Raw genomic sequence first — 63,916 nt, 5'->3', positions numbered from 1 at the left:
CCCTGGACTTGCCTTGTCAGGTGAGATTGCATAATTTCTGAAAAGACCTTCTCGTGAACTTGATAACTCGGGGTTACACAGCATACCCTCTGACAATGTGTCATGTAAGAGAAAGAAAGCAGGTTTTACATCTTAAAGAGACATGATCCCTCTGAACTCAGGGAAATGATGGATAGTTTGGCGGTGTGTTAGAAGAGGCTGAGACAAATATACCTGTGTGGAGTTAGCCATTTCAGTCAGTTTTTTTTTTCTGTTGAGTCATGTTCTATTCATGAACCTTTCTGGAGCTGCGAAATTACATTGTCAGCAGGACTTCTTTAACCAAATCTGCTGCTTTAAGGTCATGGGAAAAGTTTAGCTGAACATTGATATTCTGCTGAACTTGTGCTATTCTTATTGTCATCTGTCTCTGTTTTTGTCGAGTGTTTCTGGTCTTTGGAACATAATGGTTGTGGCATCGCAGATAAATAGGTCCTCCCGCAGTGGAGATGTAGCTCAGTGCAAACGTGTCCCAACGAGCTGTGGATTAATAGGGTGGTGTAAGGCCAATGTATCTGTCTGGGCTGAACGCACCTCCTTTTGGAAAGTGATTTTTACACAGTCGGCAGGGCGCCGGGGTGTCCATCCTGTCAAGGGGAATGTGGATGGCTCTGTTTGGCCAAATAAATCTTAGCAACAAGGTCCTACTCAATGAACTTTGTTAATGCATGCATACTGCAGGCCCTTAGCAAAGGTGGACACGGTACTGCAGGAGGCCCTCACATTCTCCTCACCTCACCTGCTCCTCTCTTTGTGAGTGCTACTGTGTGGATTAACACTTTAAGTTGTGTAAGAGGCCATCGTAAGAGCAGACATGTTGACTTGTCATCATTGGAGAAGCACAGGTGACACTAATAACATTAACAATGGCTCCAGTCTTTTTAAGTGTCCCGGTAAGTCATGACTGCGTGCAGTACCAGGACCCTGAAACTGAAGACACAAAATGGAATTCAGCCATCATTCAATTTATTATTAACACCTTTGATTTTCCTGCTCTGACAGGTCAACGTTCCTTCAGTAAAAAAGGAAACTGTTGGTCACATTTTAAGAGTTTCAGGCCAGCTTAATGCCTCTTTGGTACCTCTGCTTTCCTGTTTCACTCCTCCCTTTCAGGCTTTACTCCTTACGTGTGATTTACCCAAACTGCGAAAAAGTTCATTTTCAAAATTCAAGTTTCAAGAGTTGACTTGACTGCAAATTAATTTTCATGTATGAATATTCATGATTTCAGTGTGTCAAAATATGCAAGTAGGCCAAACTTGACTCCTCCCTTGTTAGCAGCCAGATGGGTGATGGCTTTCGCTTTTCTTATCCTCTGTGTTATATTTTGAGTACTGGGAATGATATGCAGAGGCTAATTAATCTTGTTGAGTTACACTAATTGGAACAATAGTGACAGACACTCGAAAATGGGACAGTTTGGTGCACAATGTGACGAAACATTCCCCAAAAGACATGTTTTGTGAGGTTGGTGGCTGGCAGATACCCCGTCGGTAACTTCCATTTCTAGATTTTGGTGGCAGTAATGCCCTGGCACCCTATGGATGCTATAATCCACGCTAAATTGGTCTACGCTCAGGAAGCCATTTTGTCCATCTCAGATTGGTGTAAAATGGCTGCCATTTGCTAGGATGTTTCACTTAATCCAACTATTCTTTAATTTCATATTGCTGAAGTTCTCATATTGGTGCAGGATGCCTTTTGGTTATAAGGCAGGATTCAGCTACATACATAATTTATTTTTGAATAATAGCCCCCAGGATCAGAGAATATTACAATATTTGGCAATCATTAATAAGTAATGCACTCGCACCTTTACTGCTCATTGTTTGACGAGTACTTTAGATTTATGGCGTGTCTTTTCATGTAATATCAAATAATTGTTGAGCGAGTGTGATAAGTCACATTGATGTTTTTACATTTATGCTAACATACTTGGATTAACATTAAAATGGAATATAAGAAGACCATAAGTGCACCAACAGGATCACAGTTGATTCATTTAGTTCAGGTTTTCTATTTTGTTGTTCTTTACATTTCAGATATTCATTTACATTTCATTAACAGTCGTCTTCTCATTTATGGTCATGTCTTGATCACCACTCGCAGTGAACACCCGGCTTCTGTTGAATGTTTGAGGATGTGTTCACTGAAGTGTCCAGGAAAGTGGGAGTACCCTGAACAGAGGAATTGAAATTTTAATGATGAGCAGCACCATCACACTGACGGCCATGGAACAAATCAGACAGCTTAAATATCACTGGTAATTAACACGAAGAGGTGCGCTGTCATAGGCATGATGGATGCTTGGGGGGTGAGGGGTGGGGGGGTTGCGTGTGTGTGTGTGTTGCTTTCCAGAAACCAGCTATTCCTTTATTAATCAAAGACTGAGATGAAAAGGCTCTCCCACACCTCAGGGAGAGGGAGATAGCAGGAGCTATTGTTGGGAGGGTTTCAATCATTCGCTGTAAGCCTGTGATATATTTGATCAGGGGGCATCCAAACATTTGTAGGAGACGGAACGTTCCTGCTGCTGAGCGCTTGTTTTTGTGAACCTCTGAACCACCCATATGTTTACAGAGTCACAGTATGTGTATTCAGTTCAGATTTACTGGTTGTCGGGGAAATTTCTGTTTGGAGGACCTATTTTTTTTTCATCCCTCTTGAGAGGTGAGCATGTAGAGAGCTGGCTATCACTCTTAAACAGAGCTCTCCTCCCTGATAGAGTGAGCCAGACTGAGAAGAGGGCAGCACTCCCACACTTTACCTCCGGACTGACTCCATGATCAGTCTGTCTTGCTGGGATGATTTCGAACCTAGATGATTTCAGCACTTTGTGTATGAAGATGGAGTGTTATCTCCCGCTCTCTGGTCTCCTCCCCATCTACCTCACTTAAGGAGGTCCATTGTTAAGTGCCGGGGGCCTGTGGGTGCTGTAAATCAGGCTGCAGAGGGAGGGATGTCTCCCATGGGGGAAAGCGCACACTCCCAACAGCCTTCAGGCTGATCTCATCCTGTCTATCCTAATGCTTTAATTAAGGAACTGGTCAATAGCAAAGAGGAAGGTGCTAAAGGGTATGATCTGTACTTGCTAACATACGACTGATGTGGCAATGCCTATGCAGGCGGAGTGACAGGGCAATGTACTCGAAGAAATTCTCTCCTCTTCTCAGGGTGTGGGTGGGTGTCAGCTATCACCATGCAGTTTTATGTCTGTTTGATTACCCAGTTTGACAATAATACCTCTTAACAGCAACATGTATAAGAAATTATATTTATTTTACTGTATCTATTTGTTATCTATACAGGGCTGACTGCTGTGTATATTTTTAGCAAGTTTTGTAATCAGAGTGGACTCATAAAATGTGACTGAACTGCTTTTACCTGAATTTTTACTTTTCATTTCAAGGGGTGGAATTAAGCATCCAAACTGGGTCATATATTTTGATTGATTTGATTGTTCTTTGGACGAGGTGCAGGCTGTCGATCATCTGTTGTATGCTCCAACGATTACTAAATGAAGGTTCCTGAAAACTGCAGAGCACTTGGCTGTGAAAGCACCTTCTGTTTCTTACTGAAGCACTGCTGTGAAAGACTTAGGATACATCTCCCTCTTGTGGTGCAGACAAGATCTTGTCTTCATCTACCTAAGTGACTAAACTGTATTGCAGTGTCCAGTTGACAGACCTGTGTCATTGGATAACAGTGCAGAAAATTTATCACTGACCATTTTTACATTAACTATTCTGATTTTCTTATCAACCGAAAAAAAGTGTTTCTCAAATATGAGGATTTGTTGTTTTCCTTAGCTTCATATCTTTGGAAAGTGAATTGGTTTGGTTTTTTTGAACATTAATCTGAAAAAAAGACTGTTCTCAGACTTCTGGTTGTTTATGAGGAGATTTATTGTGGGAAGTAGATGACTCAATTGTTGATTGATTAAATTGGTTAAATTTATAGCCTCATTTGGAAAAACAGAGTAAATGCCGTGCTTTCATATGGTGTATACTGATTAACTGGCCTGTATTCCTAATCAAAATTGTCTAAACAGTGGTATTTGTTTTTTTGTTCATTGTAGCTTGATGGTCTTCAGACCAAAACTTTGCCTCAGAATGGATTCAAATGCAGGTGGAAACATGAGTTCAGTTGCCCTGTTGGAACTGATCTCACTGTTTTTCTTCACACCTACCTCTTAAGACTCGCTCATGTGTGTATATGTGTGTGTGTGAGTGTGGTGACAATATCCTGCAATTAAACTGGTAATTAAAACAACAGCACACAAACACAAAAACTGAGGACTTTCTGATATTATCTCACTCAACTGTGTGTAAAAACGAATTTCCCCATGAGGGATTGAGCGCTTCTTGATTCCTTGTTTTTGCATGTTTTTCCCCCAGAGCGTTTTCTGATGAATTTGAATTACCACCTATCTGGGAAAAATATTTAAAGTGTTTCTTCATTTTTATTACTGTGCTAGAGAGAAAATTGGGCCCTGATATGGTCATGGATGCCATCTGCTGACACAGTTGGTGTATTACATGTCTCTGAAATCTTTTGCACCTTTCTGGTTTGGATGATTCAGTCAGTAAACAATGTGCATAATTGCTAGTAATTTAATAATAATTAACTTAACTTACTCACTGCTATAAAGTCCTCAAAAGATGCTGTAATTCTGGCTGAAATTGAGCCCGGCTTTGTACAAAACAATGAAGGAGTGAAACGTGGGTACTTCAAAATAAAATAAAATGACTTTAGCACAGATTTTGCAGAAAATGTGAACATTCATTTGTTTCAAAAGTGTAACAGTTTTATTCAGACTTGGGGCCCTAAAACTCTATCACAAACTAAATACTACAGTATGATTGACTGAGTGAGTCACTGATTTTACTTCACCCCTGAAATTAAACAAAAAATAAAATAAAATATAAAATGTGGGGCTTACATTTTGAACATTTTTTTTTTTTTACCAAAACAAAATGTATACAAGATCCTCCAACAAATACATGCAAAAGAAACGTAAAAAACATCTTGACTAATCATTGTTGCTATACTAAAAGGGGCAAGAGCGGCAGCTTGTACTTTAGTCCTACTAGCAAGCTGAAAGATGACTTGCCATTGGCTTCCAGCTGTCATAAGAAATCTAAGGATTATAACTTTGTAAATACTTTGATTTTATTTTGGAGCGTAGGTCCCATACATACTATTTTCTATCCCTAGTACAATTTACATATATATTAACTTCATAAAAAGCAGACAAGTCAGTGATGGGCCCCGAATTCCTTTTACATAGTCTAAAAGTTTGACAGCAACAGAAGTACCAGTCTACAATACAATCCTCTACAACTGAGCTAAGGTCCTCAGTCCAGTGTTTACAGTCTGAATTATTCATACAGAAACTTGAACATAATAATATGTAGGCTATCGTCATACAAAACACCACGTGGACCTTATAGTACCTCGTCCACCGTTTATGATTAGTCACCTTCACTGAAGATGCTCAAGGTTGAACTAGAGACCGCATGGCACTGTATTCAGATCACATTCAGTCAGGTCAAGATGAAGGTGAGCTCTAAAAGTCTATGAGGGAGTCAAATGAAACCTTCAACTCTTTAAAGTGATCTGGGACGTTATCAGGGGCACTGAATTAAACCTCCAGAACCTTAAGGTGAAACTCAGGATTTCAGATAATACACTGACTCAGCCTCACGTCATTAACATTACTTGGAAAGGTCAGACGAGTCTATGAATGCAGAGAGTGGAAAAATTACTGACGGTGGTTTCTAGGAACAGACAGACAGTAAACATAAGGAATTTAAAACACTTTAGGAAACACCTCATTTTATCAACAGACGGGCAATTCCTGTGTCCTGTTAATATTGTTTAAAAAAAAAACAAAAAACTTTCACCAACTTCAACAGCTTAAAAATCTGGGCTCTTCCGACAAAGCCTTCAGCCTTCTACTGTATTTCAACAGGGTAACCTATGAAAATTCAGGACAAAACCCCTTTGAAACAAGGCTGACCAGTGAAGGTGTGAGACAAGTCACTACACAACTTAACTAATGCAAGATTAGTTGAAAACATAACATTTCAGGAGCATCGAGACAACCTTTAGTGTTTTCTCAAGATCGCTAAAAAGATCGTTGCACCTGGAGTTTTAAATCTAGATGAATAGCTTGTAAGAAGTCATTTTAGATTCATTTAAGACTTCTGTGTTGGGAAAAAAGGCTTCTATGGGAATTAAAAATGGATGACTAGTTCGTATTTTAATATGCCCCTTTCATGCTGAGATCAGTGTTATCAAAAAGTACATTTAATTTAATTTTATGTTATGCACACAACACCTACAGTAATGGATAGGTGGCTATTTACTACCTCAAGGCAGCAGGGACCACAAGTCTGCTGTGGTGTTTCACTTAGGAGCAGTAGCTGGTACATGATGCAGGTCAACAGGACACCTAAGAGGTGCTGCATGATACACTGACGGTCAGTTCAGTCAGAAATACTTGCAATCCCTTGGCAGCAAAACCAAAAAACACCTGCAACCTCTCCAACAGAAGGACACGTGTGCGTTTTTCATTCAGTTATTGCCATAATACAATGACCAGCTGTCCAAGACCGCGAATTAGTCCTTCCTCTTTTGCCTGTTTCGTAAATGTAACAGTAGATAAAAAAGTACAAAAAATCCACTATCAAGCTCTAAGAAGGAGCTGGCGCGAGGGCACTAAAGTTTGGTTGTGTTTAAGCTAGGCTGTTTTCAGGTTACAGTACTGTTGAGCTCCAACATGTGACATCACTGAGCTGCACACTGCTGCTGTCTGTAGGGTCTCTGTGGGAAGCTGAGGGGGTCAGACAGTGAGTCGGTTGTTGGAAGGCTGTAGAGGGCTCCAGGAAGCTGGATGGGCAGATGCGTCCTGTGAGTACTGGTTTTCCTCTTTGTTCACCCCAACCGTACATAGCCGTCGGTGTCTCAGCAGCCTGTCTGTCCGCGAGAAGTTCTGGAGCCAGACAAAGAAGGTGTTTGGTCAAAGTCAGCAGAACAATGTTACTGACATTGCAAAGACACAAGGACTTATTTGGTGTTATGAGATCCTGACTAATATGCACAAACCCAAAAGTACATGTGAAGCGCATATGTGATTCTGAAACCATAGCTAACTAACCTGATGGCAGCGATCACACTGGTACGGCTTCTCTCCGCTGTGCACCCTCTTGTGTCTGTCCAGGTGGTAGCGCTGAATGAACCGCATATCGCACGCGTCGCAAGCAAATGGCTTTTCCCCTGAGAAGAACCAATGGTGGAACATTTATCAACACTTACAGCCTATTTCAATGCATGCAAGAAGACGAAGAGGACGGACAGGTAGAAAAACATATAATACGTTACATGGAATTTAAGATTCCATTTCTAAACAAAAACAAAGCACTTTGTTAAAATAACTGTATGCTCCCAATTTAGCACTTAAAATCATTGCAAATCTGTGACTTTTTGTAGTTTAATCCAAACAGATGGAGCCTCAGAATGGTGGATTCCACTGTGAGGCTGAACAGTGGCTTCGTTACGCAACCCTGTTTCCCATATCCAACCACTACATGCAAAGGGCACATTGAAGCGAAGAGCTGAGCCCTGAGTTCTCACCTGTATGTGTAAGTATATGTCGCTTGAGGTGGTAGCTACTCCGGAAAGCTCCATAGCAGTGATCACAGATGAAGTTCTTCTGGACTTTCAAGGAACTGTCATCATCCATATCGATTGCTGGAAGTAAATGCTAACAACAATAACAAAGTTAGTTGAAAGTGAACTGAACAAGGAACATACACTTAAATAAGTGCAGCTTTAAAACAATCCTTACCTCCACTTTAACTTTGTTAGATGACCCTGATTTTTTGTGCTTCTTCTTGGGTTGCATATTCTGGTTTGCCTGCGTGTCCTTTCCATCCATCAATCTTGATGAGTGATAATCCCCGTCTTTTCGGATTAGCTTTTAGAGTAAGGAATGACAGTGGGTAAACTGCACTGCACCAAACAGTTTTAAGTTTACTTTCACTGTCTTAACATTTGCCTTAATAACAACTTATATTTTGTTCATGGAAGCAACGTTTACATCTTTAACCTTCTGACCATGTCCAGTTTTAACTTTCCCTTACCAGGGGTGGACAGCTTCCAGCTGATGGATGGCCCACGTGGCTGTGGTGCGCTTGTCCATGGTGAACCTGGTGTCCGTGATGGTTTTGGCTGTGCTGCGTATGGGTTTGGTGGCTCTCAGGACTGGCCCTGTGCCCCTGACCCAAAGCTGACGTCATCCTTTTTTGGCTTGGGATATTGTTGGCTTGCATGAGGGCCATGCTGGACAACACCGCTTCGCAGCCCAGCAACCCAGCCTGGCAACACAAAAACATGTCAGAGTGAAAAGAGGGGGCCAGAGGACTCCTCATAGAGACAGGGAGTCAGGGGAAGGAGAGGGAGCTGAGTAATGGGAGTAACAGAGAAATGCACTGGCATCATGATTGTGAATCTGGAGATGGAGAGACGTTCACTGACCCATTTCATATGGTCTCGAACAGAGTTGTTGGAATGGTGTGTCATCGCCGTGGTTTGAATGCGTGTGTGTTTAGGGGGGACAGAGGGGGCTTCACTCAGGATGAGGGTTAAGAGAAGGAGACCACACCCACCCAAATCATCAGGGGCCAAAGCCTGAAAGTAGAGGCATGACAAGATCAGGCTAACATTTTTACATGCTGGAATCAGGAGCTGGAAAACCAGACCAATCTATATAGATTTTACAAATCACCAAATCTGGATATATATAACCAGGAATTTAGGTCCAGCATTATATCAGGCAAGAAAACCCCAATGGTTTGGTGCATGCCATGTTTCCATGGGTGACAGAAAACACACATCACATCCAATGGGAAAAAATTCTTCAGAAAGAATATGTGAGGTTATGATAAAATAATCAAACAAATGCTTCATACATGAGGAGAGACGGAAATATCTAAAAGACAAGTATCCAAAAATGTGCTGCGAGCTTCTGACTGAGAGTAGGTGTACAGTCTTGTCTATATTATATATTTATAGGCCATCTTAAAATGAAATATAAGTAGCGTGACATTTTCTGAATTGACTAGTTTAACTGTGGAATTTAGCCTGATTAACGGACAATTCAAAGCACATGCATGCAGATAATGGCCATGTTTAAGTATTCATCTAAGGTAGTTTTTAGCCCAAGTCATGTTTCATAGCACATACTAAGTATTGAATCATTAGGTCAGCCAGTCAATCACTATACACTGAACTGGATTTCAAGCAATTAAATCAGGATTTGTACTCAGTAGCCTTTGGAGCAATTCTGCATGACCACAAACTTGTTTCCTTGGAATTAACAGCTTAAGTGCAAAAATAACAAACACACTGTATTTACATTCAGTAAATACATTCATTAGTGACTATTTTTCCTTTCTTGTCATCCCCATTTGTACTATTCAGAAGAAACAAATGTAGGGTTATTACCTCCAGTTAATGAACTTTGAAGTTGATTTCTGGATATTTTATAAATAGTTAAACAACAAGCGCACAGGGATGACTTAGAGATTAAAATATCTTAGAAAATACATGACTTCTTGAGAGGTTACTACCCACTCAACTGCAGATTGATCTACTTTTATTGCTCAGTGTGACTGGTTCAAGAAATAGTGTTAAATGTAAGCTATAATGAGCAGGAAGAGTTACACACTTTACACTGAATCTGATAAAGAGAAATAACTCCCAGTTTAATGTACAGGTTCCATCATAAACTTTGCAAAATATATCATTTGGAAATCTGCCAATAAAACATTGCCGTAATCAATACTTTGGACAAAACTCAACCCCAGTATACAACTGCTACTCATTACGATCACAAGGTGGATAAGAAAATAGGTTCATCTCTGGCACTGGAAAGCAGGTGATTTGATATAAACACCCAAATGCTCCAGCAGCAAGGCAATCTGACATAAAACCACAGTGCACATATCCCCTTACCGACTGTAACACAGAATATACCCCACCACAGGACACATTATGATTATTTATGTGCTATGTGTTAATCTCAACGGGGCTGCAAATGAAATCACACAGCAGATAAATGCAGGCTAGACATAAAACTTACTATCTAATAATACATAATAACCATTCAAATTTAAGTTGTTTATCACTTGGGTTGTGTGAGTCACTGTCTTTTGTAAGCATGTAGTTTTGTGATCTTGCAAGAATCTAACATGATTTCTCGTTTATAATATGATGCAGTTCAGCACTAGTGAGCTAGCTAGCGACTTATCCCAAGAACGTTTAAGTCCCTGTTGGAATAGTGAGCTTTTAGCAGTAAAACGGGACTGTTTGACTGAGCACATTTGAAAGTCAGTTTGCCTATCTGCATACGGCATTTAGAGTACCGATTTAAACGCGTGAAGTATGCAGAGGGTCTCTGTTAAATGAAACAGAAAAGGCTAAACTGCTAGCTAGCCAGTAGTTGGGTTTTGGGACAACTCTTGTATGACTGAACCCCCACCCCCCGCCTCAGACAACACAACAACAGCAGGCAGGGCGTGCAGGCTCAGCGCCGACCACAAAACAAAACCTCTTTCACATGCTACAGCTGTTAGAAAAAGACGAGTAAAATATTATAAAACGCTTAAAGAGTCGGGCGTGGAAGCTGTTGGAAGACCGACTGCTTACCTTTCGATTTTAAGAGTTTTGTGGATTAATATTTCTTGTCGCACTTCCAATTTTTTCTCAGTTTACAAACACTGACAGGAAACGCCACCGGAAGTGCTCCCTGGGAAGAGCCGTGATTGGCCAGACGTCCTATCACGTGACCGAAGCGCGATGACTCACGTTTGCAGCCATAATTGTGAGGTAGTGGTGCTGGATGCATGGACCTGTGAGTTCTATAGAGCTATAACCAGTTGATTAATTAATCTGCAAAGAGTTAATTATCACCTATTTTAATAGATTAAAATAGATTTTAAACTGTAGTTATTTGAGGATCTTTTGACTCTGATGGGAAGAAGGGGCAGTTGGCAGCAGGTAGAGGTCTCTCAGTGGAACGTTTAGAGACCTTATATTCACAGACTTTACCATGCACACAAAGTAAAATATAAAGTGTACATCTCTACAGATGGCAGGATAGGGACAATAGTTTATTTGTACAAAACCAACATTACAACTTACAAACGTTACGACTTAAGTGCAACGTACAAGAATGAAATGCAGTGTCGCATGTGAAAGAAGATGGTTTCAAAAAAGTGTCTGGTGAACTGGTTTCAGAACTGTTTAATTCATTGGACATGTTTTAAAACACAGTTAAAATGAAGGCCATTGGTTGTTCATTCATTCATCACAGTCCTTGGTACTCAGACTAAAACAAATGTCTATCTCAAGCCAATCATATATCTCAGTTGATACAATGAGGTTGTTTGTTATAATTTGTGACATTACAATGTCATCAATATTTGAACACAACCTCAAATTAGAGATAGACAAGTGGTGCACATCTTACAAGTTGTGATTTTGATCACAAATCATTTCCCAGTCTTTCAATTTCATCAAGAAAGAAGTCCATATCTGTTTGACAAACCAACGGAGAGAAAACAACCACGCGGAAAAAGTTGACCTTGTTTCCCAAAGGTTGGTAGCCCACCATCATAGTGCCCTGTTTCATCATGCGTTCCTTGATGACTGGAGCTACCTATTAACAAGAAAAGGAAAAAGAACACAGAGTCATAGAGACTCTTAGATCCAGACATGTCGTACAGAAGTGATGAATACTTGAGGGTGGTGGCCACCATGTTTTTCAGAAAAGCATGCAAATTACAAATCATTAAGAGTTTGAATCTTAGTGCCTAATGTGTGTGTGTGTGCAACAGCAGGAAGGAATTAAAAATCTTAATCATATAATCTTACTTTTGCCAGTCTGTCCTGGTAATCTGCATCTCCTTCCTTTCCCCTCATACTAGGTGGTATGAACCAGAAGCACACATTCACAAACTCCGGCTGTCCGTGGATACAAATACAGACAAGTATCCAAAAATCAAGCAGGGAAAAAGAACTGAACTTTCGTAGTATGTCTAGACATTTATAAGATCAGACAAGATAAGATAAGAAAACCTTTATTTGTCCCACAAAGGGAAATTGCAGCGTTACATCAGCAGGGTACAAAAACAGCACTAGAATAAGAGTTACAGGTAAAAAAAAAATATATATATTTTTTTTTACTAACCTCACGTAAAAGATGAAACCCTTCTCTTTTCTTCATCTGCTCCACCAGATACCTGCAGGAGAGCTGAGTTTTCACTTTCTGTTTTTCCTTGAATCACAACACACCAAAAACTGTTCTTTAAAAACCTAACCATGTCACTGTTATTTCAATTTTGTAGATAATATCCTAGCTGTTCAGACAGGACTCAGAGGGAAGCAAAGATGTTCTTTCTTCCTTAATTCTTATATTCAGAAAAGTCTGTATGTAAATAGCTAACTCACTGATAAATGAGTAGGTTCTCTGATGTGCAATAACTTTTAAGTTACAACTGTCATCCTTATTTACCTCACAAGGATAAAAGCTCTGTCTATACGTTCTGCCAAGCCGTTAGAGCCAACAGCTTTCCACATCAACCACAACTTCAGACAGTCAACCTTGCGGCCGCACTGCACTGTCTTATCCCCAATGTCCAGATTCACATCATAGAATTTGTCTTGCTGGAACAGGTATGTGGCACTGGCGCTGTGGCACTGCTTCAACAAGTTCTGGAAGTTAATGATTGTCAAAGATTTTAAAAAGTCCAAAACTACTTTCTGAAAAACATAACATTCTGTAGAAACAACAAACAAACTGAGAAGCCAAACCGTGGTATCCTGCAGCAGCAGGGCAGAACACTGCAGGCCAGTCACCAGCATCTTGTGTGGATTCCAGGCTACTGAATTTGCTCTTGTTACACAAAGAGAGAGAGACACACACACATAAAACATATGTCTCATATGTCATATGTCAGCCAGGTTAGATGTTGCCTTCTCAATATTTCTGCCATGCAGATTAATACCTGGAAACCCCTTTCATCAGATATTTGTGTTGCTTGGAAAAGAGCACACTCCCTCCCCAGGCAGCCTGAACAAACGGGACAAAACAAAGGAAATTTTATCAAACACATCAGACCCTTCACAGAACTGAGGCTGGTTGACAGACATGGATTTGTCATCCACAGGACTCACGTCCACGTGCATCCAGAGCTTGTGTTTCTCACAGACGTCAGCTATGCGGTCCAGCGGGTCAAACGCACCCTGCACTGTGGTCCCTGCTGTGCAGCTTACGAGGAAGGGCACTGCATCCTGGTAGAAATGAACTGAAAGTGAACACAGTTTTCTTGCACTCTGCTTTATGGTAAGCAGGATGAACAAAATGCATCGATTTTAATGTAAATGACCCTTAAAGTAGTGAGTTTACCTGACATTTTGCCAATTGTATTTTTTCATCAAGGTCCTCTGGAATCATACGGCCTCTGAAATACATGAGTAAGTATAGCTAAAGGGCACAAAAAGAGATAGCGAGTTTCTGTTTGTCTGTATAAAATCCTGAGACTCATAAGCAGCAACTAACAATTTTTTTTTCTACTCTTATCTATTTAATTCTTATTCAAAAGTTCAAAATGCAAAGATATAATGTACAATTAAAAGTGAAAAGCTGTAAACCCTCACATTTGATAAGATTGAACCTGTTTTATTTGCATTTTTTGCTTGCTAAATAGCTAATAATTAATTGATTATGACAAATGATTGGATCATTTCTACATCAGCTGTTTGGGCTTTTATAATGAACAATAAATTACCCATCATCCACTTTCACCAAGACTACATTGTCTGTCCCAATGCCCAGAAATGCAGCTCCTTTCTTCACAGAGTAATGGCTCTGGGAAAACATGAGGAATACGTCATACGAGACAATACATAAACTACATGGTGACCCTAAATGAACACCCCGACACGGTTTCAGTCTCGGCAGTGTTATCAGTCCCTCAGACATGCGGTCCTGACCTCTGGAGATGTAAAGATGGTAAGTCGTGGGAGACCCCGCAGCCCCTGACTTTTGACCTCTGGGAAGAGTCGGTAGCGTGCAAGGTTAATGGCGTACATGTTGGATGTAGACCCCCCAGGACAGAAAATACCATCACCCTCTGTCCAGCCGACCAGCTGCCGCATCGCTCTCAAAACTTCAGTCTCCATCAGCACAAACACTGGGGCCACCTCATAGGTGAAGCTGCGGTTGACACACAAGAAGTCTGATCGTTACTGGGCCACTTTTATTTAATCACACATTTATGAAACATTCAGATTTTATGCACAAAATATATGATCATAAATAATATAACCGTGCACTACTCGTTTCATTTGCACTATTCCTTCATTTGCACAATACTGCAATACCACTGTAAATATTGCTGCCATCCCTGTTCACTGTTTATATCTTTTTATTCTGGTTGTTTTTTTATATTTATAGCATTAGGTATTTTGTAGGTTATTGGGCTTATACTGGGACCAGGGAAAGTAATTTCGTTCCACCTCATGTTGCCTCATGCTCCTTGAATCCCTGTTATAGGTTAAGCAGCAGTATACAAGTATTTACGCCAGCTTGTCCAGCAAAAACATGAAAAATCTCTTTACATGTTTATGCAGCACTAATGAGAATAATCCAGTAATATGAAGCAGCTTCCCTGCTCTCCAGTACCTGGGCCATGTCACTGAGACCCCAGTTCCTTTGCTCACCCCCCACCTCCATGCCTTCCTTATGAAACCTTGCTGAACCACACCCATAATGTGTGCAAATAAAGTTGTGTAATTACAGCAGTGCAGCCCATACTGTATGCATGTCATCTTTACTCTTGCCACGTCAACCTATACGGATTCAACTGGTGATGCACAAAATATATATATATTTTTTTTTTCCCTGCTTGCTTCGGGTAACATTAATACTATTTTATGCCGCATCATCCGTACACCAACAGAATGATGAAGGCACAGCAACTACAGACCACTTTGGGTTATGTTTTTCATATTGATCCTGCTTTGCTGCTGTAACACTGATGCTATCACAGCAGATGGAAGACCAATTTCTAAAAACTGATTGGCCTGTTGATATTTATCTCAGATAATATTCAATCCAAATTCACTGAACCTTGTGCTGCTCTGCCATGTTTAACTGCCACCTTCAGCAAGTTTAACCTTTGCTCATTATGCTTTCCTCTGTGTCACATGTCTGCACCCGAGTCCTCTCCTTAGACAGAATACGTCTTCTGCCTAAGTTAAACAAATTATCTTTTCATCGCATTACATTTTACATACTAATTCGTATATTTTCCCGATGCATTTATGTGCATGTGTGATATTGGTTCTTACAGGTTGGCGTTGAGAGCTTCAGTGAGAAATCGTCCAGCCAAGGAATGATAGTCCACCCCGGCGAACTGCTGATTGAAAAAGCGTGGGTGGCCTGGAAGAAACAAGACAGGACTGTTCATGAAAGAACAACCAGTTTACGTTCAAGCGGACCCTTGCAGACTTACTTGTCTTGATGCTGTACTTGGCGACATCTCTGACTCTCTCCAGCAGTCTGTGATGCGGCTCCGCAGTCGGCCTCAGCTCCAGGTCCAGCAGCGCAGCCAACTCCTCCGGCTCTTTCCATTCACACACCTGCAGGGGGGGAAAACGCTGTGAGCTTCGTTCACAACCATCACTGCAGTCTGACACTGTGGTGATTTCAGGCGAAAGACCTTTTGCTTGACGTCTGTGCCCTTGCAGAGCACCTCCTCCACAATTACTTTGAAGGCTTCGTTCAAGAAGTGTTGGCCCTCGGAGTGATCGATAAGAGGCTCATTCAAGTCGCGGAGACCAGCTTCGTTCAGCTGCCCGTGTGCTGTTGTTACAACAGTAAAATGCATCATCGAACACCTCAGGAGTTACGAACAATAATATACACACAGCACAATGTACTTACATGACAAAGGGAACATGTTTGCCATATTCTTTGGAGAAGTCCGTGAAGTCCGAAAATGGCTGCAGAACAAACACCTGTGACTCTAGACTAGTTAATCAGAACTGGAGAGGCCTTTTGGATATCAGGTGAAACGTCTTCGCTTTTCTGCAAAAAACTGAAATCCAATTGCCCCAACTGAGGCTCTTCTACCCTACAGAACAAAGGTACCGCACTGTAGGAGTGGAAATGAGTCAACCTTTGCCCCAGGCTAAGGTGGGTAATGTTTGAAACGACCAGGGGGACGCATCAGAAACTACAGCTGTTTGAAACATTATTTGTCTTTTCAGGGATGAGCATTTACATTCCGTGAGATACATTCTGTGGTATGATGAGTTTATTCAGGGTGAACATTGGAACTGCTTGTCTGCCTCCTTTACCTCCACAGGCAGTCACAGTATCTCAACAGACTGACTAACAGACCGTAACAGAAGGCTTGCGGCACACCAACACGTAGGCTACATTTAATCTAAAATACTACGATATGCAGCTCAATATGTCAGTGGGACTCTTGTGACTGCTAATCTGCACCTTCAATCTTTTTTTTCAGTTTTTTTTTAATAGCATGGCAATAAAAACTGCACTATCATAGAAAGTTGATAAGATTTGAAGAAGAGGCCTCCTGTTCATTGGTGATGACTGTTACTGTGGGGAAATTTCTTAATGTAGTAAAAAGCTTCAAGTGTTTTTGAATTTTCTTTTCCCCCTGATATTGAATGATAACGTCTTTGAGAGAGACACTCATTTCCAGTAAAAATCCTTCAAGGATTTCAGTCTTAGTGGGCAGCAGACGGCGGAGGCCTCAGACAGTCTCCAACAGAAAGTCGATGCTTTCTGGTGGTAGCGCCCAGTCACCCTTACTGAGTAGGGAGTGCAGGTGAGCAGCAGTGGCTTTTCCCCTCTGGCAGGTACACCAGGAGCGCAGCATAGCAAACACCCGTTCCACATGGAGCGAATGGTCCTCTTCAATCTGCTCCAGTTTCACTGAGGGGATGTCCAGTGCCAGTCTGCCAATCTCCCTCCAAGATCTACCAATGACACGAGCCACGGTCATCAGCTGCTTCTCCGTCACTAAGCGAGAGCCTGTGCAATGAGACACAATGAGACACAATGAGACAGAGGCAGACAGAGAAGTTGATGGTCTCTGTGTTTAATGTTTTAAAGGGAACAGCTTTGAGTGTAATGAGACCCACCATTCTTGCAGATCTGTTTGGATGATACGGTCGCTTGTAAATCAGGAACTCCTTTTCTCTTTCTTTCTTTATTGCCTTGTATATAGAGAAAACTTTTATACTTAACATGGCAGTTTAACGGTTTTTCAGTATGAAATTGCAGACAGCGCTAGGCAGACTTTGTTCTACCTGAAGATGCTGTGTTGACTTGCTGATCTTCAATGAAGCGAAGCATTGGGAAGGTTTCCCGCAGGGCCTGGTCCTTCAGTAGTTCCAGCAGACCCTGTGCTGCTTCAGGCCCTCTCTGGATGATATGATCCAGCAGTTCTGTCACCTTCTCACTGGGAATACGGCAGGCTTTCACCTGCTGGTAGCCATGAAGAGACAGCAGACAGCGAGAGTCTGCATGCTGCAAGATAAAGTCGGCATCGCCGCTTAGAATTTCGATTAGCTTGGCCTTCTGGCTTCTGAGTAGCTGGATTTCTGCTGCTGGTTCCTCAGCCATGACTGGATGTCGTTTCAATCAGCTCCTGAGGAAAAATTAAAGTGACAATGATCAAATGTGCAATACCTGCAGAACACTTTTTTAAAAAATATTTTCCATTTAGGTTCTTATGAGGTCATGGTGAACTTCTTTTAGCAATGAAATGTACTGCACTGTCTTACAGGATGCTACCTGTAGGTGTCCTTCCTGTTAGATGTTAATGATCAATAAGGAATACACCACAACCAGAGTAAATAGACATTCTTCAGTTTTGCACTTGCAGTTATCGCAGTTTTTATGGTGGGTGTGTCATAGGCTTTTTAAAACTTCTATTCACTGTCAAAGTACACATTAATGTCTTCATGAGATATACTGTGTGTATCTACAGCAGGTGGGAGGTCTTGATTGTGATACTACATGAAGGCTCCGCTCAGTAGCTTTGATGTTAAAGAAGGGTATTATTGTTTACTTAGGTTTAAATGTAGACAGTGTTAAACTGCTGCAAGTCAGCAAATGTCCAACGTGCAAGTAGTTAAGAAACAACATTCCAAGGATAAGCTAAACATAAAAAGGTTCTGTATGTTTGTTATTTTTAATTACGATTTTTCACATAATGGAGCATGACAACAGTATTACTGTGTGAATGTCTGGACTTCCTGGTGTTGTGCCGCACTCAAAATGCACAGTATGTGTTCGGGTCGAGCTCCAGATGCTTCTCTCACAGACTGCAGCTGGCTTCACGGAGCACACTAAACGTATCCTCATGGGACCCTTACCAATTACTTAACGCGCTTAAACAAAAACAGGTTTTTTCCAGACAGACGGAAAACATTTCTTCTGTTTACATTATTCGGATCGCAGACATCCCTACTTCTGTTCTGCCGCTTCTTTTTCTTCTTCACTACAGTCTGGCATATTTGTTACCGCCCAAGTTTTGTTTCTGTGTGCTGCCATCAAGTGGGGGGATGACTTAACTGCAGCAATCTGTCATGGCCGCGAGGATTTAGTGACATCTGGTGGAATTTATTACACATTGCACCCATCAGTGGGAACAGAGAGGGTTTATTTAAGGAAAAAAAAACCCATTAAGATAGGATAATATAATATGGAAGATAAGCACAGAAAAAAAAGCTGAGAGGTAAGAAACTACGGAGATGAAATAACTACTTGAATTAAACAAAGATCAGATGCAAATACTTGTCCAAAAGAAATCCAGTAGAACAACTCTGATAGCAATGATGCGTGAACTATATGCAGTATACAGTACAAAGGAAATAGGTATTAATAATAACATCTTATTTTATATCTATCTTATTTCCTGGTAGTTGTAATGCTGTTTCAGTGACATGAACTCACATCTCTTAACTCTTACTGTTTTGTTTATTATTTATTATTACCTCTGATCATGTGTTTGGTTGTGTGTGTGTGTGTGTGTGTGTGTATGGTATGTATCTGTATGAATGTTCCTGACTGTATGTTCAGGTATTTTACCGACTGCTCTGTTTTATTTTGCCACTGAGTGTACTCACCTAATTTAAACCGTGAACTAAATGGCTTCTCTGCCCGGGCCCACCTTCTCCAATCAAGATGCTCAAACAGCAATGTTTTGTTTTTCATACTGTGGAAGTGGAAAGCTGCAAACACGGAAATAAATGTTTGATTGTTTTGTATGAGCAGAACAAGATTTGCAACATGAATTAGATACAAATATGAATACAAATGGAAAATTTGTGTGTGTTATTGAGTGTGCCAAACACATATAGTGTATCGTGTCAGCGAAAAGGCCTCTGACGGACAACAATTATCAGCGACCACCGGTCACACTTCTGCTTAGCCTGTTTACTTGGCGTCAGCTCTGGGAAATGACAAATCAATATCTTATTCCTGGACAGATATTTGCTTTGTGTGAGAGGAAAAGCCTCCAGAGCCCATTTCATCCACACACACAGTATACACTCTGAGTCACTGTGTATATTAGCTGTCTGAATAAATCCAGTTTTCTCTCTGCCCACAGTGGGTGGAAAGAGAAGTGTGAACCATCATTTATTCTTATTTATTCTTACCACCCAGGAGAGCCTGCTGTGTAACAGAGGAGCGCACACTTCATCCACCTTTATGTACATCTAATGACTTTATTATGCCATAAATTTGCATTATGTTCAGACTTGATCTTGGGTAGATTCATTGTGAAGAATTACACCGAGCCGAAATGCTGTTATCTACTGATGTGAAGAGCTGAAAAAAATATACACATGTTGACACTCCGGGCAGCTTTCAACTGCAAATGCTCTATAATGTGTCTGTGAAATGTGCACTTAGTCATCTTGCATTATGTCACTGCAACACAAGTGGAGCATATTCTGTACGGAATATGAAAATGAACTTACTTTGCCGCTGATCAAGCATGATCCCACTCATACCCTTGTGCTTTTCAGGCTCCATCACGCCCTCTGTCAAGTGGTAAACTCCATTTGTATGTGCATGCTAGTGCCGGATGGTGTAATAGCTCGGACGCTCCACAGTGCTGATGGAGAATAATGCAGTTTTCTTATGAGTGGCTCGGGCTCCATTCTACAGACCTGGAACCTGCACCTGGAAAATTGGAATTTTCTCGATGTGTGTGTGTGTGTGTGTGTTTATTAATGCATATATATACAGTTCAAAAGTGAACCAGTGCAGCAGCTTATACACTCCAAGCTTTAACAGATGAATTAGATATACATGTAAAGCAACAGACAAGGGTAAACGTTCTCTCAGACAGTCTGACAGTCACTCTGAACCACAAGGGACAAAAGGAGAGGTCTACATTTGAATGGATCAAACACTGCTTTGGATGCGCACAATACAAGAGAAGGGACTTTTATGTGTATACAAAGGCACAAACATGCACATAAACAGAAGTCCTTTACAAGCTGTGGTAAAATCTGTGATAAAAGAGACATGTCTCCTTTGAATAAGCATCCACTTACAGATAGAAAACTCCTTTGTTACAATTTCCTTGAAACTAGACTTGAACCAACATTTGTAATGATTTTGCATGAAAAAACTCCACTCTCAGAGCTACTATTACTTTACGTGATGAAATAGGTTTCACCGTAAAGATTTTGTATGAGTGCACTCTGGTATAGGAGCTACTTTATTTTTTTTCCCCTTGTTGAATGTGCAGTGTGTGTTTGCTGTAGCTGACAGTAGTTTCAGTTGGGCCCGGGCTGCTTACAGGAGCCTTTGAGATGTGACACCCCCTCCCCTTTCAGGGTGGATGGAGCTGCAGCGAGGGGACAGTCATGCATTTGAGTGACTTTGACATGTCTGTTTGTTTAACATGCATTATATATGAAAGACCAGAGTGAGAGAGGAAACAGCATGTGAGCAGGGCAGCAGAACAGAGAGACGGAGAAAGTGAGAGACACCAATGAAGAGACAGACGCTGGGAAGACAATGAGACAGAGGGAAAGCAGCTATTTACAGTAGAGTGGACACATGCTGTAAGATGGAAAGCTTCAGTTTCCTGCAGGAAGAGCAATGAGCAAAGTGCATAAAAATAAGATTTCCTCTGAGAGGAAATGACAATGTAATATTGTATAACAAAAGGCTGACCGTCTGTTATCATTCAGCTTGTCATATGTGCTGATCAGCCACAGCATTAAAACCACTGACAGGTCAAGTGAATAACATTAATCGTCCGTTTGCAACGCAGTGTTCTGTGGGGAAACATTGGGTCCTGGCTATCATGTGGATGTTTTGTTGGCCCAGCATCCGGTGACCACAAAATACCCCCAGAGGTGGTCAGAGCTGTTTTGTCAGCACAACGGGGACCTACAAGCAGGTGGTTTTAATGTTGTGGTTGATTGGTGTACATGCTTTCATATGAAATATATATGAAGCTGTTGTTCATTATAGGAAAGTTTGTGAAGGACTTATTGAGCCCATAATAGAATTGACGCATCCATTAACGCTGATAGAAGTGTAAATAATTTAAATGTGCGTGCCTGTGCTCCTCAGCACCCCTACTTTAGAGAGTACACTGAAGAATAGCAAACACAAAGGCATTTTCCTTCCTTTAAGCCTAATGAATGGAAAAGACAGTTAGTCTGACTGACAGAGCAGACACTTTCTCGGACTGCATTAAAGCCATGGAGGAACTGCAGGAGAAAAATAAACGAGTGCTGGAAGATGAGAATCTGTGTGTGTGTGTGTGCGTACGTGTGTTTGTGTGTTTCTATGGGTGTTTTGATGAGTGTCATCACAGCTGAAGTCACTGGACACAGGGAGAGGCAGGTGTCAGCATGTCATACATACTATAATTCAATGGCAGTCACCAGTCGGTGCTCTGTCAAGTCAGTTTTACTCATTTGACCCATAAACACAAATTTGCCTCCAGGGGACTTTACAATCTGTACAGTACACGACACCCAGGACTCATCGAGTCACGTCCGTGGACTGGGGGAATTCTGCATCATGACATTCAAAGGAAAAGTGAGTGAGAGAAAGAGCAACTTGATGTGTGTGTGTGTACTGCAGTGTGAGTCGACCTCTAGAGGGAGCTCTTATCAAACTAAAGTATCATTTGTATGCCGTCAGCTGGATCCTTCACTCAGCTCTTCATTTAAGCATACTTTTTTAAAAAAATAATTTCATCCATTAAGCTCAGACCTATCTCAACCCAACAACATCCCTGTTGTTGGGATGAGGGACACAAAATCCCTCTGGCAAAAAGAGGGGGAGCCAGTTTTCTGAGCTCCTGAAAGAAACCCAGCGGCAAAATGGAGCAATGCTCTGCTGGCTTTGAGGATTGGTGTGGACTCTCCTAAACCCAGTGACCTCTGTGTACGTGGTGGAGTGAATCCGTAATGATTTCTGCTTACATCACTCCTAACCTATTTATCCAAGCCAGGGCCACTGTTATCCACTGTGACACTGACTGAACATCAACTAACATCTGCTAATGCATTATAGGGTCCTTGCGGATTGCAGCAGCATGAATAACAATGACAACACCAGACTGGTTTAAACCTAATGGGAAAAACTGGCTCACAGGATTGTTTGCCCATTTAAGTTTGTCTCATTAAAGTTACAAAATATGAATGTCTTGCTGATCAGTTATGAGTGGGGATTTGCAGATCTGTCTGCTGTCACTGTATTGCCCACAGTCATCGTATGTTGCTAATGCAATGCTACTTGCTGATGCCCAAGGAAATACACTATATAGACAAAAGTACTGGGATGGGTGGGCTTGGCTCCTTACTTGCAGTGAAGGGAAATCTTAATGCTTCAGCATACCAAGACATTTTGGACAATGCTATGCTTCCAACTTTGTGTCTGCAGTTTGGGGAAGGCCCTTCTCTATTCCAGCATGACAGTGCACAAAGCAAAGTCCCTAAAGATAAGGTTGGACGAGTTTGGTGTGGAAGAATTTGACTGGCCCGCACAGAGTCCTGATCTCACCACCATCCAGCACCTTTAGGATGAACTGGAATGGAGATTGTGAGCCAGGCCTTTTTGTCCGACATTGGTGCCTGATCTCACAAATGCTGTATTCCATGAATGGACAAAAATTCCCACAGAAACAAAATCTTGTGGAAAGCCTTCCCAGAAGAGTGGAAGCTGTTAAAGCTGCAAAGCTGTCTACATATTTAAAATGTGATGTGCATTAAAGTCCCTGTTGGTGCAATGGTGAGGTAACCCAGTACTGTTGTCCTTATAGTGTTGCTCAATAGTTCTCAAAATGGGACAAACCACTTGAGTATTGCATGTTTGTATTATCTATTTATGCTTGCTGATTAGTTTAAATGTGTCAACATCAGTGAAAACATTGTGCTGTTTTTGTGGGTGCGTGTACTTCTTGCTGGCCTTATCTGCATGCTATTCAGCTTGCTTGTTACCAACAGTTTGAGTTAGTTACAAAGGATTACAACAAATAAAAATCAATTTTTGTAGTTTTACACTACATACACATACTTATATTAATTGGTAATACTTTTGGGGCACCAATAAAGGCATGCTGGAGTAGAAATTTTATTTTGTAGATTTCATGTTACAGAAAATATAAAGTAATCATTACTGAACCGACTGCTTGCATTGCTTTCAATATTTTCTCTTGTTCCATCTAGAGAAGACCAATAGTTTCAAGGCCTAAATTATCCTCGGTGTTCATCATCAGGTGAAAGAATCCCATGAACTTTATTGATCTGATCAATACAGGAAAACAGTGCTGTTTGTGACAAAATCAAATCCTATGCTTTTAGTCTGTTTACTGTCGTAAAAATTAAACAACTGAGTAAATTGTATTTCATTCCTTCCATTCAGCCCCCCAACAGCCACCATTATGTGCAGACACTCATTTCTGTTGCACTTACTTTATCCAAATAACCCCATTATTGCTGGAAAACAACAAATTCTGACTGCATCAAAGAATTCCACTGAACATGTGCTGAATATGTTTCTTCCTTACGCTTTTCAATGTATCCTGCTCTAGATAAGCTAATTAAAGCACTAGGAGATGAACTAGTCTTGTGACTTCCAGTGATTTATGCTCGTGAGAGAGTGTGTGTGCGCGTGTGCTTTAAGTGTGAAAGTGTGGTGGTGTCTGTGTCTCTGTGATTTTAAACGTTTGTGACAGCCGTCACTCTCTCCTGCTGTGTTTCCTCTGCATATTGGTGTGAATATGTGTATTTATGCCTGGGTGTATGGGTGTGTGTATATAAACTGGTGGTAGTCCAGATATGGCAGTCATTCACATTTGAGTGTTGCATCACTCCCCAGCAGGAGGAAGTCTCCTCAAAAATAAAAGCTTTGCTTTGAAAGCTTTGAATAAAGTGATGAAAACAGAGAGCTGTAATATATTAATTCTCATCAAATATGTTCAAGATTTAGTTCATCATTATCTCCATTTTTCTATTGGGAATGTCCTTACTTTAGTTTTTGAACAATACTGATTTTTCTTTTTACCCAGGTCTTCATCTCCACTTTAGGTTGTCAGAATTTATTCAGTGGTGAACTCTCTGACATAAGTGTCATTGCAGATGCACGTCAGTCATGTCGAGTGGACCATAGTCATAATGAGTCCTTGTCTGAGTGAGTCTGTTTTCTGAGCTCAGTGCAGGGTGGCTCCCTGCTTTCCAGTCAGCTCATGCTTGGGAATGGTGCAGCAACATGAGCGATATAGACAATGAGTGAATGAACGAGTGACCAAGCAGTTACATGAATGAAAAATGTATGTATCACGGTGATACTGACCTTTGGAACAAATTGAACAAAAAGGTTTCCTCTGCCTGTGTGTGCATGTGTTTTTCTCTGTATCCACATCCATACGTCTTTATCTTACTGAAAAACTGTATCCCAACAGAGCTGCACGCTATAACCAGACAATCACTTAGTGTTTGGCTGTGGCCCGCTACCCACACATTGCACGATTCCTCCCTTGACCACGGGAATGAAGTGTTATGCAATGTGTGGCCTACCTCAGGTCATTAACATGCCCTCACTCAGCAAAACTGGCACATCTGCGAGTGCTGATCAGCCTGACTCTGTGGTTGGTGGAGGGATGATAACTACACGCTAATTAAAAAGCCATTCATTGGAGTGAAAGGCCAATTAAAGGCCTAATATTTGATAAGGCTCTCAGTTCACTCAGCAGTAAGTCCACCTGGGAAGTATTTATTAAATGTTAATGGAGACTGTAATTAATATCCATGGCAGATTAGTGTGCAACTGAATATCATTCATATTCACAGAGAGAGGGAGGGAGACAGGAGGAGAGAGTGAGAGAAGGAACAAGTACAAATGGGAGACAGATATGTAACTCAGCATTTTGCTCTGGCAGGCTGCCCTGAACATGAGATGATCTTATACAGCTTTGTCATCAATCCAGAGCCTTGTTGTCATGGAGCACAGCTTTTACAGACTGCAGAAAATCATAGGTGAAATCTTGTGATTCCTTGTGACTTTTCACATTTTCCAAATATAGCCACCAGTTAGATCGTGATAATTGGGTGCTTGTGTCTCTGTATACTGATGTTCACACTGATAGGCCATGTGAGTAGAGCTCATGTATGTGTGTATTTGTAAATATGCTTTGTGTATGTGTGCGGTCATTTCTGAAATCATAGTACATTCTAGATTATAATATTACTATACTACTGTGCATGCAGAGACTACAGTGTAATTTTTCTGTCATATTGGACAGAAAATGTCCTTTTAGCAGGTTGTACTTGGGAAACAAGTTGATTAAAAGAATTTTGAGGCTTTAATTTTTCAGAGACTATCACCCATCATATGTTGTTCACTCCTTAGTCACCACTGGCGTCTAGCCTCTGTCCAGGAGATATTTCTGTACAGCTTATGGTGTTATAAACCCATAAAATGAAGATGTCAGGATGGGGTCTAATGGGTCTAAGACTCTTCTTAATCTCTTAAATGTTTCCTATTGTGCACAGTAAGTCAAATAAATTAATTTAGTCACTCTTGAAGTGTCTCTTTCAATTTAATTTCTCCTGATTGGAGGGTCATCGCATATAATACAAAATGGAACTATGGAACTGTAGATAACGTACCTGTTAGAATGACTTTCCTGTTGATCAGGCCTCTTGCTCCCTTTTTCCTTTTACAAATAGCATTTCTTGTTACTGCTGCTGCTGAGTTATTGTCTGGCTGTGATGATGGTTTCCTTCAGATTCTTCTCATCGTGATCAGCTGTTTTGCTTTTGCCTTTTGACCTTGTTTATATCCCCTGCACAAGCCATTAGGAACTATGTAGTGTGTCTTCATTACTGATGGCTGCTCTATTGGCCAAGACTAACAGACATGGTCACGGCGGAGGGACATGCCAATAGCACTAGATATGTTAAAGCTAATGATCTATGTGATGGGTGGCAGGATTAAGGCTATAGCTAAAGGTTGAGGTTAGAGTTACCATTCAACACTGGCAAATAGGGATAGATATCGATAGTGTTTAATGACTCCTAGGCACAGCAAACTGTCAGGTGGCCAGGGTCAGCTGTTTACCAGCCGCAAAAAGGAGGTAAGCCGATAATAAAGTGACCACATGAACGTTCCACACAGGCACTTTCATCTAATCTGGCTGTTAATCTATTTGCAATCTGTGTACGATTTTGACATGGCTCACATGTGTGCAGTACTTATCTGCAGTACTCGGTAGTTATTTTGATTTCCAAAAGTAGATATTTTGCTAACTTGTAACCTGTTCCAAAAACAAAATCAGGTGTCAGAAACCAACTATGTTAGTGACAAAGTGACTGAATCTGAAATATCCACTCAAACCAAGACCTGTTTGTGTGTGTGTGTGTCAGCATCTCGTGAGGATGATGTCGACAGGGTACACTGTGTGAGGCGAGAACTAACATTCATACTATGAATAATACACATGCCTCAACCTGTGTTATTTAAAAGTTCCATTAATAATAAAAATGCTGATCATGAGCTTTGCACCAGGGCACGTTCATTTTAGTTGCACACACTGTGCTCTTCGGACTAGAGCATACACACATGCATGTATTTGTACATGTCTGCATTCAAACAGATTGGTGTTTGTAGTTGCAATCAGAGAGATTCAAGATGGCATTGTTTTATTTCACCAAATTAGAAGACAGTTTGCCTTTTATATGTTAGTGCCATCTACTGTGAGTCTGTATGCAACAGATTCAGCAGCAGCAAACCTACATGTGAGGAGAGTCACAGGACCCCATAGTAAATTGTTATTGTTTAAATAATAGACGTGTGTGTGTGTGTGTGTGTGTGTGTGTGGTGTGCAAAAAGCAGGAATGTTTACGTGGATGTGTGTGTGTGGTTTTTATTGGTCAATAAAATACTCAGGTCTGAGCTGGAATGTAAATTTATTGTTTTTGTGGTCAGTTATGTGCATGACTTGTGTGTGTGTGTGCGTGTGTGAGGCAGTACTAAGGCTACAATATCCAGTAAATCAGAGAGATGTGGCAGACAAAGCACTATGTTAAAACTTCGCTGTAGAGCAGCTACAGAGCTAAGATGGATGGACGGGGGTGGGGGGGGCTATTAAAGGATATAAAGTAGGAAAGAGAGGGAGGGTGAATGAGAGGAAATCAGCAGGAAACGGCTGTTGAACGGTGCTCAGATCAATACTAATAACCACACACAGAGAATGACTTCCTCTCATCCCTAATAACTCAGACAGAAGAAGATAGGAGGGGAGAGAAGGGAGCACAAGTCGAGGAGAGAGAAGTGAGAACGTGGAGGCTGTTAGGGGAGAGGCAGAGGAAGGAATAATGAACATGAAGTTCAAATTTGTCTGTTTTGCAATCTCTGCTGGTCTCTTGCTTCCTCATTCTCTTTCTTTCTGTTTAATAAGAGGGCAGGGTGAACAGACGGCCATGTTTGAGGTGCCACTTTATCACTGTGGAAACGCGGTGCCACCCATTTCTTCCCCCTGCAGCCCTCGCTGAGCTCACAGAGCTGCAGTCATATTTGGAAGATTAGAGAAGTGCGTGTGTGTGTGTGTGTATCTGTGTGTATCTGCGCATGTGGAGTGTTAGAGTGCCATACAATTTGTGGTGAATTAGATTGTTCTAAAAGCATCTCTCAATAAGAGGCTAGTGAATGCGTTTGCCCTAATGGCCTGCCATTTTATATTTCTTTAATGAAGTTACGGAAGAGGGGAAAATGGTCAACCCCACCGTGGACTTCCAAACCCACACGCACACGCACAGTACTCTCCATTTTCATTCAGAGTGCTGACATTAACCTCAGCTAATTCTGTGTGTCAGAGAGGAACTGATGCTGCATAGCGCACACAGGGAGAACACGGTTTTGTGTGTTTCTGACCGTGCGATTTTGTACGTGTGTACGTATCTATACACAGCCAAACTTACCAACACTGTAATGGGCCACAGCATAATAATGTGATCCCATCTTACCCTAGAACGACAATCCCATTTCGAGCATGCTTCAACACCTTGCTTAAACTCCAACATATTCACGCGTGGATGAGTTGAAACTTCCCCATGAGAAAGTGTGTATGAGAGACAGACGGGCAGAATAAATTATATACTTATCAGATGTCCGATGACAAAACTATGCACACATAACGATACTTTAATGTCACACATTGCCTGACAAGTGGAACAGTGAATCCACTTTCTTCTTTTTGGTGCCAAATATGAGAATCAGAGGCAATAGATCTGTCCACAGCACTTGCCTTTCCCAGCATTTTGCATGGTTGTGTGAAGAACCTCTTTAGATCGTTGCTAACATAGTGAGTGTATGTGTATGTGTGTGGCAGACGGCTCACTGTCTGCTGCTACATACATAGAGCCAAATTTTAGGACAGAGCTTTCATAAGCTGGTCATTATGGTAGAACTCAGGAGCAGATGCCGCACTAAAGCCCTGCCTGAAATTTGCTGCCTGCAATCACCACCAGGACATATTGTCTGTAATATTTTTCATGCATTACTTTGGTATATAATGACCCTTGGGTATGGAAAAGCAAAAGAGATTATATGAATTTGCACTTAAAAAGCAATATGTTGCAATTAATGCAAGTAGTGTCTGTAGTAGTGTCTATTTTCCAGGCAATCTGCTCAAAAAGGCAACTTGTACTCGTCAACTGAACCTGAAACTGAATGAAAAGTTTAGATGCCTTGAAGATTTTACTCACAAAATTTTAAACACAGACTTGAATGACTTTGGACCGTGTTTTTACGATATACAACTTTGAAAATCTGCAACAAAAAGAGGCGTGCTTACTCGGACCATCCCAGGCGTAGGTATTCATGTGGAAATAAACTATCTCTCCAGCACAGAAACAGAAAAGCACCTGAACTATATGATTTAATGTAGCTTGAACAAGGCTGACTTCTCCCAGGTTAGTAATGAAGAAAGTGATCAACCAGAACAAGGCATATGAGAATTCCCTATTGAATTATTCTGATGAATGATATTATTCTGAACATCTCTGTGACACACATTTAGTTGTCATCAGTGAAACCCTCTATAAGATATGTGCTAATCAATAGTCTACCCTTACCTATAGATTTTCTCCAGGGCTATCTTCAGGTGGTGCTATAGCTTATCAAACAACAATGATACATATCACTATCGACCCATCCTAATCAATAATTCACTTCTAAGACCTAGGCCATACCTGCATATTTTACAGCCCCTAATGGCCATATCTATCTGTCTATTCCTGACATTTCTGTCCCTGCATCTTTCTCTGATATTGACTTAGCCAGAACTAAGGTATAGTTGGTATTGAGTAGAACAATGTCTGGGAAAAATGCTATCGACTTGGACAGTAGGTATTCATCAAAGTCAATCCCACTGATAATGAAAGTTCTTCACTGAATATCACAAGACACATATGAACACACGCTTATCAACAAATATACCGAATGAAGATGGCATGAGGAGAAATTAGATCAAGATTAAGATTTTTTTATTTGTCACACACACAGTCATACACAGTACAATGTGCAATGAAATTCTCTTTGTCACTGCTACCAAAAAATAGCTAAGTGAAAATGAGTAAAATGATGGTGATATGATAAAAAATGCATTTATGGTGAAGTGTCAGTGAATATATGGATGTTTTGAATGAGTCAAGGTCTTGGTGTTGTAGGGTGTCATTATGCTTAAGCTTAAGTTCATTAAGTGTATTTTAAGTGGTCATGGTCACACCAGTTGGCATCACCAGTTCTGTTGTACAGGTGTAATGTTGATGTGTCATGATTGTTGATGTTGTTTTAGAGTATAACTTGAAACAGAAATATATATTTTAGGAGCTTAAAAAAAACATATGATATATTCACCGATATTCATGTTCTAACCATAACTAGATAACTTAGATATTAGATAAGCATCCCTTAAGACACGTGGACAAACAATGTAACGATCTCACTTTTGCTAAACTGCCTCATTCATATATTCTGAATTTCTGTACTGAAGTGCCTTGTCACACCGGCAGACATACTTAGACATATTTGATGCTCAAGCAATTTATCAGTTGTAGCCTAATGACAGCAAATGATTTCTGTGTATGAGTGTAAATACATAAATTGATCTAAAGGTCGCAGGAGGTTTGCTGTCATTACACATCGTGAAGTAAGATCACCTTTTAAACTTTGCTAGGTTGATACGCCGTTTAAACATTGAAGATGCAGTTTAAACAATGGAGGTTATACTGTGACAGCTTCACAGACTAAAGGTCACCCTATGTAAAGAGTCACGTGCAGTGCTGTTATCTTTGCGGTGATCTGTTAATAGACAAGACATAGTGGATGAAAACCTTTTCTGAGTAATTTTACATTTTAATTAAACACATATGGATTCCAACTCAAACTCATGAGCAAAGGAGGTTCATCATTGCATGACAGGTGCAAGCAACATATCAGTAAAGACATCCAAATATCATGTATGTTATTGCCAGTGCTCCATAAAAAAGAATAAACACTAAACCACGATTACAAAGTTGTAGACTAAATTGGTGGTGGTGCACCTTAACGTTTGTCGTCATTAAATGGTACAGAAGAAGAGTGAGTTCTTCTTCTTCTTCTTCTTCTTCTTCTTCTCCTGTTCGTTTGGTGAGCTAGCTCTAAAATCGTGGTGGCAATACTGAAATAAACAAACAAATAAAAAAAAAGTTTTCGACAAGAAATTCCCGTGGGAAAATGAGACTTTTCGAGACGAGGAGACACAACTAAATGAAAGTAAGTCTGCATCATAGGACGAATCAAAATATTGATCGAATATCTGTTACAAATTTGGTCGTGTTGCAGTGCTGGCAAATTAGTTGTTTATGCTAACATACAGCGTTAACTGCTAGCTTAATAACGTGTCGAGGAAAACTAAATCTTATTAGCAGTAACGTTTCCCAGCTTCAAAAAGATTAAAAGCACTGACTATGGTTGAAATACGTTTGCATTTGAGAGGGATGGCTGTCAATTCTTGGCCTGTTTTTCATTAAGGGCTACAACGCCATGAACCTAAGGAGTAAGACTACAACACTACAAACTGTAAGTGAAAGTCATTGTTTGATTCGCGTTATTTTGTTTGTGTTGTCTTGCTGGACTTGTGCTGCAGTGATTGTTGTCACCTGTTGAGTGTGTGTCGCTGGAAGTTGATATTGTGGTGAGACCTTGGCCACAGTTGCTTCACTGCTGTGTTTTCATATGAGCATCACACTTGCAAATGAACGTGTGATCAAATCTATGGCTTTTTACAGCGTTTTTGGTTTTTTTTTTGAACAAATCTACTGTAAATGTCGACCTTCATGCTTGTGACATTGTCTGTGTGAAAGATTTGTATAACCCAATATTTTTAAACACAATGGAGTTTATTCGTGGAAGTATGGAAGCAATTCCAGTACATAGGATATACAGCGCAGGATAGAATTTCGCATTACAGTTTTAGATTGAGTTTTAGTTGAACTATTCACATTTGGGGTTTGGTCACATTAGATTTATAAGGTTTTATAAGGAGTCTTTGAAACATTATGGCACTGTATGCAGTGTATGTATTTTTTTCATTCTGGTGTGACTAAACCTCAACAAATAAGTTGCTGTACTGTTGAGTGAGCTATGTACTGGTCATTAGGAAACCCCATGGTCATCGGAGTTTGTTATAGATCATTTTCTTGGTAGACTTGACTTGTCATAGCATGAAAAGCATAGGTTTCACGAACGACATTATGATGGTTCAGTTTCAGTAATCTTCCCAGTGAACCAAGTCAGGAGGGCACTGAAACTGGCCAACCTAAACAGATCAGTCATCAGTCGTTATTACCACTTCTTAGGACAAATGAAAACATTTCCCTTGAAAAAGGTAAATGTGGAAAAAATGTTTTTGTTAGCATCAAGCTTTATGATAAATAAATTTGGTTGTGTTTCACTTTTAATGTGACAGTAAAAGTCTATTTAATTTAATTTTCAGAAGATTTTGGTAGTGCTAGAAATGATGTGAAAAGTCAACAGGGTTGAATGCTTTTGTAATTCACTTTATGTTGTTTCCAAACCAAACAGAAGATAGAGCTGAATGATTTAGGCTGGTGTTTATGTGTGTGAGCGCATGTCCTCTCACTCATGTGTGAAGTGGGTGTGAACATGGGAACTAATGGTGACTTATTAACATCATAATTCAGCCAGGCAGGACAACTAATCACTGAGACCTCCGATAGACCAGCCATGGGGGGTGATGGATGAAGCCTCTGTGTGTGTATGTTTGTGTATGTGTGTGTGCTGGTGTGTCTGTGCACCTGCATGTGTGTTGCTGTATGCTTTAGTGATAGATGAGTTGTGCAGGGGCCCTTTCACACTGAGATGTCTCCTAATCAGTCTTAATGATTAGACTCCATTGATGAGGTGCATTGATGAGAATGGTATTGTGGCTGTAGGGCGTGGCAACAAAACTCTCAGCAAACAGGAAATACACCCAACCTATATCCTGTCTACTTGAGGATTTGAAAAACAGATATTTAAGACTTAATAGCATGACTCTGCCTGCCTGTGTGTGTGTACGTGTGTGTGTGCGTGTGTGTGTGCATGTGTGTTTTTGCATGTGTGCTACTCACATCTGTGGTTTTGTATGTGTTTGGTATGCTGTCTTATTTGGGGAGCTGGGATGAGGCTATTTGTCACAAGAAACTCTATAGAGAGGAGTGTGTGGACGTCCCCTCCTCTATCTTCTCCTTCTCTGTCTGTGTGTCTATCCATCTCTTGGCCTCCTCCCTCAGCGATGCCACTCATCCATCTCTGGCCCAGTCAGAGCTGTTTATGCTCATTTAGCTCCAACTGAGGTTCAGGCAGGGTAGACTTTGAGGTATTTATAGGCAGCAGGAGAATAAGAGAATAAATGGGAAACAAGAGAATAAAACAAGAAATCTTTGCTGACATCATTTGGGCTGTTTTTTTGCTTTAACAGAATGTCATGAAACAGGCAAAAACAACAGGTTAATGTTGAAGTCAAATGCCATAGCTGCAGATTGCCAAGAATGAGATTCCCATGATGGCTTCTGCGCTCTTAAGCTTGATGTTATTGGAACCAATGTAAGCAATGAAATTACATGGCAGAGATAATTTAGTACAAGTCTGATAGGAGTTATTTTTAATATGGTCATTTCCCCACCCTTCCTCTGTCTCTCTTCGTCCCTTAGCAAGAAGTGAGGGCCAGCGGAACAGAGGAAGAGACAAACTGAATTAGTGTTCTTTTCATCATCCGTGACCAGCGAGCCGTCCGATAACCCTGATCTCATTATGGACGCTAATTGTAAAGTTCTCCCTCCTCTCATCCTCCCTTCCTTTCCACACACACATTTAGGACTAAAGGACCATCTCAGTGACAGGAAGCCTCTCTTCTCTATCTTTCTCTCTCTCTCTTTCTGTTTCTGAGTGTTTACTTCCTGCCTGCTGATGGCACAGACATCAGGAAGATGTCTGATATCCACTTTTAGCATATAATCATTTTGAGCATGGGCAGCAACATGAGAGATTTATGGTCTGCTGAATGCAGTCTGGCAAATCTTGCAGCTTTCACATTTCAGCCTCTCAGCTGTCTATTTCCCCAAACAGTCTCTATCCTGCCCTCATCCCATCTTCTCTTTCCACTCATTCTTGCAGTCACTGAGTTGATGTTCTGTATGTATGTGGGTACTTGCATGCGCAACCATTTATTTATGCTGTATTTTTACCAGGTACGTTCTTCAGGACTAAATTCCCCGACATTTAAACGGACAGTCTGAACTAGTCTATAAGTAAGATAACACTAAGGAAACGTTGAGCATAATTTGTTTTATAAGGTTAAAAGTTATCAAAAAGCTATTTAAAATTGTCCATCACATTTTTCACAAACAGTGTAGACACAACAGTTAACTTGTGTTCTTAACATTGGTGACAGTGGCGTGTTGTTTAGAAAGCAACCTTTGATGAGGAAGACATGACATTTTAGTGCAGATTGTGGGCATATATAATTTAAATGTGCACTGTAGTGATGGGCCACTAAAAGGGCTAGTGTTCTGGTCTGACTTCTTCTTCTTGCCTTTGTTGGAATTTTTTTTGCTCACCGTTGTTCTTCAGCGTGTCTCCCCTCAGTGAAAGTTGGTAGCTACTCTGTAAGCAACCCAAAGCACAAAGACGATGCCTATGGAACAAGTGTGGTGGAGCACACTTACTCAAAAATGGCTCCTACATCTACATTAACAGAATAATAATCCAAAATAATCCCTAATTTTTACTTCATCAGTATGTGTCTGAAGTCCATCTAAGAAGAGGAAAATATTCAGATTTCCCCTGGTTTTTCTTTGTAATACATTTTTAAAAATGTAAACAACGCATCTGGTGTCCGTGGTTCAACTGCCCGAAGCCTTAAATATGGGACAAAGGAGCATCAGCCGTGTTTTGATTATTGGTTTCCTCTATGTTCCTGCGGTGAGTAATGACCACGACTTTTAATGGGGTCTTACCAGTGTCCTGCTATTAATTAAAGCTTGATTGGAAGAATAAATTAATCTAGCTGTGGTCTGCCCGATCAATAACCCATATGAGGGCTCCATTAAGCACCAAGGGCTGAGCGCTCTGCATGTGATATGTGTGTGTAAAAGGAGTTAGGGGAGTCAAATGGGCCTCTTAGATTGCTAGTGATTTTCACCCCTATTAATCATAACAACCTCATCAAGTCATGGAAGGTGTGTGCATGGATGTGTGTACGTACTCATGTGTTCCATGCAGCAGTATTTTGTTTTTATTTTATTGTTAATTTTATTAAAATGATTTTGGATTTCTTCATGTAGACAATGAACAGATGATATTTCACACACTTAGGGCATGGGAATCTGACATTTTTCACTTGAATCACTAAAAAAAATAGCATTTTCACATAAAGGTCTCTCAAATAAACTGCTAATCCAGAGTCAATTTTAATATGTAGGCCCAACTCTGGGAAAACAGTTCTGCTGAGGAGTGTGATAAAGGTGGCAAATAGCAGTGCTGATTTCTCAAAAACAGCTTGAAAACCTAACATGAAACATGTCAATACAGACCTGTGAAGTAGAGTTTCTGAAGAAAATTGTGCTGCTGTAAGCCTACTGGAATATTTCAATGTCCCAGACAAATGGGAGAAATTACTATCTATCACCTTTAATACAATTCAGGTTGTGCTTATGTTGATATCGTGTGCGTGTGCTTGCTCGTGTGCATGTATGTGTGCGTGCGTGCGTCTGTGTTTTTGTTCGTGTTCTGTTCAGATACTGAACTCATCATTCACCAGAGACTCCAGTTCTTCCCCTCTAGTCTGTTCTTGTTTCCCTCTTCTCTCTGTATGTTCATGAACACCCTCCAGCCAGCATTCAAGAAGGACGAAGACAGACTAATTACAGTACAAGCTCAGTGCTGCAGACAGGATGAGAAACAAGAGTGAAGATAAATTAACATTTTACTCCCTGAAGTTTGAGAAGTGAATTCTGAACTCTCCTCCCGTTGGTAAATATGAATCCGGTTGTTTATTCCTTCAGAAGCCATAGCCTAGCCAGGGCTCTGCCCCTCCACTCATCTCGATCCTCCTCATACGTCACTCTGCAAAGCATGCAAAACACATGCAGCTTTTTCTCTCAGGCCGATTTTCAGATTGCGTGAATACACTTAACATTGACTTGGCATATAATCATGGCGCTTCATGTTTGGCGTGAACACAAGGAATTGCTGCCACCAGACATTATGAAGTTTCAAATATGGCAGCAACATCGATGTATTATCCAGCAGCTTATATCTACAGCTAACACTGACATTTCGAGGATGTTGGCATACTGTCTTTAGCATGACTAATCTACATGTGCCATGACTATAGATTCTTTGTCTTGTTGACCTGAAGGTGGTGCTAGATGAAAGGTCAGGGGATCCCCAAAATCATCATCATCATTAAATTTATCAGCATGCTTTGTTTTTCAATCAAGTATTATCTGTTCAAAATTTGATGGCATTCTGCCCTGTAGTTTAGAGCTAAATCATTGTCTCAAACAGTGGTTCCAAGTCAATTAAAGGTCAAAAAGATCAGCAACTTTTGTTTGTTTATTCTCCCTTCATAAATCGATATCATTCATCTTTATTTCAATCCCTATTTTTCTTGTGGTCACTAGTGTCCCCCTGCAGTGCCTTTGGCCTAAAGCAAGGTCGTGAACCAACAAAAGACCAACCAGTATCACCATACCTGGTGAGAGCATGGCTGAAACTGGATAATTCCACACTTTATGTACAGGAGGGCAGGTAAGCATAATGGATAAGCTATGAAAATATTTGATATGTGAACAGAGACAACGTTAAAGTTAGATTCAGACAGTCTTTTGTATCATTTCATGCATTTTGAGAAGCTTCAAGGCTGGAATCAACGAGGCCTAAATGACTCACAGATTTCCAGTTTCTGCCTGACTAAGCAATGAATTTTCATTCAGCTTTAATACAGAGTGTTAGATCCTTTTGAAAGAAACTGATGTTTTCTGTGGCTGAGATTTATTCCATATGCCCCTTGTCTTTCTTGACTTCTATTTCACCTGCATTGTAAATCATTCTAAGCTGATTAAACTCAAATGGAAGCTCACCTGTTGTTGTAACAATATGATGAGAGCAAATGTATTGTGGTTTTTTTTTTTCCACATTCAGAAAAGTAGGGTCTCTGGGAAGTAGGCTTACCAGCAGAGTCTAAAATTGCCACCTGCCAAATTCTTAATCTGGTTTGATTTGCCCTTTGACGAGCAAATCTCACACGGTTATCCGTGGCACTGGCAGGTAAATGTTTTTAGCAAAATAGTCATGTAACAAAAAGTCTGAAAGTTTGTCTGAAGGCAGCTGGACTTGCTTGAGGTTCTTGGAGATGTTTCACCTCTTATCTGAGAAGCTTCTTCAGTTTTGACTGGCTGGAGGGGAGTCCTGGGTGTTTATCCAATGTGTGGATAAATACATGTGACATAGAATGACCTGGGTGACTGAGAACATTCACAGACATAACAAAAAGTCTCTCGTGTGTTTTGGTGTAATTGAGGACTCACTGCTGGAGTTGGACAGGGTCTTCGTGGTGCATTCAGTTGCACCTTGTTCTTGATATTCAGTCAAGATCTTGAATTGAATTGGCATTCAAGTGCTGTGCTAGTATCAAATTGTAAGATAAGCATATTGTCCTTGGCCTAATTTTTAACGGGGTTTTTAAAATTACACTTATAGTGGCGCGGCTCATAATGGTTGGAGAGCTCATCAATAACATCTGTTGCTTAAGCCGGCAGCAGGCCCCCATCCAAAAAGGAAACAATGCGTGCCACGGGCCCTAACAACAACCCCTCACAGTTTCCTGATTTAAATAAAGAAGTCCCTCTCTCTCCATTCTCCTCCTTTGCAGAATAAACAAACCAGTAAAACCCAAGTCCATCTTAGACCGAGCATAAATGAATTTCTTACATAAAGATGTCAGAAAAAGAAAAAGAAAAACTATTCACGCTCTACTGTTTCCCATTTTGTTTTACATTTTACATGCTCTTTTTGTATTGTGTATGAATATGAATGTGTGTGTGCAAAAGTGTTAAAAAGTCTGTGTGAACATCTATGCTATTGTGTGACGTTCCGTGGTTTAATAGAAAACCTTGCTTGGTTTCCCCTACCTCATTATTTGATAGAATCCGATGAGAAATAGATTTATGATTCCGATTAATAACATTAGCCAGAGTTCATTGTTTCCACCAGTCAGCTGAACAACTTCATATCAGTCCCACTAATACGTTTGAAACACCAGTGCTGTGTGTTTAATAATATCGCCGTTAGAAAAGCCATTCGTTCTCATTTGAGCAGCAAGTCTCATTTGGTTGGATGAAGTAGCTCTTCACCTCACCAATCCTGCAGAGACTATGGGGAATACCAGGAAAATGAACGATAGGAATAGCAATATTTTTCTTACTATCTCTGTGCAGATCTCTAAGAGCCCGTGCTGTAATATAGGAATAAAATATATTGAGAGAATATATTGAAGACTTTATGGAAAGCAGATGAAAAAAATGTACTCCTAGTATGCACATTGCCATGTGTTTCAGCTTCTTCTTAGTAATGTGTGTGTACTTGTGAGTCAAGAATAAAGTCTTTTCTGATTTCTGAAGATTAAAGTTGTGATATAACCAAACTATATTTATTTTGTTTCTCATTTGCACAGTAACAGTAATGTATAAAGTGCGACTGTAGTTAGCCTGAAGTTTTCTTGTTGAGGTCACGCTTTGGGAGACTGTGGGCCCCAGCTACAGCTGTGAACAGGGGTGTTCTTTAACAATAAATGAAGGTGGCAGCAAAGGAGCTAATCGGCCAAACAGTGCTGGTCACAATGGGACACCAGCAACCCTTAATCATCAAGCTGCAGCAAATTAATTACCACAATCATCTACCTACGGCAAATTAATTATCACAATCAATCACCACAAATTAAACTGGGCCTTAAAATAGCCCCACGGTCAACTGGCAATCAGCACCTCTGGCCTACCCCCACAGTGGGGCAAACACATGCAAGCAAATATGCCTACACACCTTAGCACACCACAGAGACATGGAAGAGTTCATCTATGTACTGTATGTCTCTCTCTGTCTCTCTCTCTATCTCTATACATAGCGTGTGTGTGTAATATATATGTCTATATCTCTGTCTGTCTATCTGTACACACACACCATATATATCAGAATGTAAGATACCTCTTAAGGTGATTGAGAAAGACCAAGCTTAGATCCTGTGGGACTTCCAGATCCAGAGAGATGTGGCGAGTAAACGCAGCAATGGTGTCAGTGGTAAACAGGACACTGGGAGCTGTGACCCCCAAACTGGAAGAGTGGATGCAGCAGATTGCAGGTACAACATCAGTGCTCTCTGTCCAGAAGAGCGCAGTCCTAGGAACGGCTAAGGTACTGCGTCAGCCGTCAAAGAACCAGGCCTCTGTCAGAGGATCTGAGCTTGAAGAAGACACACACACACACCTACAGATCTAATAGGAAGAAAAGGCATGAGACTCCTTTAACAGCAAATGTCATGTAGAAAGGCACTTAATTAGAACTGCAGAGCTAAAAGAGGGAGAGGTGAGAAAGGCATGCGTTTGGATTAAGAAAGAAGATTGGAAAAACAATTTGATTTGAAAAAGAAAAGAAGGTGAACGGGGGGGATTATATTGGCATCAGGCCAACTTGAACAAAACAAATCGGTGAAAAATTAAAGCCAAACAAAAATCTATTTCTTATAATTAATTAGTAACAGCTTCCATGAATACATTTTAGCAGTTGAGAGATGTTGTGTCAATGCGGGCCTCCAGCACTCTATATGTGGTGTTTGTGTAGGAGTAAAATCTCAGTTTTATAGGAATAACTGTGATCTGTGTGATAATGACAATCTGTTTTTTCTGCCTCCAACTGTCTCTGGTATAACAAGCCAACAAGGTTTTGTTTTCGGTGTACTGTGCGTTTTGAAAAAATCTATACCTGTTAATAATGTGCATGTGTATTTCAAAACCCAGAACCCGCTTGTTAACATTGATAGCATTGTTCAGTAATAGATACTTAAAGCTGAGTGGGTCCATTGGAATTACTGACACAGTTAATGTGCTGTTTTCATTGAATGGATGTACTGTACAGTGCAGTGGGATCAAACATTCAAATTAATTCAGTATAATTTAGTGAAAGAAGATCTACTCGGTTTCACTGTCTGCATCATTCTGTTATATTTGTTCTCTGCCGTCTACTCTTAAAGAGTATTTTTAAACTGAACCATCAGATTTATTAAAGTTTACTGATATACATACACTAATATATATATTTATATATATATATTTCTGACGTCTGTAGCGTCTTATATCGTTAAGACAAGATATTTTGCTGTTTAGGTAGTCTGTCCAATGTGCTAGTGTAAATTAATTACATTAACGTACTGTTGTGAAACAGAACCGCTTACTCTATAATAACCAGTTGGTTTCCAGGTAGGCTGTAAAAAATGCCCCACTGCGCTCAGTTACATCACTGGAACCATTTTCTAATGCACAGCATTAGGAGCTAGTGAACCACGAAGCAGCACAAACAAGTAAATAGCAGCAAGCAGTCTCAATTAATGATACCTACACTGACAGCTCATGCTGGCAAGTGATGTGAGCAGATGCTTATGGTGAAGAAAACAGTTTCAGTATTGCAGGTCGACTATGCAGCTGCTGGTGATTAACTAAATTTGAAATTCAGGGTTTTGTTCATGGTAGGGATAGCGAAAGGCTGTCCACATTCTGCCCAAACCTCCTGCTAAAGAAATCTCACACTGATATTCCTCTCTCCTTCCAGGGTACTGAAAAAAATATGTCCATCGACATATTATATTCATTTTTAGGTTCATTCCACGGTTTACATACTTTAGTGTTTAAGAAACAATGCATATTGCTGAAGCGCCTCTTTTCACTCTCTGCCTGTTTTGGCTCCTGTCTCTTGAACGTCCCCCTTCTGAAAAGCCCAGAGTACTCTAATAGATCTACTCCATCAGGCATCAGCAGGGATCACAGTTCACATGAATGTGTTGCATAGATCTGCATCCAGTTTTTCCCAGTGCTCACCTGCGGTATTGCAACGAAAAATTGTCCTGCAGCACAAAAAGTGTTTTCCCCATACGAAGAAAAAAGATCCATGCAAGTGTTAGACTTGAAAAACTACCTTCGAGCTGAGAAAGGTGATTTAAAAATCTGTAATGTAAAGTCTATACTGTGTTTCCCTGGGGATTTGATTAGACTCTATTTTACACATTTTAAACTTAAATGCATCAGTCTGAGGCACAGCAAAATTAAGAGGCCAGATCATAAATAACATGAACATCAATAGTAGAAAAAGCACACTGAGTCTTTAGTGAATACCCATATGAACTCATGTTTGCATTTGGTATGATTATCTGTTACATTTTTTCTCCATTGTTTTTTTCCCTCTTTTTTTTTTTTTTTTTTTTTAAATTAACAACCTGCACACAATGTCGATACAGAAAAGTCACTGAACATACTAATGCAATCGTGTTATCTGTGCAGCCTTGCATTGAAAATCTGATTGTAAATCTTTTTTCTTTTTTTTTTAAGCTTCAGTACTTTCTGTACTGTCAAATGTGAATATTGTTTTAAACAATGGAACCTTAATGCTAATGGATAAAGGACTGATTATAATAAAGCACATGCTTTGATTTCCTGAGAAATAGCTGTGCATTGTTCTCAGTAGAGCAGATAGCTTGCAGCAGATTATAGAACACTCATTATGATCCTAAGAGAGACTTGAGACTTGACTTTACTTGCAAAAAATGACTGACAACTTTGGTGTTGGTTGTTACTACCAACAACAGAGAAATTGCTGTGCTTTGCTCGTACCTTCCTCATCTTTGTGTTACCGGAGCCAGTGTAAGCAAGGCAGTAACAATGGTGGATGTGATGTACATTTTCTAGGTATTTAATGGGCTTGACAGTCATCTGACTCGTGTTTTTGAACATACCTTTTCAGACAGGTGGAGCAAGAAAGAAAGAGAAAGGCCTTATCTCATATTTTGGGGGTCTGTAGACATGATGGGGACACATTTTTTTTGTTGAAAAACCATGGAAAAAGTATTTTTGCATGGTATGTGACCTTTAAAGGAAGAAAGTCAGGCTATATTTTCTTAATGCTGAGCTGTTTAATGCAGCGCTTTACAAATTTTGATATTAGTCATCTTTTGACTGTGTATAATTTGCAGTCATATAATGTAGAATATGAAAACTGGATGGAGACATCCTCAATTGTTTCCTCTTTCCTCCTGCTCGTGTTGAGAGATGTTGAGTGTGAGTTGAGTTTTGTTTAAGGCTCAGTAGCTTTCTAATCAAGGTGAACTTTTTATTTTTTTTTTTTGCATTTATTCAATTTTTTTAAAAATGTTTTATAATATGTTTTTTATGTTTTTGTTTTTTGTTTAACAAGGAGAGTTTGTATGCGTTTGGTTGAGAAAGAGATGGAGAAGCTTGGGCCTGTGTGTGTTGTCAGTGTTACTAAAAATGATTGTACACCAGGGGTGAATCAATCAGACAAAAAGCAGACAAACTACTGGCTGTAGAGTAGTAGTAGTTTGGTGGACTAGTGATTTGGTGCATTACATGTTTAATGTCTTGATTTGCTTGAATTTGCTGCTCTGGTTGGTTGTACCATATTGAAAGATGATTATGATTATTCATAGTCCTCCTCCTTACTGTCCCCAGAGCTGGCGATGTATACACGAGATCCTCCTCCACTTTGTGCACTGTCGTCTTCTCTCCTCCTCCTCCTCCTCCTCCTCTGTGCTGTCTACTCTTCCTCCTGCATCCTGTCTAACCTCCCTTCTAACCCTGCCTTCGTGTCTCCATCTGGTCTTCCTTTTCTTTGTTTCCACTGACTGTCTCACAGTAACCTTCTCTTTTTATGTCAGTCCCTCTTTCTTTATCTGAGTCACTCACTGTTCCTGTCATTCTCTGGATCTCTGCCACACCTCTTTTCTTTCTGCTCTCGGTCTGACTGTGCTGATCTCCTGGAAACTGAGGACACACTCTTCATTTCCTGTGGGACCTGGCCTTAGCCATATTAAGTGACACTGTGACGGCACCTAAAGGGAACTTAGCACTCACTCAAACACTCAGAAACACATGAACACATTTCTCATAGATGCGCATGTGTGCTTAATGCATTCAAATTTAATAGCACTGGTGGTAAATGCAAGTGCAACTTTATTGAGGTTGACTTGCATGCATTTCTGTGCTTTTTTATGGGTATTGCTTTTGACATTCCTGCACTTGTGTGTTTGTGTCTGTGCATCTGTGTTTTCCTATATGTGTTTAGGATTGAAGGGAGTACTTCATTGTGTGGGGGTCCCTTGATGGCCTTTAGCTCTCATCTGGGCATGCTCCAATACCACAGTCTGATTGGTCTCAAACTGTCGTGACAGGAAATCCATCTGTGTGTGTGTGTGTGTGTGTGTGAGCAGACAGGGATGCATCTGGATGACAGCTAAATTGAATGCTGGGGCCAACAAGGCCACAGGATCACAATGAGAGAAATGAGGACAAGACTACACAGGGTGAGACTGGGAGAGAGAGGCTGGCATCAAGCCCATGGATGACACAGAGAGACAGTTGTCGGGAGGGGTGTGTGTGTGTGTGTGTGTTTGTAATTGATTGAGTTTTAATGTGGTCCCTCATGAGGAGTCACTGACATCGGAGGAGGAGAAAAGAGTAAGGGGGAGGAGAGAGAGAGGAGGAGATGGGAAAACAGTGTCTTCTTCAAAGCAAGATGTAAAAAGATCAAGCACGCACTGCTCTGTCCGTGGATCCTTTTTTTAATCTTTTGTACCCTTGGTGGTTTTTCCAATGTATCTGTCCCTCAAAACACTGGAGCTGTACAGAATGTTATTTTTTAACAATCAGAGGCTCTGTTGAGGTTTTCAAACTAAGCTTCAAATCTGCATCGACTTATTTTGTACTATCCTTATAAAAATCCTCAAGCAAAATCCTCAATTTGAATAAAGTAATTATTTTTGTTAAATGGAGTGCTGAACACCAGGAAAATACATAATATGGTCCTTGTTTTTTTAGTATTTTACTGTAACAGTGTTATGTTGTAGATAAGTACATCATGTGCGAGAACTATTGCATTTCCAAAGTCATTAAAGCATTGGAAATTTAATTATATTGATTAAAAAATAATATTTTCCCAAGTTGATCTCTTTTTAAAAACTCGTCTGTCTTTTAAGAGGTAAATAAGCATGTAACAATCTAAATACCTGCAGCCCAATGCTTACCTCTACATTGACACGACAAACACTTGCCTGTTGTGCAAAAGCCCATTCAGTACCATCAGACTCCTGTAATACTGCACATGCCATTCATTATTCCATACAGAAAAGATGAGTAAAATCATCTCTCTGGATTTGGACAAAAGTTAATGTGATTGGACATTGGTCTGTTTTTGTTAATATTTGTGGTTTTCTATGAATTGGTGTCATTCTTTCTTTGTAGTTGATTTATTCCCAACTTATCCATCTTTTTCTTGTTTGCCCTCTCACATGTTGCAGAACACTTTGTGACCGAGTACTTTTGACTCGTTAGCATATGCAAGTCCATCATTTATAATTCATTATTTTCGTGGTTTGTGTGTTTTCTTTGCATCCGTACATTTTGTAACCATTAACTGCAGAAAGTTTTAAGCTGTAAAAATAAATGCTTGTGTGTAGGTTTGCGTGAGTACGTGAGTTTGAGTAGGGTTGTCTAAGTGTTGCTTAATGATGCAACACAGATGCAAACATGCAGAGTTTCTTCACCGCAGAGCTGCTGACGTGTCAGGTGAAATCCTTGGCTTGAACGCAGACATTTGTGCATGAATACATTGGGGTGCACAACTCAAGCTATCAGATGTGTAATTTTTTTGCCAATATAGTTTCTGTTATTGTAACTATGAGTGTAATTTGAGACAAGGACAGAAAGGTAGACATTAGCCACTGTCCCTGCCTCAGTAAACTTGAAAAACAAGCGAGTGTGGAGCATTTGCCAGCATGGAGGGCTGAACTTGCTCTCATCGTAGTCCTGTTCTTGCAGCACTGTATTTTACTCTCTTGGTGGCAAAGTTTTCTTTCTCCGTATGTGCATCTTTTTACCTTTTGTCTTTTGTCTTGGAGAACTCATTGTGCTCTCTCGAGTGATGTGTCTTAAAATATATAAGTTGCATACAGGATTTGTGACTAATAAATTACATGGTGTCAGATCAGTGCAAACTCATACCCACCAATAACCAATCCAGCATTTTAAGCAATATTGTAGTATATAGCGGAAACACCCCCGATACAACTCTTGAATATTCAAGATTTGTTTTAGCTTTGAGGTTTGACAAATCTTCTTCAATGTTGTAAAACAATAAAACATAGCGGGGTGAGTACTTTTTTGTAAAGGCTGCATATTGATATGAATGCATTTTTTAAAATTCATTTGATATATGCTCGTTTGTAATTGTCGCTGTTCTCTCTGCACTCAGATATCCAGAACCAGACAATTGCTTGTTACTGTGAGAGGGTACATAACTCAAAAATACAGCAATTATTTTTTGATATCCGTTTCTGTCATTAATTTTTTTTCTTTCTAATTTAATGTGACAGCCTCATTGTGAAGTACATTTTTATCCTGTGCCCACACAATGTCTTGTTGTAGTAGTTGGATGTAAAGTGGCTTTTTGGTTACCTCAACACAGCCAACTAAAGTCGGGTGTCTCTTTTTTGGTATCAGTGAGAGTGGCAGCTGGATTCTTTAAGCAAAATCTCTGCATGAGAATTTCAAACATTTGTCGTGAAATATGAATTTGTCTGATTTGTGTGTTCAGTGCAGTTTACCACAGTTACCACTGCATGTGTGAGCCTCACAGTCTTAAGTATGGTTAGTATTCCCGTACTCATTCTCCTCTTCCATGTCTCTTTCTCTTTCTGTTGATCATTCTCTCTCCCTTTCTCCCTGGTTGTTAGTGAGCGTCCAAGGTCAACCACTCTGCTGTTGAACTGAGCTTTGGTACTGACAGAGGCCTTTGATGTTCTCAGAGAGAGGAAGAGAGGGTGAGAAAGAGAGAGAGAGAGAGAGAGGGAGAGAGAGAGAGGGTCATGTAAGGTTGGAGGGGAACAGAAGAGAGAGGAAGAGAGATTTCTTGGGAATGGCAGAGGAGAGACGACTGGAGAGAGGAGGGGGAAGTACACAAAAAAGAAGAAAAGTAAAATGGAAGAAAATACAGAAAGTAGTTGAGGCAAGAAAATAGATGTGGTTTGGGGGCAAGAAAATGTGGCATTTAGAAATCTGAAACGTTCAAAGTGTGGTATGTAAGTATGTGGAGGAGTGGTTCTGCACAATTGTGTGAAATCATGCAAAGGTTTAAAAGAGAGAAGAGGAGAGGTGTCCCCTAAAATTGAATCGTATTTTTCATTTCCATGCACATTGGCGCACAGCAAATTCTAAGGTGTACCTGATACAGCTCTGGATATGGTTTGCAATTGTAATACCACCAGTATTATACCAAAGTAATAATGAAAGAATGCTTCTTTTCATAACATGCTAGGAGAAATAAACATTTCTACGATAACCGTTTTTCATTCACAAGAAGAAAAGAAAACTGACTGTCCAGTTCTTTTACTAAGAAAAAGGTGACTCAAAAACAGACGCACCTTATCCCAGTTCAATACACTCCACTTTATGCTTTATTTGGCCTGCAATGAGCTTGTGGTCGCTGATGATTACTCTAAATGTTGCCACCATACAAGAATTTTGCTGAAGTAAAATAAATCATGAATTAGCGAATCTTTGACTGAAACCAGAAATTATGTTACCAAAGACTTAGTATACAACTATTACAATTACAACTCTCTGTCCATGCATTCATTTCATTCAGTATGTGACAGCTTTTGATACTCCGTGCTATGGACACATTTGACTGGTAGCCAAAAAACATTTGGGTTTGATTCCAGAACTAAATGAATATGGCCAAACAATGACAGAAAGCGTATGGTTAGTATAGTGTGAGTACACATTACAGTGAAGATGACAAAGCAATGAGTGATAGAGGAATGGCAGTGGAGAAGGGGTAAAACAGAGAGCAACAGAGGGTGAACTGAAGTAGTAGAGATAAGAGGTAAGCAAAGTGAATACTTGGAGACAACAAGCGAAACAAAAATAAAAGATGGATGAGAGCTACAGAAACTGTGAGAAGTACAGGCGGGGATAGGAAAGTTCTGTGAAAAGAAGGCAAACAAATGGTAGCCATTGTGAGTGAGGAAGATGGGTCATGTGGTATATCTGTGGATGAGACCCTGGCCTATTAGAGTGTATTAGCCTGTGGCTGATGTATGGAGTGTTGTCAGGGATATGAGGTTTAGATAGGCAGCAGTCTGGGTTAGATAGAGTTTGTGTAATGGAATCCAGTCCCATATTGCTCGCTACGGGCCTGAGAGGGTGGGGCTAATTCAATTGCCCCCTTCCACACCTCAGTGAATGGTCTGAATCTCAGGGATAAAGGATGGACTCTTTTACAGGTGAGTGCATGAAGCAGATCTATCAATCAATCCAAATGCTGTTTTCATTTTGATAATATGTATCTTAAAAAAACGTCCATATCGATTTTCATTGCACGAGACCTTCAGAGGACCCCAGATGGACTCCATTCAGGTTCAGATATAATCTTTGCATTTTATACAGAATTGTATCCCCCTCTTGGTTCAAGTACTACCTATTGTCTGGAGTACCCATTTGTATTTCTTGTCAGTTTAAAATACATTCATCCACAAATAAAACCGAGGTGCACCAACTGACAACTATAATTGACAGCATATACAAGCAAAAAACTAATTTTCTTCTATGCAAAATTTTACTTTCATAATAAAAGAAATTATTAAACTTTCCTTTTTCTCTCAAAATAAGCACACCCAACTTCATCTGACATATTTTACTTTACCACACAAAAGCAGGTGAAACAGATTTATATAACAAAACTAATGTCAATTACTATGCCATTTTACAGTATGCTTATAAATTCCCCAGGGTTGAGGTAATTTATCAGATTTCTGAAGCCTCTATTCTCAACTATGGAGAATGGCTGATCATCCAGGGCCACGAATTCCATGATTCTCCTTCTGTTTGCTTTGGTCTTTTCACTGCTCATACCAAGGAAAGCTCTGGCTAGCGTTAGCTTTAGCTGCGTTTCCTTTGCTGGCTTCTTCAAACTGGGCATTTTTAATTTTGTGATGGTGCTATAAGTGTCTGATTAGGTTTGCTGGCATCTATTTTAATGACTCAGTTTGCTTTGGATAAAAGGATGAAAACATGCAGGATTAATTAATTCCTGCACTTTCTGGCTTCTCTGTTTCATATTATTCTTCAAGCTTAGACATGTTGAACATTATATTTTATTTTATATTATATCTTATATTTTATAACTATATATTTTATCACTTTATTTTATATTTTTTCTATTTGTTCCTATCTTTTCTTTTTCTTGGTTGGGAAAATTGCAGTGTCTGTAAGAAAGTAAAATTTCCCCTCAGGGACAAATAAAGGAATTCTGGTTCCCATTCTGAACCTGCGGCCTGTGTGGCAGAAGTAGTCAGTATGGATGGTGCATAAAGTGAGAATATTATGTTTGACTGTTTTAGATGTCGTGTGAAAACAGTCTTGCTTGCAATGCAAATTGTGATGATATCGTTACTCTAATTATAAACGATTCTAAAATTCAAGCAGTTAATCAGCTTTGGCAGTTGAAAGCCTAAAGCTGCTAAATGCTCATTGTTTGGCTGGGAGTGTGCAATGTTGGCCAGTGGTGGTCAAACTGTGTTTTGCTGAATTATGGTGTCATGGACCTAACAGTGTGTGCAGCTCCGACAGATCCGTGGTCACAGATCTTTGTTTTCAGAACTGGGAAAAAAGGTTGAAGCAATAGCTGAAAGCTACTTTGGTCACTGATGCAAAGCTCTTTCGAGATGCACTTGTTGAGTGTCAAAACAATTTGGCAGTAAAACAGCATTGTGACAGATGGACAGTCTGACAAACAGTTGCAGCGTGGGCTTCATTTGGTCAATTCACTTTCATAATCACACTTGTTTCTGAGAATTGGCACAACACATTTCAGAGAATTATATTTTCTGTTCATGTGATGCCAGATGAGACTCTGTGAGGATTTTTTTAAAGCTCATTCAATTTGTATTTCATACAGCATGAATAGACTGATATTAATAAGGGTTAATGCTCTATACATCTTGTACAAAGAATGCAGCATGGAACTGAAATGCTGTTCTTTGTCGCTCTAACAGAATAATGAAACCCTGAAATCTATAACTGTATCACATATTTTAACGTCAAGCTTGTTCTACATCGCTCTGAAACATTCACTTGACTTGTCCAACATTTTGGGAAGACGCTTCACCTACCAACACCTCTAAAGCTCACTAATTAAGACATCATGTCTCTTTAGTTTAATTTGTATAGAGGCCAAAGTGTGAAGATTATGTTTGTGCAGTGGCTTCATAGAGTCTTTGTTCTGTTGCCTTGCTTTAACTATACTAGACATATATGATCATTGTACCAATCTTCTCATTTAGCTCTCGACAAGAATGTTTAGTCTCCCAAATGTCAAACTGTCCCTACCCCTAACTGTGGAACATTTTTCTTCCAGTTTCACTTTATTTTATATTATTTTTTTAAATTCAGTTATTTCTAATTTGGTAAAAACATCTGGAAATCACCTCTTTTAATCACCGAAGTATTCCAAAAATTATTTGGCCTTTTGTTCTGCAATGCTTTCTGTTCTTTTTTCTTTTTTTTATTAAAAAGCTGAGTCATGATGATGATAGAACATGTTCAAAAGGCTTGAAGTTATCAATATTTTACAATGATCAAAGGCTTTTACTATTCAGGAGCTCATTTTTTTTCTTTTATGTTCAAAAGCAGAGAAGAAAGGGGTGGCAACTTTAACTTATTGTATTAAATGGGCATGTGATACTGTAATTACATTGTAATTGTAATTGTCCAAAGATTTACACCCCTACACATCATGCAAGCATTTGTTTGATAGAAGTCTAGTGTTTCCTCCAGCAAGCTGTGGGGTACACATTAGAAATAAAACCAGGGCCAGACTCTTTGCTAGAATGTCTGCTGATTGTGTTACTGTAGCTGATGGAATTTATAAGTAATGCAGGCCTTGGGGACAGACAAACCTGGCTTAGCATCCTAACTAGGGAGGCTTTTCACAGTGTTACGTAGCCTATTTGAGACAGGCAATGACAGAGAGATATCTCTTAGAGAATTCCTGACATTATTGCATCTTCTCTTCAGTGTGTTTTCCCTCTGTTCTTAAAGTCTGTTGACTTCGGTAGACCCAGGTTGTCCTTTGCTTATTGTCATATTGATCAGTGCCACCGCTCTCTCTCTTTCCTCCCCTAACTATTCTCTTGACGCACCACTCACCTATCTTTGACCTCCATGCATGTTCATCTTATCTTTCAAATCTGCTGCTCTTCATTCTTTTCTCATGATACCTTTTTTTTAAAAAAAAAGAAAGAAAGAAATGTTGTTTTCCCCTTCCCATCATCCTGTCCTTGCGCTCCTTTTTCCTTCCTCCAGCCTCTCCTTAGCTTAGTGAAGGAGAAATCTGTTTATGACGAGGGCAAGGGGACTGTCCTCTTCCACAATAACTAGACTTTATTGTAACCTCATAAAACTCCAGGAAAATGGGCTGTGGATGATATACAGTGCTGTGTATATACAGTTTAGCTTGCTCTGCATTTTCCCCCCTGACTTCTGTGTGTGTGTTCATGTGTGGATCCTGTGCGTTAGAGTGAAGCTGCTACTGTTGGTGTTACAAAGGAACAGACAGCAAAGGTATAACACAGTGAGCTTTGGGATAAAGATGGTTGAGCAGGGATGGAATGGAGCCATTAAATACTAAGCCTTAGTGCCCATAGCCCTCCTGTCTCCCTCCCTTTTCTCCCCCGGTCACTCTCCTTTCCCTCTAATCAATGAAACTCTGAGGGACCATTGGATTCTTAATGCAGTGCAGATCCAGGCCCTGTATATCTCTGATGGATCCATAACTACATAGACATGCACACACACACATACAAATCCAACTCCTTTAAATGCCATCTGCCTTTGTAGTGGCATATTGGCAGACAGTGGTTTGGCAGAGCTTTCCAGCAGCATAAAAGGTATGTGCTGGAACACTTGAGCCCCTTTGATGGTCAAACAGTACTGAAAAGTGATCCACTCACAGTCAGAGAACAAGAATCTGGTGGGTGCTCTCCAGTGTATTGTGTAGTGATTCAAGAGAAAGGGCAGCCAGACATCACAGACAGTTCTTACAGTGGGTGGCATGTGGAAGAGAGAGGGAGAGACAAACAGACAAACAGCTAGACAGAGAGGATGACAATACACATGAGGGAGTGAGCGAGCAGCGCATTCATGGCCTGTTTTCCAAAACATAATCTGACAGCGTGTCCATTGAGCTACGTTTTCCTCTGCAGGAGAAAACCAAACAGACTCGAGGAGGTGTGCTGTTCACAGACAGCAAGTCTCCCTGGATCAGATCCATCAGCTCATTGACTTCAAAGAGAGAGAGAGATACACCTTGGCTACAGTGGGCTCATCTACCACCAAGCACACTCCCCACTAGAGGAGAACAGGTCAAAGCTGCTGATGTTACCACAGGGAGCAGAGTACTAATCTGATAGGAAGCAGGGCAGAGAGATGCTAATTTGATTAGACAGCAAGACAGGGAGTTGCGTGAGAATATAGAGACTAAGTGTAAGCTTTGAACATATCACAGACACCTCAACAGAATGAATTTAGCACGCCATGAGAGTGCAAGTGCGTGTGCATCACATAGGAATTAAAAAATAACTGCGCAGAACAGCTGGAATGACTCAGAATGCTGGGATTTAAGTATTCAGGTTCAGAAGTGGTGTTGGTGAATGGTAGAGATAGAAGTGTTTACTGATTTAATGATAAATCACAGTAAGATACTTGGCTGTTGGTGTCAAATTTCAATTACCATTAAGACTGCGTTTGGTAACTGTGCTTTGAAAAACTCACGGTAGTCTAAACACCCTTTTATTTTTTTTATTTCACTGTGTGGAAATATATTGATTTCATATCACATATCATGAACGAAGCAGTTGAAGTTTCACAGGTAAAACATGCACCTGTGTGATACTTAGTATATTGTAATGAGAAGTTACTTTCCCAATTCTGTCTGAATGTCTAAAAGAAATGACTTGACTTTTGATAGTATGTGGCTACACCATGTGTGTATGATTGACCTGCTGTGATGAAGCTGACAAGCCCCTTAAGACATTGACCTAGCAATTGACTTAGAGGCCATTTATACCCCATTCCTGTCAGAAGCTATTAGTGTGCATGTCACACAGTAATCAAGGGTTGTGTGGGTTTGTCATAAGGATGTTGGCCATCCAAAGGTGAGGTGAGGGTGGCGGAGCTGTGTGTCACAGCTACAGAGTGTTAGAGCCTGAGGGTTGGACGCAAACCTACACACATGAAGAGAAGAGCATCTGTTGTGTGAGACCTGGGATAAGCTGAAATGGGCTGCAACCAAGTACCTTGTTTATAAGCGTTAAGCTTTCAGGATTTGCAATCTTCTTATCCAGCTGTGTTAAATGTGCTCTGATTTTAAGTGCTTTAAATACATAATGTCTCTATAATATTATGTAGCCATAACACCTTGAATAAATCATCACATAAAGAGTTATTTTGGCAGTTTGACTAATGTTAGATTAGTCTAAAAGGTTCAAATCCTGTTGTTTCTCATAAGTAATCACTGCTAACATCAGTCATTTGGTATGACCTGTTCATCCATCCTTCATCCCAGTATTAGCAAATGAATGATGGAAAGGACAGACAGGCTTTTAGAAAAGGAAGAGATAAACAAATACCCAGAGGTGACTCAGGGTAAATTGTAATTTGAGTCTAATAATCGGAAGCCATGCAGATAAGCTAAATAATCTTTTTCTGTTCCTGTAATTGGTTTTCTCCAAGGTTTACGAGAATTTATGGCTCTTTCCCTTTCCTCCCAATTACATAAAAACAGAGAGTACATGAACAGTTCAGGGTCTTTTCACTAAATATCTTCGATGATCTGCCGACAGCAGAATAGCTTAAACATTTACTGTGAAAAGCATATTTTTTATTTATTTTAATTGGCCAATAACTAAACTCTACACTCACACAAAATATGCCATACACACTTTTATTTGGAGAACTTTAGGAGGCACAAAGTGAACTGGAAAAACGCAGGTCAACATACAACAACCAATCTCATTCCTGGAGTAATCTAAAGTAAAAAGGCCTTGAATGAATCTGAATGAATCCTCTTTTATAAGGCTTCATCTTTCTTAATCTAGTTCTGAGGCGGGTTTTTTTAGGTGGTCGGTCTATTGAAAATGACCCTTTTATTTCACTTTGTATGCAGTGCAAACTTAGATTACAGTTCTATAGACACTGAAAGAGTTTGTTAAGTTAAAATAACACTTTAATTTGATAGAAAGTACTGTATGCCTAAAGCAAGGATTTGGTTGCAAACCATAGCCAGTCTCACTATCTGTGTTTGGCCGAGACAGCCCGGGAGTGAATCTGAGATGGATGGGATCCAGACAGTTACAGACACACATATATGCAGAGGCAGCACACACACACACACACACACAAACACACTAATCTGCTCTCTCAGAACCACTCTGTGTTGTTCTAATGCACAAATGCCATCCATACAGAGACCATGTGTGGGAAGAGGCAAGACTCCATTTCTTTGTTTTATCTCTTGCAGGCGAACATGTCAATCCTTCGTTCTAAAGAGAGAGTGCATAAGTATGGTGTGTGTATGGGTGAATGTTAAAACAAGGGTGGGTGTAAATGTCAGATCTCATAATTGCATCACTTGCTTACCGTCTCGCTGTGCCCCAAGTAAAGCTAGCTCTGTTTCCACAGAGCCCACGCACACCAAGTACAAACATTCTCCTACATCTACCATGCACATCGCAACCAATGTGATGTTGGCAGCTACTGTCCCAGTGATCCTATATGAAAGAAGAAATTATTTTGGGAAACTCCTGTGTCTGTGTCATGTGTGATATGTTGAAGAAACAATCTAGCATCCACGATAAAGAGTGAGTAGGGGAAACAGGAAAGGGAAAAAGAGGTGAGCAGAAAAAGTAAGCAGAGTAAGGTGTACTTTTATGTAGGTACAGTAAAAACACACATAATGATATTCTCAGGCTGAGCTGAGCATTTAAGTCATCAGTGGCTTTAGAATGTCAGTTTTGAAGTAGTCATGTTAATTATAAACATTAGCTAGGATTTTTCCAGATGACTGTGTTCAAAGTAGAAATCCATGCTTCCGCTGCAACAGTTAATTTCTCATGTTAAGCCAGTTCAATCCTGGCATCCTCAGAACAGATGTTTAGTCTCTCACTTATCCATGTGTTAATATCTAGGGAGATTTTCCTGAACTGTGAGGATCACCGTTCTATTCGAATAGGTCCAGCATCGCTGAGAAGGCCATCTGATCAATAGGAGTCTGAAGCAGATGCTTAAACATTCATTAATACTCTCACTTTAATATTGATTTTTTTTTTCTTCCCAGAGCTGAAAAAGGCCCTGCGGCCACAGACTTGTAGTCTCAACACAGTACGTCAGCCACAAAAAGATGAGTATTTAAGTATGAAATATCACTGTTTGAGCACTACTGTATTATGTGTAGTCCCCCTGCAAGTGGAACAGGTGTCAGAGTCTGATTTGTAAGATACCTAGCACAGTTGTGATAGGAAGATTTATTGCAAACATAAACTGCTGCAGATGATTATGGTGGAGTCAATGATTTATGCCTCCTTCATTGAGGCAATCAGCATAATTTCCCTTGGTATGACACACAAACACATACAGTCACATATACGCATACGTGCACACCTAAATGCATGCGCATAAGCACATACATAGCATGCATGCAGAGCAGTTGCCATAATGATGTCATACTGTGAGAGCTTCATATCTTTCTCCAAACTCCCTTCTGCGAGGAGCTCTTTAAATATGTAACTACCACCTGAGGCTTTCACAGGTAAACACCAAATACAGTTGCACACACACACAAGGGCACACACTCACCCACTTTCTGACACACGTATTAAGTCAAAATACATTCAAAAACACTGAATCAAAGCATGTTGAGATATCTTAGTTTAATTTAATGAATATGTCAAATCTGTTTCTGCTGTTGGTTTGAAAAATAAAACTGTGATTTTTCAATTCCACTGTGCAGATTGATTTGTTAAAATGTTCAGAGTTGCCATTTGGGACCATTCCTGCATTTTGATTGAAGGCATTCTCTTCTTTACAGCCCACCATACTAAGTTAAAGATTTACTTTCAGTTTTTTGACGGTGTTAGGTGAGATGATGCAACAGAATGTAGTTGATTCATGATCTGTGTTGCAGCCGTGGCCTAGAGGTTGGAGAAGCGGCTTGTGATCGGAAGGTTGCCGGTTTGATTCCCCCATCGGACGGGTGGGAAAAATTTGAGTGTGCTAGAGTGATTAATGTGAAAAATGCTCCCAGACTCCATTAGCTGGCTGATGTGCCCTTGAGTAAGGCACCCAATTTGCTCCCCACTGCTCCTGTGTGTTTCACTGCGTGTAATTTGCTGGATGTTGCATGTGTGTTCAACTAAGGATGGGTCAAATGCAGAAGATAAATTCAGTGTGTGTATGTAAAAATATATATATATACTGCCAATAAAGCGATTCTTCTTCTTCTACTTGTCGTATGAAGCGCAGTAAGTGACTTATTAAAAAGCAGCCTTTACTGAGTGAAATCGTGCTGGCTGTGACTTTGGCATTTTCAGTGGTGTAAATGAGAAACTGGGCAAGCTTGTTATAGAAGTAGATCATGTAATTGTGATATTTATTACATCTTTGCCAGTATCTGCTGCTTTCCCTTTGACACACAGCTCTGCTCCCACTACAGCAGCTCAAGTCTATCTTTGCCTGCAAAGCACAGTAACCTTCAGTGTTGACAGGATATATTAGGACATGCAACAATGTCAGTGCTGTAGGCGGGACACTGAATGACACTACAGAGTGAGTTTTTCTTTCTTGCTGATCCTTAAAATGATCCGATATGTGACTCAAAACTCCTAAGTCACGAAACTGTCATTTCAGGGAAGATTTTCCAACAAGTAAACCCATTATTTGCATATGTAGTAGAGTGCTATTCCGAGTTGTTTTCTTGTAAGAATGAACCTTGACCCAGTTTTAATCTCAAACAAAATTCCCAGTTTCCTCTATGCGAGACATACAGTTCCACAATCTTTAATATTCACCACAGTGTTTCGCAGGGGATTAGATTCTTTGCTTGATGAACTTCCCTCTTCTTTTTCCAAACCAGTAGTGACCTCTATTTACAGTATGTCATCTGACCGTACAACCCAACTTCCACTGTCGTTAAGCAAACTTTACATGCCCATTGGAGACTTGGTGACCTAGCTATCTGCAGCAGCTCTGCAACTTTGATCATTTCAAAAGATTTTTAACTCATGAACTGTCCTACTTACTGCATACAAAGGGATTATGCTCATATCCTCTTCCAGACAGGTACATTACCTCTGCAGCCATGTCACTTTTCTTAGATTCTAATTTAAAAGTAAAAATAGCATTTCAACCATCTATTTGTGCCCATTAGCTGGGAATATGGGAGACAGAACTGTGTTTTATTCAGTCTGTAGTCTGTGCTACTTTATTTTTTCCTTTGATAGTATGCTTAAATCTTATACACAGTTCTGTCATGTATATGTCATGTATGTTTTTGTGTTCTCAGTTCCCATGTTTTTACATATTTACTTTTTTCCAACCTCTTTTGCTGAATTATGCAGATACAGTGTAGCAAACATATCCATTAGCGATTTAGTCCCCTTGTAGATATTTTTCTCTTTTGCATTTTTAAAACAAGAGCCTTTTAAAATTGAGATTGAAACAGATTGTTTTTTTTTAGCTTGACAACTTACAGAAAACTCTCTCTCTCTCTCTCTCTCTCTCTCTCTCTCTTTCATTCACACACACACACACACACACACACACACACACACACAGATCTGTTGTGTCTGTACAGCTCAGTTGTTTAGATTCATCCCTGTGGCTTTCAGACATGGTAGAAAGAATTCTGTCCAGTGAAGTGCTTAGGCCAGCACTATCTGGACTAAAGATGGTCTCCTCTCAAAGGCTTTTGACTGAAGCTCTTAATGAGATACTCTGTTTTGACTAAATGGCCAAAGCTTTTATTTCCCTTGTGTGTTGTTGAGCTTGTTTGCACATGGCTGCATTATTTCATGATTTTATGTGGGTGAAATTACACTGGTATTTCATTGAGACTGTCCACCCTACCTATCAATCATCTCATCATTCATGTGCATTTGTGCAGTTTTTGTATCACACACACACACACATACACACCATAAGTCATTTCAGCATGTTTATGGAAGCACTTGGATCGATAGGCAACCAGCCTCTGGCCATCAGGAATCAATACTGTAGCACATAGTGAGGACACAATGCAAGAACAAAGCTGCACCATGATGCACAGTCATACAGACATACACACACACACACAGTGCAGTACAAGACAAACAAACACACACACACACACACACACACACACACACACACACACACACACACACACACACACAGTCAGCTAACACACAGAGAAACACACCTACTGCCATGGCCGGTGAATGATTGCTGTAGTGCTGGGGACTGTGTGATAAGGGATCCATTTGGAGCTAAACTCAGTTCTGGCCTCCAGTGATCCAGATGTAGTGACGAGTTTTCATTCATATTAAAAAAAATAAAAATGAAAAACTAACAAACAGAAAAAACCCACTGTTCGCCCAGAAGAAATGAAAAGGTTGAATAATTATGTCTTGAAATGAAATATTCTCTGACAACTGGTGCCGGCTCTAAGTAGATGGCATGAAACTATTCTGCCCCTCTGGATGAATTTTAATGACTTTTATATGCTGTAACTTTTCATCTATTCCCATCATCAACATCATGGCAAGTTTTTAATGTGTTCACTAGTTTTGTTTTGTGACCAAATACCTGCAAAACTAATGACATTCCCATCTGCCTCAGATGTAATTTGTGTTTAATTAGCTAATTAGCAAATTGTATAATGCTAACGGGCTTAACTAAGCAAGAACACCTCAGTGCTGTTAACATGGCCGTAGAATCTCAAAATAATAGAATTATTCCATCCAAATAAGGATGGAATAATTGTGCTATATTTTTAAATAAACTTTTAGCAAACACTAAACAAGATTTTGGAGTTAAAATCCAAGCTGTGGTGATAGCTCACTGTGAAGTCAAGTTGAGCAAGCTGAGTTCTCTTTGAAATGACTTCATGCCATAGCTCTCTGTTGGCTTATAAATAGCACAACAGACCTTACCAAAATGTTTACCTGACTTAAAATGAGTAGCAATTCGTCTTGTGGAAACTGAGCATGCTGTTTTGCGGGGTGGGTTGGTGAACTTGGTGGAAGCGAAGGAGAGCAGGAAAATATACTGGAAAAAAAAAGCAATTAGGACATAAATAGGCAAAAGAAAAAAAAAACTAGTTTGGATGATTTCAAACAAGCTTGTCACAACAGTGACAGGGGACTGCAGCTGTCTCCTTTGTTGATATGCATGAACACACACAGACACGGACACACACACACACACACACACACAGATCAGTTTGTGTGGGTTTCTGTGACAGTAGGATCAGTCTTCACCCCACAGGCTGTAACCCCTTGAAAAGCTTCTCAAAACGCTTTAATTAAAACGTCTCAGACAATTACAGCACATCCCGATGCTTTGACCTTCACACCTCCCATGAAATCTGTGTCATGCAATGTCTTTCTCACTTGCGCTCTCTCTCTCTCTCTCTCTCTCTCTCTCTTTCTCTTTCTCTTTCTCTCTCTCTCTCTCACTCACCCACACACTCACTCACACACACACACACTCTGCTGTCAAGTCAGACTTTTGAAAAACTCCAGTTTTGTGCATGAAAACTGACAGTTTGTGTTGAAAATGATTTTATGGTTAGATTAAATTGCTTTCAGACCACCATGACTTCCTGACACTTGCACTGTCTTGAATGTGTTTTCAAGCAGCGTGTGTTCTATTAGCAAGTAGTTCAATAGAGCACTGAATAGGGATATGCATACTTTGGATTTGGATGTTAGTATTCATCCAATGCATAGAATAATAGCATTTTTTATAATAATGAATATAAATGTATATTGGCTTTGTTTTATATTAAAAGGTTGCATTTTTTGAACTGAACTCAGTGCTGTAGCTGTTATCTGTGAAAATCTGTACTAAACAGTCTAGCAAAATTTGTCTGTGCTAGACAGTGCACAGCATTTTCCATCAGACATCACTCCATCTAATCTTACAGGCTGAATGGTGACCAGCAGGTACAGTATAAGCAGAGAAGGTCAGCCAGCTGATCATTCAAATAGTGACTGAAAAGTCTGGTGAAACTGAGGGCTGTACTGCAAAGTCTCCAAACCTCTACGAGGTCATGGTTAGGCGGGCTGTGGTTCTTCTCTGGACCCATTTGGACCTGGACCATAACCGATAAATGATTGAAAATTGATGTTAATATTCACAATATTATTTTATGTAATCCTGAATGAGATTTTTCAGTTTTCTTCTCGATCTCCTTTGATTTATTTGTGTTTGTTCAAACATGTCTCACCACTGAAATTTAGCGGTGGATCCAACATATTGCTGGCTACAATAACTGTCAAATGGTGTTCTTGAGGTGTGTGTGTGTAGATGTATACATAATGCATATGATGTGGCACAGAAACTGTGTAACGGTGATGAATGTAGTGTATTGTTTTAGTGTTTGCTGATTGTTTCTGTGTGTTCCTGCCTGGGGGCTGCAGATGGAAATGAGCTAACAGCTAAATCTGGCATAAATCATCTTTTTTCATTTTGAGATTAATGTTTTTATGCATAGTCCTTGTTCAGTAAAGTAAAGTAAGTGTGCAGACTGCACCTACTTGACATGAAGGAAACTTTCACTGACTGAATTTAAATTTTATTCTCTGCATCCTGCCATTCTGTCAGTTTTATTTTGGACATTGAATATTCTTTATTTTGTCCCGCTGATTAAAAATTAGCAAAGCGCCTCCTGAGTGCATTGAATTAATTCTGCTGGCTTTGAAAGAACTTAAAGGATAAGACAGTTGATGACAATATGAATGTAAAATTCAAAGCATGTGCACTAAAATGTCAGTAATAACCCCACAATTGCCTGCATTGTCTAATCAAACATGGAGCAGAGAGCCAATCTGTTAGCAGTTATAGATGCTTACAAATTTGGCCAAATTACCCAAACTGTTAAACGTTTGGGTAATATTTGTGATATTTGTTTTTGTTTTTTTGCTCTGTCAAGCTTTCTTTGTAAAATAAATAAATAGAAATACATAAAAGATAAAAAAAACACCACTGTGACTCCCAAATAACATTTTGATAGCAATCATCCGATCACCACAGCTTGTTAAAATGGACAGTTTGCTGTTGTGGTGTGTGCGTCAAAGAACAGGATCTGTTAAGTTTGCTTCAGGGCAGTTGACCTTACAGTTTGCATTATTCAGCACAATGCAAACTTAAGTAGAACGATCTGCTTCTGTGTTTTTCTCTTTCATTGCTTTTTCTGTGTGGCAATAACAGCAGCAGACGAGATCCACTGCCATACTAGGATGCTCACATATATGGATATTTAAGATGGATGTATTGGAATCAGAATATTGCCATAGGCGCACACACACACACACACACACACACACACACACAATACACACACACACAGTACAATAAACACATACAAAGACACAGCGCACAGCTTGTGGCTTGCCGCGGGGTAAGAGATGGACACGATGTACTGGGGCTTATCTGAAATGGGGAATGATGATGCTGGCCAAGACCCATGATTGGTTATCCCATTTAGACCAAAGCCTGTGATTGGTTGTCTTATTGGACTGACTCCCATCATGCATCACCAATCCATCTCTCCCTCCATCTTGCCTTTCTCTGTCCCTTCCATTACTAATTTGTCCTTCTCCCTTCATCTTTTCCTTCATCTCATTGCCCTCGCTGTATCACCCATCTCTGTAGTTTTGTGTATCTGTCTCATCACCATCCTTTCAGCTAATTGTACACTTTCCTTGCTCATTCGCCTTGCCACTGTACACCATCCTCATTTACTAATTTTTCTCCGCTTGCTCTATATACCACACACATACATCTCTCATTTCCTTCCTGTTCTCCCCTCTTTTTCCCTCTCTGCCACCTCCTTTCCTGGTCCTGCACAACTCATTTTTCCTTTGCATGCTGATAAAGTAAAGGGATGATTATGTGGGTCCATTTATCAGGGGTGTGTTTTACCAACAGCAGAGACCACAGCAGGAATAAAGGGGGTGGAAATACGATTTAGATAGAGATAGGAAATAAAGGCAGAAGAAATATGGTGGTGACAGAATAGGAAAATGTTTTTATTTCATTTCACTTTTTTACTCTGCAGCAGACTATTAAGCAGTGTGGATATGTGCATGTGTGTGAAATCACTGACAGATTTATATCTATTGACAAAATGTAAATCTTGTCATATTTCTTTTCTCCTCCTCTCTTCTACGTGCACTCTACACAAAAAAGCTTCAGCGACAGCGCTTTCAGTTCAACTTGAGAAGCACACAGCAGGAAGCTCAGCAGTGAGTCAGCTTCGTGTGTGTGTGTCCATTGCTTCCTTCCAGGTTTATGTTTTTCTGGCTGTCTCTGGTAGTGTGTGTCCATCAGTCTACGAGCCAGTCAGTTTGGCCTATCCATCTACTCTTTCTCTCTCTCTTTTTCTGTCTGTTTCTCTCCACATCCCTTCCTCAATCTTGTTGCTTTCCCTCAATCTCTCATCCCAGTGTTACTTTACAGATCCATCTCTCTGTGGCACTGTCTGTCTGTCTGCACGGCTTTTTTTCGCTACTCTGGTTTAGCTATCTCAGAGAGGCAGAGGCACCCCTGCTTTTCCAACCCATGTTTTTATCCTTCTTACTCCCTCTCCTTCTGTTTCTTTCCTGGTTTCTTCCACTCTCCACCCCCCTTTTCTGTTTCTATCTCTCTTGGGAGTGTTGTTATCAAAAGCGATAGCTCACTAGCTGAAAATAATAAGCAGCATCTTTTGAAGTCTGCAATGGCTGTTTGACGTCTCTCTGGTGTTTCATGCAGATATTGCCTGAATTTGTGACGGGGATAAACAAAAGATTAAACTTATTTTAAGGTCAGTCACTCTGCTTGTGATGGTGTGTGTGGTAAGTCAACCCCTTAGGGTCCACAGTGGCCTCCTGTCACCTTGCCAATCATATCAGTTAGGTGTGTTCTGATAACCTTATCTCTGCCTGAGTTCTGCATAGCCATAGGGCTGCCCCCCCGAACAAACACACACACTTTTACATATTGCAAATGAAAAAGGCTGGAGAACAGATAGGGATCAGTGCAGCTAAATCAAGGACATGCACTATGCTGCTTCTCTCTGTCTCTTTGTGGCTCTTATCTATAATGGAAAAGCCATACATTTACAGCTCCCTGCCTACCTTATGGTCATGCTCAGTCACAACATAAAATACTACTGCAAAGTGTTTCCGCTAGAAAAAGCGCAGAGAAAAAAAAGGTTCTGGTGTTCAACTTGCAAAGTATTGTACTGAGAGAGAGGGGCCAACACAACAGAGCTGTGTTGTGAGATTTTTTCCACCAAACTGTTTCAGAGTAATTGAAAAACTATATAAAAATCACTGTTATGTGAAGAAAAGATCTAGTAAACACTCTGCTCAGCATTTCAAAGTCAACATATTTTTTCCCTCTTTTGCTATCTGCAGCAGTTCCTGTGGGACCCAACGCGAATACATCACGCATGGACATATATTTGCTATAATGGTGGTTGGTCAGCGTCATTATTCCCAAATAAACATGGAATGAATTTCTCTGTGAAAGTATGAGAAGCTATTATTTTTTGGTAATTTTGCATGAATGCATTACCACTTCTTCTCCCAGTTTGGAATGCCAAGTTCCCTTTATACTGTGGTTCTTACCATTACTAACTGGAGGCAGTAGTCTCTCATATGCTTCCTCTGTAGGAGCCGGCTTTGCTGGAACAGGAGAAATGGTTGGGAAGCTGCAGGCTTTATTTACTGAAAAACTAATCTGCAGTGTACACTCATTTCCTCCTTCCTCCATTCGCCACCACTTTCCTCACTGCATGAAAAACCGGACTTTTGTTCATCGCCTGCAATGCTCACTAATAACCGTCAGTTAATGGCTGAATCACAGGCCTCTCTTGCTCAGCAGCACACTGCCCAAGGACAACTAATATTGGAAGGAGCGACCACTACTCTTGTAACATGGCTCTGACACTATTATAGTAAATTACTTGACAGTCATTCGACAGTGAAGTGACAAAAAATACATAAAAGATTATAAGCTCTTTTGAAGATTTAGTGTTTGATTCCCATTTTATTTTGATGAATCACCTCATTCGAACTGAAGATTTTATTCAAGGACTTTTTTAATT

The 63,916-nt window shown here is 40.2% G+C and overlaps 3 protein-coding genes and 1 long non-coding RNA gene across 9 annotated transcripts; 1 reads left to right on the top strand and 3 right to left on the bottom strand.

Annotated features, from left to right (window-relative positions):
- Positions 1–4,824: 4,824 nt before the first annotated feature.
- Positions 4,825–10,882, bottom strand: znf740b (zinc finger protein 740b). Of its 2 annotated transcripts, XM_046396516.1 has the most exons (7): positions 10,753–10,882; positions 8,581–8,733; positions 8,187–8,420; positions 7,892–8,020; positions 7,678–7,807; positions 7,202–7,320; positions 4,825–7,036 (listed from the first exon to the last, which is right to left on the bottom strand). In XM_046396516.1, exons 2-7 carry the CDS (start codon positions 8,623–8,625, stop codon positions 6,887–6,889), a joined length of 807 nt encoding a protein of 268 aa, XP_046252472.1. In that variant the 5' UTR covers positions 8,626–8,733; positions 10,753–10,882; the 3' UTR covers positions 4,825–6,886. The 2 variants fall into 2 exon arrangements, with proteins under 2 accessions (XP_046252472.1, XP_046252473.1); XM_046396517.1 differs by lacking the exon at positions 8,581–8,733 and having other exon boundaries at positions 10,753–10,865.
- A 321-nt stretch (positions 10,883–11,203) lies between these two features.
- csad (cysteine sulfinic acid decarboxylase) lies at positions 11,204–16,430 on the bottom strand. Of its 3 annotated transcripts, XM_046396514.1 has the most exons (14): positions 16,055–16,429; positions 15,831–15,973; positions 15,624–15,750; positions 15,460–15,550; positions 14,101–14,323; positions 13,896–13,975; positions 13,514–13,568; positions 13,282–13,398; positions 13,113–13,177; positions 12,919–13,000; positions 12,620–12,819; positions 12,296–12,347; positions 11,980–12,069; positions 11,204–11,764 (listed from the first exon to the last, which is right to left on the bottom strand). In XM_046396514.1, exons 1-14 carry the CDS (start codon positions 16,077–16,079, stop codon positions 11,591–11,593), a joined length of 1,524 nt encoding a protein of 507 aa, XP_046252470.1. In that variant the 5' UTR covers positions 16,080–16,429; the 3' UTR covers positions 11,204–11,590. The 3 variants fall into 3 exon arrangements, with proteins under 3 accessions (XP_046252470.1, XP_046252469.1, XP_046252471.1); XM_046396513.1 differs by having other exon boundaries at positions 15,831–16,430; XM_046396515.1 differs by lacking the exon at positions 16,055–16,429 and having other exon boundaries at positions 15,460–15,570; positions 15,831–15,969.
- A 75-nt stretch (positions 16,431–16,505) lies between these two features.
- Positions 16,506–18,695, bottom strand: zgc:174906 (uncharacterized protein LOC571548 homolog). 3 transcript variants are annotated; one of them, XM_046396520.1, is made up of 4 exons: positions 18,592–18,695; positions 17,452–17,792; positions 17,284–17,358; positions 16,506–17,173 (listed from the first exon to the last, which is right to left on the bottom strand). In XM_046396520.1, the coding sequence occupies exons 2-4, from the start codon at positions 17,765–17,767 to the stop codon at positions 16,893–16,895; spliced, it is 672 nt and encodes a 223-aa protein (XP_046252476.1). In that variant the 5' UTR covers positions 17,768–17,792; positions 18,592–18,695; the 3' UTR covers positions 16,506–16,892. The 3 variants fall into 3 exon arrangements, with proteins under 3 accessions (XP_046252476.1, XP_046252474.1, XP_046252475.1); XM_046396518.1 differs by having other exon boundaries at positions 16,507–17,173; positions 18,383–18,661; XM_046396519.1 differs by having other exon boundaries at positions 16,507–17,173; positions 18,523–18,661.
- Positions 18,696–28,244: 9,549 nt separating this feature from the next.
- On the top strand, positions 28,245–37,817 carry LOC124063561. The gene is made up of 4 exons (XR_006844119.1): positions 28,245–31,444; positions 31,703–31,750; positions 36,066–36,205; positions 36,859–37,817. It is a non-coding gene; the product is annotated as an uncharacterized LOC124063561 (long non-coding RNA).
- Positions 37,818–63,916: the final 26,099 nt, after the last annotated feature.

Source organism: Scatophagus argus, chromosome 8 (assembly GCF_020382885.2).
Source record: "Scatophagus argus isolate fScaArg1 chromosome 8, fScaArg1.pri, whole genome shotgun sequence".
In the NCBI taxonomy this organism is placed as follows: Eukaryota; Metazoa; Chordata; class Actinopteri; family Scatophagidae; genus Scatophagus; species Scatophagus argus.
The sequence above is the reverse complement of the archived record's forward strand: the minus strand, read 5'-3'. Positions and strand labels throughout refer to the sequence as shown.

What these genes read in the sequence shown, in the direction of transcription:
- znf740b (XM_046396516.1), bottom strand. Translation starts at nt 8,625, where the DNA reads ATGACACACCATTCCAACAACTCTGTTCGAGACCATATGAAATGG. An exon ending in TTCGAGACCATATGAAATGG is followed by an intron (nt 8,421 to 8,580) that starts GTCAGTGAACGT and finishes TTGTGTTGCCAG; the next exon opens with GCTGGGTTGCTGGGCTGCGA. An exon ending in ACATATACTTACACATACAG is followed by an intron (nt 7,321 to 7,677) that starts GTGAGAACTCAG and finishes GGTTCTTCTCAG; the next exon opens with GGGAAAAGCCATTTGCTTGC.
- csad (XM_046396513.1), bottom strand. Translation starts at nt 16,001, where the DNA reads ATGATGCATTTTACTGTTGTAACAACAGCACACGGGCAGCTGAACGAA. An exon ending in TTGGTGAAAGTGGATGATGG is followed by an intron (nt 13,569 to 13,895) that starts GTAATTTATTGT and finishes CATGTATTTCAG; the next exon opens with AGGCCGTATGATTCCAGAGG. An exon ending in AGCTCTGGATGCACGTGGAC is followed by an intron (nt 13,178 to 13,281) that starts GTGAGTCCTGTG and finishes CCGTTTGTTCAG; the next exon opens with GCTGCCTGGGGAGGGAGTGT.
- zgc:174906 (XM_046396520.1), bottom strand. Translation starts at nt 17,767, where the DNA reads ATGGCTGAGGAACCAGCAGCAGAAATCCAGCTACTCAGAAGCCAGAAG. An exon ending in AGTCAACACAGCATCTTCAG is followed by an intron (nt 17,359 to 17,451) that starts GTAGAACAAAGT and finishes TCTATATACAAG; the next exon opens with GCAATAAAGAAAGAAAGAGA. An exon ending in CAAACAGATCTGCAAGAATG is followed by an intron (nt 17,174 to 17,283) that starts GTGGGTCTCATT and finishes CTCATTGCACAG; the next exon opens with GCTCTCGCTTAGTGACGGAG.